The sequence below is a fragment of the Sinocyclocheilus grahami genome, unplaced genomic scaffold, assembly GCF_001515645.1.
Source record: "Sinocyclocheilus grahami isolate Dianchi unplaced genomic scaffold, SAMN03320097.WGS_v1.1 scaffold261.1, whole genome shotgun sequence".
Lineage (NCBI taxonomy): Eukaryota > Metazoa > Chordata > Actinopteri > Cypriniformes > Cyprinidae > Sinocyclocheilus > Sinocyclocheilus grahami.
The window spans coordinates 170,398-231,084 of record NW_015505440.1 but is presented as its reverse complement, the minus strand read 5'-3'; the positions used below and the strand labels follow the sequence as shown (position 1 = coordinate 231,084).

At 37.0% G+C, this 60,687-nt stretch overlaps 2 protein-coding genes across 9 annotated transcripts in view; both read right to left on the bottom strand.

Annotated features, from left to right (window-relative positions):
* Positions 1-14,311: 14,311 nt before the first annotated feature.
* Positions 14,312-40,030, bottom strand: ypel1 (yippee-like 1). 7 transcript variants are annotated; one of them, XM_016290635.1, is made up of 6 exons: positions 37,424-37,698; positions 33,207-33,249; positions 32,786-33,073; positions 21,390-21,433; positions 18,833-18,941; positions 14,312-16,017 (listed from the first exon to the last, which is right to left on the bottom strand). In XM_016290635.1, the coding sequence occupies exons 3-6, from the start codon at positions 32,900-32,902 to the stop codon at positions 15,928-15,930; spliced, it is 360 nt and encodes a 119-aa protein (XP_016146121.1). In that variant the 5' UTR covers positions 32,903-33,073; positions 33,207-33,249; positions 37,424-37,698; the 3' UTR covers positions 14,312-15,927. The 7 variants fall into 7 exon arrangements, with proteins under 7 accessions (XP_016146121.1, XP_016146122.1, XP_016146123.1 ...); XM_016290636.1 differs by having other exon boundaries at positions 33,207-33,245; XM_016290637.1 differs by lacking the exons at positions 33,207-33,249; positions 37,424-37,698 and adding an exon at positions 39,778-40,030.
* A 7,197-nt stretch (positions 40,031-47,227) lies between these two features.
* Positions 47,228-60,687, bottom strand: part of LOC107599134 (mitogen-activated protein kinase 1-like) — a 28,518-nt gene continuing 15,058 nt past the window's right edge. The window contains exons 2-10 of one of the 2 annotated variants that reach the window (XR_001610636.1): positions 58,931-59,113; positions 57,618-57,807; positions 56,193-56,309; positions 55,808-55,922; positions 52,997-53,128; positions 52,681-52,790; positions 49,545-49,673; positions 47,632-47,902; positions 47,228-47,537 (exon numbers count right to left, since the gene is read on the bottom strand). Coding sequence is in view for 1 of the 2 variants with exons in the window: in XM_016290633.1 (XP_016146119.1) it covers positions 49,557-49,673; positions 52,681-52,790; positions 52,997-53,128; positions 55,808-55,922; positions 56,193-56,309; positions 57,618-57,807; positions 58,931-59,113 (964 nt within the window). In the remaining variant the exon portion in view is untranslated. Of the gene's footprint in view, positions 47,903-49,544; positions 49,674-52,680; positions 52,791-52,996; positions 53,129-55,807; positions 55,923-56,192; positions 56,310-57,617; positions 57,808-58,930; positions 59,114-60,687 lie in introns of both variants that reach the window. The other variant, XM_016290633.1, reaches the window with a different exon arrangement.

The following is a 60,687-nucleotide window of genomic DNA, read 5'->3' as shown; positions in this document are numbered from 1 at the left end:
CCCCGCCCCTTTTTCCAGAATAGGGCTGTGCCTTTACAGCTTGTACCTGCTAAAAAAAACGTCTGTCTGGTTTTGATTATCTTGTCTATCGCGCTGAAATCATGTGTTTTAAAGCCACATCAGTTTAAACTTCTGATATAAGATTTCTGAGCCCACACTTCAGAAGCACACACACAGAAAGCGGCTGTCACACGGCGTGTGAGTACTAAACTAAGTTCTATTTCATGTCAAGTGTGTGTGTATCTGTGTGTCAGGTTATGAGTCATGGCGTGAAGCTTGTTGTCGGGGCCTCCCTATGATGTTATCAACAGCCTATAGCCGTGGTACTAAAAGCTTGTGGGAGCCAAGCGCTCTGGACACTTCATCTGTTCAAACACTCCAGAGAGGAAGAGTGAGAATGAAATCATAGAGCGAGTGAGAGAGCACTTTTATTCAGCAAGGATGCATTAAGCTGATCAAAGGTGACATGGAATTTCAATTTCAAATGAATGCTGTTCTTTTGAACTTTATATTTATCAAAGAACCCTGAAAAAATGTATCACAGTTTTCAAAAAAATATACAAATAAATAAATAAGCAAACAGCAACAGCTTTGCATGACATTAATATATAACAGTATGTATATATATATATATTGTTGTGTAATAATATTTCATAATATTACTATTTTATGATTAAGTAAACACAGCCTTGGTGAGCACAAGAGATTTTTTCGTTTAGTAAATAACATTAATATATATTAATATATATAATAAATTTAATATATCGTTTTTTTACTTTAAAGAAACCAGGTATATAAAGTTGCTGCTGAATGATTTTCCAACTTTCAGTCAAAAAGGTAGGACGCAACATCACGATTAAAATTCAGAAGCTATTAAGTTTTATAATGTCACACTTTTCAGATTTTTCCAAAACCCCTGCTTGCTTGTATGGAAGCGGGGTTCCAAACAAAAAAGCTAATAGTGAGTTTATAAGATATATAGGTTAATATATTGTGACATACATTCACACAGAAGTATGAAGTCACAATTAGGAGATATATAGTTGAAATTGCCAAATGTAAAGCCAAATTGTGAGATATAAAGTCAGAATTATTCACTTTTAATTTTTTTTCTACTTTGTGGCAAAATCACGCTTCCATACTATTGAGTGCCTGAATCTAAATCAGAAAGATTTATGTACAACTTTACATCCAAATCCATCAACTAGGTCTTTTTGGAAACTGCACAGCAGACTGGGAGCTTGTAAACACACATTTGTTTCCCAGAAGATAAAAACCTGCACTCACTGACTCCAGGAAACTGCGTAAAGCTAGCTAATCAGATTAGAGTTTGTCATTTTGAGAAAACTTCACATTTTTTGTTCAATAATGTATGCGTCAGTCAGTCCATGTGTGTGCATTGTAAGACAGACTAGTTGAATGGCAAACATTTTGTTTTGTCTTTCTGTTAATCAACAAATCCCAATAAAACAAAAGATTGTTCTCAATACTGTATTGCACTTCTTGTTTTTTGTTATAGTAAACTAACAGCCCTCTGTTTAGCATAATTGGTTTTCTGATGCTCTGGCACAGTTGTTCTGCAGGGACACAACGTCCAGAGTAGACTATTGCTATGGTGGAGGAAGCCATTCAGTCATCAGGACCCATCAAATTTAGGTGAGGGCATCATCTTCTGTGCTCAGTATGTACTAGTCTGTGCATGTCTGTCTGACCTCGTTCACACTAACAGAGAGGTTGCTGTACTGAAACTACTCAGGTTGCACTAATGTGATAGAACTGGCATTAACTTTAGAAAATCTAAATTTTAAAAGCAAAAAAATTATTTTTGGCAAAAATAAATAAAATTATTGTATTTGGACAACTACAAATGACTGTCCTGGAGGGGAAGGTGTTTGGATATAAACAACAGTGGTGCATTATGCATCATACCATGAATGAGTGCATCGATCAACTTCTCTTTTTCTACACATTTCTTTTTCTTTTTCTTTTTTTATCATTGTATGCAGGCAGAGATTTTGTAATGCTCACCAGGGCTGAATTTATTTAATAAAAAATACAGTGAAAACAGTAATATTGTCAAACTGTTTTCCATTATAATATATTTTAAAATGTAATTTATTCCTGTGATTCAAAGCTAAACTTTCAGCATTATTACTTCACTCTTCAGTGTCACATGAAACTTTTGAAATTTTTTTAATACGCTGGTTTGACTTCAAGATACATTTATTATTATCAATGTTGAAAACATTTTTTATTTTTTTGTGGAACGTGCCATACATTTTTTGGGGGATTCTTTGATGAATTACAAGTTCAAATGAATCGTTTTTATTAGAAATCTTTTGTAACATTATAAATGTCTTTACAGTCACTTTTGATCCATCCTTGTGCAATAAAAATATTTTCTTTAAAAAGAAATCCCCCCCAAAATTTTGAATAGTGTTATAAATCATAAAGAACAGAAAAATAACATTGTCACATATCATTTGCATAAACTTTCTTAATCTTTTTCAAATGGCAGGAAAGGCCCATACTGTGTCACACAATGAAAATAATATCACTGGAAATCAACTCGCATTGAACATAAATGAAATTCTGATGCTTTGTCACTGCAAACATCTGTCAATATGAATGCACCTTTAGGATGCAGGTAACAGATCAGAGAATTTCACTCATATAGGAGAGAAGAAAAAATAGTTTTGTATTAAATGTGTCACAAAGTTTCTCTTTTTTCCATTCAACATGCCACTCTTGTTTATTCCTGTGAAGATGCACTGCTGCTGTTGCAGCGCCAAGAAGTGGGTCAGCGTGGCACGGTTTACTGGATCTGTAAATGAAGAACCTTCTAATGTTAATCTCTGTGCTTTCTTGTCACTCTCTGGCCTTATCTCTGTCTCTAATGCTCATGCACATCCTTAATTTACAGCTTTAACTGTGCTGTTTTAAGTGGCATGCATTTCTGTTATTATGGACCTCAGCTAGGGTAAATGAGTTAAAATACTTTCTCCTACTTCAGCTTAATATAACAAGATAAATGTAAGTAAGCAACTTTTAAGCTGATTTCTTACACTGTACCTCATACTCAGGGTTAGGGGTTTGTTTTAAACACCTACAAATGCCTAAGCTCTACTGTAGCATTACAGGAGTGAGTTATTCGTTGGAAAGCATCACTCACAGTTTCTACAGATAATGTAAAAATCTAGCTTTTAATATCTTTATATTAAGTAATTCATCTTTTTTGACCTTCATACACATTTGGAACAACTGTGTGCATTAACGTCTATAGAAACCATTGCACACACACAAGCTCTGAGTACATGTCCTCAAGAACAGTCCCTTCCATAGAGGCACACACTCAGATTTAGGCATACATGCCACTAATTAAGATCTTAATCTGAGAGGATGCGGAGGGCAAGTTTCATGAGGACAACACACATACACAAAGCATTTGAGAAAGTGCGCAAAGCTACTGCAAGGAAAAACATTAATATGAAAGCATAATATGCAAGCATGTCATTATGGATCCCCTGGGTCTAGAAGAAACCATTTTCTTTTACATTAATGGTTGGTGACATTTAATGATTTACAAGAAAAGTGTTTTAGTACCAGTGGCTCTGGAGTGGGCGTATATGCCATTTTCGTCATTCATAATGTCTTCGGGTGAGAAAATGGGCTTCATGTCATTGTCTGGGATTCTAGGTAAATTATCATTTATCAATGGATGTCAAAAATTACTTCCATCCACCTTTATAAAAAGCATGATCATGGCTTTGGTAAATGATTTAGGGCCTGTGACGCAGGTACTCTAGTTGAGCTGTTAACCCTCTATGGTACGCATTGGTCTAACAATGGAATTTTTTTAACAAATGGGCTTTTTTTTTTTTTTTGGACAAAAAAAGTTTTGGAAAAACAGTGGAGGAATGTTTTTCCACCAATTCAGATGGAGTTACGCCACTGGACACTTCCAGTGAAGTGAAATCTTAATGCTTCAGCATACCAAGACATTTTGGATAATGCTTTGCTTCTAACTGTTTGGGGAAGGCCTGGACAAATGAATGAATGGACAAAAATTCCTCAGAAACCAACTCCATATTAATGTCTATCCGCTTTTCCACTATCAGGCCAAACGGTTCTCTTTGATTAACCGTTCCATTCCGTGCCAGTCAACACGGATACGGTTTCATTTTCCACTTTGGTGCTCATAACGGAGCTCTTTGGAATGTAATAGAAATGCGTAGTCGTTGCCTTGGTAACGCAAGTGTAATGTAAACAGCGATATGGACGATGATCATATATTTCTGTTTTTGGGACTCCTTTTTTATATCCGATATTTACTTCGTTAAATAACAGAAAAAAGGACACAACTCTTGACACGAAAATAAAATAAACAGAAGGTGACGACGGGTATAATATCAATAAGCGCAAATGTTTCCTCCACAGACCAAACTGTCTCAGACGTTTTTTTTTCTTTTTTATGTTGAATGTAGCTGTTTATTTGGTTGTTTGATCAAATAGCGCGCTTTTGCTTAGCCAGCTAAGTTATGGAGAAACTGGTAGCCAGGCAACTGTACACTCTACCAGCACAGCTCAGCACGGTTGTCTAAACGTGGAGCATGTCAATGTGTTTTAAGAGTGACCCCAGGAAAAAGTCATGGAGAGAAAACCAAATGTCATGTGACTTAAAAAAAAAAAGAAGCATATTATTGGTTGCTTCAAAGGCTGCTCTTATAATTTTAACAGTGCATTTGTCATTGTTTTTTAATAAACAAGATCTTAATAGCAAGAAAGTGAAGGAAAACTATGTTGTCATAGGTCAAATCCATATCACATTGGGTTAACAGGTATTATTTTTTTACCTGCAGGCGTTTCTGAAAAACACACAGGTAGGAGAGACACGTGTAAGGTCCGCACATGCTCATGTTTCAGCACCTACAGTCTATAGGTTTTCAGGAAGCAGCTTTATTGTTTACAGTAACGTGACATTTGACGCAATGCTGTGGTGTTCATGTGATGGTCTGTGCTCTGCCGTTGTGTGGAATTAGTGTATACAGTATGTACAATGTCAATGCTGTATTGATGGGCGGACAATGTTTCATTGATTGTTTTTGCTGTGACCTTCAGCTCTGTATGCTGACAATGTTGGTTGTGGGCCTGTACGAGTATGCGCACACACACACGCACACACACATGCACACACACACTTGTGTACACAAACCCACAGGAAACTCTTTCAAGACTTAATGGTACCTGTCACGAATCCTGTCCATGGACTTCTGTTCATTCACCACCAGAGGTCACCCTTTCCATTACATTAAGTCTCGCACAACACTAACTGTTGCATAGCACCCCGGACTACATATCCCATCATTCTTTGCACTGATTACACACTGCACTGATTGCACTGATTGCACACAGCTGTTTCATATCACTCACTCACTATATAACACCCACTCAAACAACCATTCTCCGCTGAGTATTGTTTAGCCTGTACCCCGTTCCGAGTCTCTGTGTTTCCTTGTTTTGCCTTGCCTGTTCTCTCGGTTTCTGATCTTTGCCTGTTTTCCTGGATTTTTCCCTCTCGTCTCGCCCATGTGATTCTGTCTGCCGATCAGTGACCTACGCTAGCCCTAGGACTATTCTTGTGTTTTGCCCGCCATATACCTGTTTGCCATCGATCGACCCTGCCAGTGTTCGACCACTTCTCTTGTGAAATAAAGCTTGCACATGGATCCGCACGCCTCTCGTCTCGTCAGCCCCGTTACAGTACCGATAATTCTCAGTTGTTTCTTTAAAAGTGTTAAAAGTACAGGACTTGAAGAGAAGTATAGAAGTCATGTGACAGGCATTTTTCTGATAAATTATTCTTAGAAGAATTTGTTGATAAATGAGTTCATATTTACTTTTGATTGCAGACTTTGGTATCTTGGTAAATCTGAGCACAGTATGAGATTTTGGTTTATTTATTGTAGAACAAAGCCAACATACATGGCATACAATAACTATATGCAAACCATTCTGTCATTATTTACTCACCCTCATGTTGTTCAAAACCTGAATGACTTGCTTCCTTTGGTTTGTTTGTCACAGAACGCTATCAGATCACTTCAGAAGATGTGGATCAACAAATCATCTCCATCTAGCTTTTTCCTATGGAAATGCAAACAACAAGGAACTAGTCATGTTTCTTCTGTCTTGTTACCCAACAAGGTTGGTGATGTAACGCAATACAAGAAGAATAATCACAATGGGTTGAGCTTGTGCCAGAAAAAATCTATTTCTCTCCAGTTTAGCGACACTAGGACAAATGGGGAAAATCAGGAAGAATAGAGCATGTGATGATGATAACATTTTTATCTTCTGTCTCGTAAAAACATTACCACAGTTCAGTGTTATAAAAGCAAAACTCTCTTTGTTCTTAGTGAGCCTGCTTTAAAATGATATTTTTACTGTGAGAAAGGGAAGCGAGAGAAAAGCAGAAAAACAGTTGTGACGTCAAAGCAACAAATAATGTGATACTGGTGTCTAACCACAGGACGTCCAACAGGATATTTTAACACAAGTGTGTCATCAAAATACGCACGAGTGCTGTTTAGAAACACTGTCAAAACCACATGTAGACTTTCTGGTGCTGTTATTATTTTCTGGCTTTAATATCACTTAAGCTACAGGTTTTGAGACATTGTGTCAGTTATCTGGGAAAGTAATTTCAACTTGTCCCTCAGTTTGAAAAAAAGTTTGTATTTTATTCAAGCATTTACATTTTTTTCAGTAAAAATGTTTGATATTTGAGCTGTAAAGTAGTCTAAATTGTCCTTTTGAAACTAATATAGTGGGTGTATGAACTTCTGGTGAACACTAATGGGTTCTGCTGACAAAAACGTTTGTGAACCCCTTGGGTAAGGCACTGCGCTGAAATAAATGTTAAAACTAAACAATTATTGTAGTGTCTCAAAATTACAGTCAACACATTATGAGTGTTCCGAGGTGTGTGGTAGAATTTCTTCAATTCAATATCTTGTCTTTCGAGATATTTTTCAGGTTTTTGTCCTTAAGGCTATATTTTGTTTAGGACTTATTTCCTACGCACTTCATCTCATGCCTCCGTTGCAAATTCCACAAGGTCATTTTAGAGCTAGTAAGGAAGGCTTGGCACTGAGAGAGAGAGAGAGAGAGAGAGAGAGAGATTAAGCGTGAATCAACTGAGTCTGTGTGTCTGTCAAAAGTGTGCGGCAGCAGTGTCTTCACTTAAAACTGTAAGTTTAACTGCTTTAAGAACAGCGATATTACCACTTCGCTGCAAAGAAATGACATGTAGCTTTTCAGCTGCGAAACTATTTTGATATAGGCCTAGTCGTGGGGCTGCACTGATAAACAAGTTTCTGTGTGCATGTATATTTTCGTGTATGTGCGAGTGTCCATCTGTACTGTCTGTGTGTGTGTGTGTGTGTGTGTCTGTGTGCGCACCTTTGTATAGGAGAGAGAGTGGGAAAAAGAAAGCATGTTTTCCATCAATTATAGAACGTAATTTCTTGGGGAAAATGTGGAAATAGTTTGTAATTTCAGACCATGAAAACAGGCCTAGAATACATACGAATACTTACCGTTTATTCGCAAACTACATTAAGCCATTGTTTTGATCAAGTTAACCACGCAACTCTTCACCTGTCTTTATTTAAAAACTGGCAAGTCTGTTAGTCAGTTACTAAAAACACTTTATGGTGAGTGTCCATCTGTACTGTCTGTGTGTGTGTGTGTGTGTGTGTCTGTGTGCGCACCTTTGTATAGGAGAGAGAGTGGGAAAAAGAAAGCATGTTTTCCATCAATTATAGAACGTAATTTCTTGGGGAAAATGTGGAAATAGTTTGTAATTTCTATCCTATCAATTGTTATATTTATTACGATCAGTGGGTTTTGGTTCTTTTGGTGTTGTAGGCTGTAAGGTATGGTGACCCAGTAGTGCACAACACAACGAAATCTCCACAACACAATAGAAACAAGTCGCAACACAACGGAAATAAGCCGCAATGCAATGGAAACAAGTTGCAACACAACGAGATTAGCACAACACAACAGAAACAAGCCGAAATGCAACGGAAACAAGCCACAACACAACAAGATAAGCAAAACACAATGGAAACAAGATGAAACGCAACGAAATTACCATGAAAACGGAAACAAGCCCCAACAAAACAGAAACAAGCCACAACACCGCAAAAATTAGTGCAACACAAAGAAATTAGTCCTATGCGTTGTGTTGGGGCGATTTTGTTGTGTTGTGCCCTACTGGGCCACCATAGGTAAAGACCATTGAAATAACTGAAATCATTTGGTTAAGTGTAATGGAACTTTAATGTGGTCAAGACCTGCCTGGAATTATTTTAGCCCTGCCTTTCCAGAAAAAATAATTGCACACCTTAGAAGTAGTCCCATTTCAAAATGCCGAATTATTCTATTTTGATAACTTTGCAGTCAAATAATAAACATTTTTCAAGTGCCTTTACAAAATATAAGTTCCACACGTCTAATTTAAATAATCTAAATGCTTTAGGATGTGCATTATGATAAACAACATTTCTGAGACTAAATTTCTATGGTAACTGATGCAGTCAGGTGCTGTAACTCACAACATCTGTTCTCAAACATGTGGAGACAGCCAAGTTCCTCACATTTATGAATTTACTTGAATGTTGTTTTGCCCCGAAGCTCTAAAATTGCAGTCCCTACTGGATTACCTAAAATTTTTGGGGCATTATTATGGTTTTGGAAGGTTACCATGGAAACAGCACACTGTGTAGCAAGGAAACACAACCTAAGCCAGTGTAGCTAATGCAGCCGGTAGACTAGAACTAATCAAATCATGATCTCTGACGATGTTATATAGAGCTGCTATATTCTTTTTTTTTTTAAACCACCTTCTCACCCTCACCGTACTAAGCTCTGTTTACTCTGTTTGTTGGTGCCAGGAAAAGCATCTTTCTTTTAGCCACGTAATAATTATGCATCAGAGTGCATGTTAATGCGTGCGTGTGTGTTCGCGCACGGTCCTTACAATAAATCATTCAAAGCTGAAATTGGAAACAGGGAGATCACGTCACACCTGGTACATAGAGACACAAAAGTCTCTCACACGCACAAAAAACAGGGCCTAATTTCATTTCAATGTGAACATGCAGTACACTCATGTATTAAGACCATGAAAACAGGCCTAGAATACATACGAATACTTACCGTTTATTCGCAAACTACATTAAGCCATTGTTTTGATCAAGTTAACCACGCAACTCTTCACCTGTCTTTATTTAAAAACTGGCAAGTCTGTTAGTCAGTTACTAAAAACACTTTATGGTCACTAAGCCACAGGGCAATAAAGCGCCGGTCGCTAGGAAACCACAGAATATTCTTAGCACAAAAAAGGGAATGAGAGGTTGAATGTCCTCAACGGTGAGAGAAAGAGAAAATCACATCTTATCTGGTTTAACCAGACACCATATCCAAAAGCCATCGCTGTTCTTTGTTCCCCAATCTGGAGTCAAGCCAACCATTGATAAGACAAAGGCGACCTCCAGACCTCTTATGCCTGTGCGCTTCATCAGTGTGTCATTAGGCCATATTTACGCACTTGATAGACGCCGTGTTCGGCTGTTAACTGAATATGTCAGACTGGGCCAATTTAACACGGCCTAAGTAAATAGAATCGGTTATATGATGACATAACAGATCCATTGTCAAATGACTGGACTCTTGCCATGTTTTGTCTTGACACATGTTAGCAGACATTGTGTTGAACATTAAAATTGGATGTTTAGTCAACCTTGAACTTTCAGAGCAAACATTTCTTGAATATAAAAGGTTAAAAAACATGCATATAGTAAGAGAGAAGTTCTGTTCTCATATGATAAGAAATATGTTGATATTAACCATGCTTGAAAACACATTGACTTTGAAATGTTATATGCATGTTTTATACTGATACTGGGCCAAAACGTACCTGGGAGGTTTTGCATGATTTGCTCTCACCGCAGGCCTGAATCGGTTTAAATTTTCCATTGTGAATGCACTTGCTTAGGAGGTGATCTGTTGATGTTTTTCTGTTGCAAAAGAACAAAAATGACTTAAGCTAGTATATGCAAAGATACGGTGACTCGAGGGACTCAAGTTTGCATATACAGTAGAACAAGAGTTTTAGTGCTGGGGGTGATTCTCTTAATTGCAGGATACAATGTCACTTCAAACTTAATCACTCACAATCATTGCAAATACTTATTATATTGGCCAGCAGCATGGTGAATACAGACTGTATAGTCTACACTGACTGACTGCTGTTTCAGGTCAATGAATCAGGTCAGTGGACTGATGAGTGAGTAATAAAACTCTACTTTACTGGTCTGACTAAACTTCCAATGCTTTATTCTCCTTCTTTTACCATTCAACTTTTAGAATACATTCAATATCTGATAGATGCCTTGACTTGAAAGGAATATTAAAGGGGTTCATCGTAACCATCTCTATCAACATCAAAGGCATGTTTTTGTTTACTACAGAAAAATAGTTGGTGCGTACATTTATTAAAGCAGAAAGTATTTAAACATTGATCATAATGTTTAAAATATGAAACTTTCACACTGTACAACCATAGCACTAAAACATTACATTTCTTAGTATGTACACTCTAAAACATTTTCATGCCATGAATTGAAAAACTGGATTCTATCACACTTTCTCATACACTCTAAAAAATGCTGGGTTGTTTCAACCCAATTTTGGGTCAAATATGAACTAACCCAACTGTTGGGTTAAAAAGCTAATTTAAAAATGTAACCAAAATTTAACCCAACAGTTGGGTTAGTCCGTATTTGACCCAACATTGGGTTGAAACAACCCAGCATTTTTTAGAGTGTATGAGAAAGTGTGATAGAATCCAGTTTTTCAATTCATGGCATGAAAATGTTTTCAATCATGGCAACTATCACATTAAATGTGAAAGTATTCCAGTAAGTAACATTACTATAATAACCCCACTGTACACTGTTAACTGAAACCAAGACCATAAAAACCAGTCAATTGTAATATATTTTAACTGTGTAAAAAATATATTTTATTTCAGCTAGTTGCCAGGGTAGTTCTTATTTTTATTTAGTTTGTTGATGTACTCAGATAACTAAAACTGGAGTAATTATATAGACATATTAAAACAAACTTATAAAAATGACAAAAACACACAACAAATTTACATTTAAAATGAAAAGAAAAAACACTATAATAATGTCTAATTTAATTCTAAAATAACCCTGGCTTACAGCACAAATTTACTTAAAACTTTTAAAGCTTAATTAAGAAAACAAAACCCACTAGCCAACAATCACCCATAGCATTTATAAACGTAATTTATAGCCTTCAAGACGTATAAATCTAAACCTTTGTGGTATTAGATATTACAGCTACTATGTCAGCAATGCTCCAGTGCCAATGAGATTCAGAAGTGCTAAAAACATTTACTAACGTTTCTGACAACACATGGCTTTAAAGGGATAGTTCACCCAAAACTTCTGTCATTAATTACTCACCCTCATGTCGTAAAAATGCTGTTCTGTGTCAGCTGCGTCATGCCAGATCTGTTTCCTACGTTGTTGTGATTTGATCTGAACGAAAACAGCGTATCTGTGTGACGCAGCTGACACAGAACAGCATACGCTGTTTACATCCAGCTGATATTCTCCAAAATGGCGCTACAGGGTGATGCGGAGGAGACGAATTGTTGAATAAAGTTGTTTTTTTTTTCTTTTGCGCACAAAAAGTATTCTCGTAGCTTCGTATAATTGCGGATGAACCACTGATGTCACATGGATTATTTTACCGATCTCCTTGCTACGTTTCTGGACTTGAACATGTCAGTTGCATTGCTGTCTATGCAGGGTCAGACAGCTTTCAGATTCCATCAAAAATATCTTAATTTGTGTTCCGAAGATGAACGAAGGTCTTACGGGTTTGAAACGACACGAGGGTGAGTAATTAATGACAGAATTTTCATTTTTGGGTGAACTAACCCTTTAATGCCACGACTTTTGAATTTTAAGCCAGTGCGCACAGTGTGTCAAAAGACCAAAAACTGTCCTGTAAAGATATTTGATCAACAGGAGAATAAAGTCCCACAACAGAAATGGGTACAGCCAAGTAAAAAATGCCTAGTAAACGTAATGCAAAACCTACTTTTTGATCAGTTTTATGAAGGACAGCTAAAGGACATGAGAGTGGTTCTTGATTTTTTTAAGAAATATCCAACAAAACCACAATACCATTTAAGCTTTATTGTGATATCTGAATAGTTTACAATACAGTGAAAACAGACAAATTAGACTTTTCTTTACTAGGACAGAATGCAAAGCAATGTAATCAAGTAAAAAGAAAAAAGCTTTTTTTGCATTGAAGAAAAATAAGAAAGAAAGAAAACCAGGCACGACTTAATATAGCCATTATAAATACAACATGCTTTAGACCTTATATTTTAACAGTCCTAAGAAAAGAACTCAGCAAACTTATACAATCGCTTCCTTTGCATACCACTGTTGCCTTAAACTAGATGTCGTTTGAATGACAAATCTCAGATTAACAGCTCTAGAAAGGTTTGAAACCAGTGTCACTAAAAGAAACTGCAGTAAACAATCTTTTCTACTGCCAATATCAGAAACACCTTAATATGTCGCTGTAAAAGTCAAATCACAATCCAAAAAGGCTAACAAAGTAATTTCCCACTTGGTATTCAGAGAGGCCACAAACTCGATTTTTGGTTTGAACAAGTGGTTCTCAGTAAAAAGGTTTCGGTTGAGCGATGTCTTATTTTTTGGTGCACACTGACAGTGACACTGGCCTGGATCTAGTTCTGTTTCTGAAAATCTTAGGGAAAGCTGTTTTTTTGTAAAACGGCCTGGGTCGGTGTTTCTATTGTGAAATTTCGGCAGGTGAATCCAGCTCACCATTGACCATGATGCTAAAACATGACCAGCACAGCAGACATTCTGCTATTAGGCTCTCCACAGGAAACTATCGAAAAAACAACTTCAATATTAAAGAAAAAACTAAAAATACAAAGCTCATTATCATCAAACTAAGAGAGCACATATCAAAACACGCTGTGAGACAGCAAAAGAAGTGTCTTAAAGGAAACAGCACAGAGGAACTAGTGAACAACAGCAAAAACGGCTACAAATAAAGTGAGGGAAGTAAGGGAACACGCATACATGCATCCAAACACACACTCTCTCTCTCTGTCTCTCTCGTCATTCACACACATATATAAAGCCAGCGGTACAGTGAACAAAAGTGCTTCAAGTCGGGGAAGTAGAGAAACTAACCCAGTAGAAATATGTATAAAACCTTAAATATGTTACTTTATGTACAAAACTGTGTGAGAGGGACAATGTATTGTCTGTAACTCTATATCATCTTTCAAGTAAGATATATCTACAACTATTTTGTTTGCATTGTCTTTGACTGATTCGAAGGTCATGTGACCGGACTGACCTTATCGGCGGCGAACGGTAAACGAGGGTTCGCCACTCATTCTACTATTGCCTGCCATGCACGACGAAACCTCAATATTCATCTGTACGATTCGATATATATGCATTTAATTATATTCGATAAAAATCTACATTAAATGCCCCTCTTTACCTCTACAGGAAGCAAGCTCCGCCCCCTCCCATTCTAACGGCCCCGCCCCCTTTTATATACTTTGCAGAATACAACCACTGTTTCATAACATCTCTAGCTTTGACATAGAACTATGAAAAAATACTGGATTATATTAAACTTTCAAGTGGATAGAGGTTCTGTGAGGTTCGTTTCCAAGTTCGTGTCGCTTTCGAGTTCGATACGAAGCTCCAGCAGAGCTTCTAATAGATGTGCTGGGTTCTCGGAGTCATGCGCCGCACAACACAGGAGAGGGAGATTTCTTTTCTTTTCTTTTTTTATCTTTTGAAGAGGCACAAGATTCATGCTGCTTAGAGGCAAAGATGTGGAGAAAAGCTACAAAAGGAACACATCCGCTCGCATGCTCTCAGACAGTCCGGGTAAAGTGCAGAAGGTTTTGAAGTGAAAGCTCCGGATTGCATTTATCTCTATTAGCAGCAAAAGAATCACGTAATGCCACATTGAATGGTGTCCGATTGTAAAATTCGAGACCTGCTTCTGACGCGCCAATCCAATTGGACGAATTACGAGCGTAGCCTGCGGAAGAAAGCGAAAGCAGCAGATTTCGTGTGTTTGAAAGTAGAGGGAGATGATCAAGCCAGCAACCACCCAACCCTGAAAATCATTCAAAAGGCACAAGATTCATGCTGCTTAGAGGCAAAGATGTGGAGAAAAGCTACAAAAGGAACACATCCGCTCGCATGCTCTCAGACAGTCCGGGTAAAGTGCAGAAGGTTTTGAAGTGAAAGCTCCGGATTGCATTTATCTCTATTAGCAGCAAAAGAATCACGTAACGCCACATTGAATGGTGTCTGATTGTAAAATTCGAGACCTGCTTCTGACGCGCCAATCCAATTGGACGAATTACGAGCGTAGCCTGCGGAAGAAAGCGAAAGCAGCAGATTTTGTGTGTTTGAAAGTAGAGGGAGATGATCAAGCCAGCAATCACCCAACCCTGAAAATCATTCAAAGCATCTAATACAATCATTTGATTATTTTCCATGAAAAAAAGGCCATAAAATGGACAGACTTTTGCCTCTAAACCCATGAACAAGGCCTCTGCAAAGTGCAAACAAAGTAACTGCATTCAAGTATGCCATAAACATAATGCGTAAAACACACTGAGCTAACATGCACGTGTGCATGTCCAAACATGTGGTTTAACACATAAATTACACATAGCAATGAACATACACATGATTGTAATATCAACAACAATAGTTTTGTAAAATCTTGTCATCATTTGGCGTGAAGGGGGATGAAAATGTAACGCAAACAATGTTCCGAGGACACTCGTTTCAGTTTTCCCCAATGTTCAGTGCATCCAAACGGCTGTCGCTTGTCTTGTTTCGTTTAGTTTTTTTTCTCTCGCCTATAGTACGGTTGCAAAAATGGAACCTGCCACGAATGCCAACTCAAAAGACGCGTGTTTGTGTAATCTCACCAAAAGCACCAGAGACAACTAAAGCTCCTGTAGGGGTCAGACGCTACTGCTGTACCAGAGTGTCCCACGAATTGCACAGTGAAGTCATCCGAGGAAGAAAAACATTTCGATTCGGAAATAAAACGGGTAAAACGCAGGGGAAATGCCATGCCACTGCAATGCTGAACGCCCACCCCCATCTGAAATATACTGCTACATAGCCTAACCCTGAAACCAACCCCAACTCTTATAACATATGTCAACGGTCGCTACCCCAAAGTGAAAGGAAAGACAATCAGAACGGGCTTGACGCAGAGGAGAAAAATGCTAACCAGTAACATCAGTCCACCAGGAAGGACTCGAGATTCCTGTCGAAAAAAAAAGAACGCACACTAAGACACACGCCTCCCGCTCAATCACAAAAAGATGTCAAATGAAAAAAGTGAGACTGTGTCTTCTGGATACTGTTAACAGCTTACACACGAGGAGTGCCGAGCACACCGAAACCATTTAACGGGGCAGTCGAACAGGAAGGGAGAAGGTTCGGATCCCAAAGTGTTGACATGTACATCTCGGAAAAAGGTCCTAGAGAGTCTTTCAGTGACCGTAGATGTCTTCGATTCGCTTTCCGTCACTCTGCCTTTGAGTTTTGTGATGACCCAGTAGATGTCAGGATGTGTCATGGTCGACGGTGGCATGTGTGTGTGCGCGCGTGTCTGTGCGTTTTTTGTTTGTGTACGTGTGCGTGTGGTGGTGTCACTCGGCAAAGTCCACGGCAGAGCAGCCCAAAGGTCACTGAGCGGAGAGGAAGCAGGTGAAGGTCACTCCCAGCCATTATCTTTGATCATGTGAGCCAGCTCGATGATGAACTTGCCTTCTTTGTATTTCTGACTGCTCTCAAATGCATGCTCCTGTAACAGAGACAAAAACCGACGAAACGTCAGGACTGAGAAACGTGCAGTTTTGACTACTGAGATAAATCAAACAATATTTCTGTCTACTTGAAGGGATTGTTCACCCAGAAATGAAAATCCTGTCATCATTTACTCACCCGAAACCCATAATACTTTGGTTAATCTTCAAAACACAAATGAACATTTTTAATGAAAGCTGAGAGGTTTCTACGCCTCCACTGAAAGTTCAGGTAACAAAAACTCCAAAAAAGATCAGAAGATCCAAAAACGGCATAAAAGCCTTTAAAAGAGTGGTTTAATCCAAAACTTGGGCTTTTAATTTGTTCTAGCACTTAACACACACACACACACAATCTTCTGTGTTTGCCATAAGCAATGCACTATATGTATGCGTTTGTCGATCATTGTTTAGATGCACATAAAAGCATACATTAAATCTGTTCATTATATAAGGTGATTGAATCCCATCACAAGATTTGGATTAAAACACTCAATTCATATGGATTTGTTTTATGATGCCTTTATGACCTTTTAGGATCTTTTAAATTTCAATGGAGGGACAAAAACCTCTCAGGTTTCATTAAAAAATATCTTAATTTGTGTTTCAAAGCTTAACCAAAGTCTTATGGGCTTGGAAAGACATGAAGGTGAGTAAACGATGACTAAATTTTCATTTTTGGGGGTGAACTGTCCCTTTAGCAATAATGAAAAACAGGATTTGCCTTTCTCTTAAAAGATTATGATATTGATATGCTTCCTCACCAGTGCACCCAGACCATGTATTGTTTATAAGTTAAACTACAAAAATAGAAACTGCAATGTTTATATCATAACTGATACATATACTATCATATGACATATGCCACATTTACATATGGCTTGGCAGCCATCTCCTTTTTCTAGTATGGCTGCACAATTTTGGGGAGAAAAATAGAATAGCAATTTTTCTGAACTGATGACTATAAAATGTGACTATAAAATAATAAATTATTATTATTATTTACTGCTGCAATACTGTTGCTGGAACTACATTGATACAAAGATCTTAGCCAATCATAACAGAGGCCTTTAAGGTACAGTAGCCAAAACAGCCTGTTTAAAAAGGTCAGAAAGAGGGAAGAACATGTTTGGTCCAAGAAAGGGGAAATAAAATGCTATAAAAATGCAGAACAGGAGCCTTTTAATGTATTCTGGACAGGATAAGACTCCCCTGTTACATGATATAACATGCTAAAATTATAGCTATTGCTTTAGTATGGTCAGCTTAACTAAAGTCTTTTTGACTGCTTTAGGCTGTCTGAATCTCCTCTCACACCTGTCCATTACTCATCTGACTTAAATCGGCACACTAGAGCAGTGGTGTGTGGTGTGTGGTGTGTGTAAACCCTACACTGCCAGCTTTGACTCAGTTGGCTTGAAATAAGAGCTGTTCCTGAGAGTTTCTCATCAGATGATGGTGAAAAGAGCTTCGAGAAACTGGTCTGTGATCAGTGTTTCAGAGTGGCTTGAATCTAAAGGCTTTGTAATCAAACACGTGGAGACCTGAAGATGTTTAACAAGATTGAGTCACGAGTGTAAAACCCTCTTAACCAATCCTGAGACATGATAAGAGCTCTGGTTTAATCAGGAAGAGAAACAACCACACAATACCTCAATACCTGCCATCTACATAAACACATAAAAACAATGCGACAGAACTTTCCTTTTATGATTAGCTTTAGGTGAAATAATTATTAGATTACAAAAGCTTTGAGTAATACATTAACACAATACTACTGCTTTCCAAAGCAGAGATACATTAAACTTAGCTATTTTGTCCTCATTAACATGTAATTAGATAAATAAATTTGGATAGGTTGGAATATATGGCAAACATATTTAGCATTTTTATACTGAATAGCTCATCACTGATCCAAATGAACTTAAATCAATATTAAACAATATATATTTTTCTTATGCACAGAAATGCTGTATTTATTTGATCAAAAATACATTATATATTAATACATATATTGTGAAATGATATATTTTAAAGTAACAGAATATATTTTAAAATGTAATTTATTTTTGTGATGGCAAATCTGAATTTTCAGCAGCCATTATTCCAGGCTTCAGTCAGTGTCACATAATCCATATCCATAATCCAGTTTCACATAATAGATACAGAAATATTTTGCAAAATTATAAATGTCTTTACTGTCATCTTTTAATTAATGCAATGCATGCTTGCTGAATAAAAGTATGAATTTCTTTAAAAAATATATTTATTTATTGTCCATTTCGATATTTTCATGTTTGATGAAATGTATTCAAATATTAATAAAACGTCATTTCAAATGTTAAATTCACATTACAGATCTGTTCAGCATTATATTATGAGATGTGTGCTTGTTTTAATGACTTATTAATGAAAGTTATTATAAAATGTTATCAAAACTGATCTATTATTCAGTGTCTGCTGTTTGCGTATGAAAACACAACAGCATGAACACTTATAGCATCGAAGTGGGTCCTAATTGAGCGGTGAATAAAGACATACATAGATCTAAATGTGTGCTGGACTGCAGTGAGAGGTCAGAGGATGTTAATTCTGGTCACTAGAGACCAGCAAAGTAACAGGATATCAGTAGACAAAAATAAAGAAACCCACACAGCTCAGATTAGCCAACTGCTGTCACTGCAACTGCAGAACAAGCATGTATAAGCAAAGTGCGACACCTCGAAACAAAACGCAGCTTGTCTTGTGATGCAAGGAAAAGCGTTTCAAATAATAGTCTATAATTGGCATGGAATGGAAGGAGAGTTAACTTACGTATTTCCAGCCCAGAGTGGTTTTACAATTTTCACAGTAGATGTCCGCCACAGCGTGTAAACCTGTTAGGAGAACCCTCTCCTCTGCTGGACCACAACCGACATTCACACTGAGGGAAAAGAGGTTAATCAATGGTCAAAATGATTATTCATGTGACCCATGTGTTTTCTGAAAGTCATTGTGGGTAACCTTTACTGGTTGACCACTAAGGAGGTCAGAAGCAGAACTACAGCAGATGTGATTGCTATCACTGGAAACACTGTGTCTACACTGGAAGTGACCAGCGGCCATGTAGCATCACAGCTACGACTAGAATAGCTTTAAAATTACATTTAATTTTCAACCGAAATCAACTTGACATAAAAACAGACTATGCATAGGCTATTTTAGATGCCGTTGGTAAAATTATATACACACGTAAGAATGGTTTTACAAATGATTTACACAAATTTGTTCTGCTCATCTTTAATGAGGCTCAAATGTTAGTAATCCTACAAATTAGTAGCAAAGCAAAATATTATTTAAATTAGCTGATGGGGACCAGATGCATTGCATAATGAGCTGGCTTTGATATAATGGTCAAAATTAGCGGAATGCATACTGAATAAAAATCATAATCTCACAATTTACACTATCGTTCCAAAGTTTGGGGTTGGTAAGATTTTTTTGTTTTTGACTCTTATATGCTCACAAAGGCTGCATTTATTTGATAAATGTAGTAAGAACTGTGATATTGTGAAATATTATTAACAATTAAAATAACTGTTTTCTATTGCAATATATATTAAAATGTCATTTATTCCTGTGATGCAAAGCTGAATTTTTCCGCATCTATTCCTAGAGTCTTCAGAGTGTCACATTATCCTTCAGAAATCATTCTGATTTGTGCTCAAGAAACATTTCTTATTATTGTCAATGTTGAAAACCGCTTAATATTTTTGTGCAAATAATGATATTTTCTCTGGATTCTTTGATGAATGGAAAGTTCAAAAGAACAGCATTTATTTAAAATTAAAATCGTTATATTATAAATGTCTATACTGTCACTTTTGATCAATTTAATGCATCCTTGCTGAATAAAAGTATTAATTTCTTTTTAAAAATTGTACTGACCCCAAACTTTTGAACGCTGGCATATGATATTTGTAAATAATGTTTTCCATTGGTAATGTGAAGTGATCTAATTTAACTCATTTTGCATTAACACATTCTTTCATAAGTCTGTATAGATCAGTATTGTATAATATTTCAAGAGAAACTTAACTCTTAATGGAAGAATCCTTCTTGAGTTTATGTTTTTATATCTTTGCAATGGCAATGCTTAATGCTCATGCACTACTGTGCATTGCCTGAGGAATGTCACAGTTCGCTAGCACAAACACATTTAACCTAGACTTTATCATCGTAATATCTCGCACACACCGGAGCGCTAGCTTAAACACACTGGTAGCGCTATGCTTAAATATGATGAATCATCAACTCGCATCATTAGATAGCAGTGCTATGTTTAGGCCTACAGCTCTTGTAATATGCAAAACAGCTATTCCCATTCCTCTATGAGCCTCTGATAGAGATATTAGGGATAATGTGCAGTCACCCGGTCATTATGACAAAATAAACTCCTTCAGGGTGATATATGACCCATCTGCCTTGGAATCTGTCTGGGATTATTTTGCATAAACGACCAGGTACATAACCCATTTTATAAAAATACCATTCAAAAGTTTGGGGGGCCTCTGATAGAGATATTAGGGATAATGTGCAGTCACCCGGTCATTATGACAAAATAAACTCCTTCAGGGAGATGACCCATCTGCCTTGGAATCTGTCTGGGATTATTTTGCATAAACGACCAGGTACATAACCCATTTTATAAAAATACCATTCAAAAGTTTGGGGACGATAAGATTTTTTAATGTTTTGAAAGAAGTCTCTTCTGCTCACCAAGGCTGCATTTACTTGATCAAAAATACAGTAAAAACAGTCATATTACAAAATATTATTGCTGTTTAAAATAACTGTTTTCAATTGTAATATATTTTCAAATGTAATTTATTCCTGTGATGCAAAGCTGAATTTTCAGCATCATTACTCCAGTTTTCAGTGTCAAATGATCCTTCAGAAATCCTTCTAATATGCTGATTTGCTGCTCAAGAAACATTTCTTGAGCAGCTTAATATTTCTGTGGAAACCGCATCATTACTCCAGTTTTCAGTGTCAAATGATCCTTCAGAAATCCTTCTAATATGCTGATTTGCTGCTTAATATTTCTGTGGAAACCATGATAAATTTTTTTTGATGATCAAAAGTTCAAAAGAACAGCATTTATTTGAAATAGAAAGCTTTTGCAATATTATAAATATCTTTATTGCCACTATTAATCTTTTTTTAATTAATTTAATTAATTAATTAATTTTAATTAATGCATCCTTGCTGAATAAAATAATAATTTCTTAAAAAGACAGACCCAAAACCTCTGAACAATAATAGTGTATCATTTTAATTCACAACATGGAAAATGCTATAAATTATTGATGTGAATGAGATATATACTTACACTGAATTGAAGAGGTAGGCTCGCCCCTGGCTGCCTTGGAATGACTAGAGAGAGAAAAAGATAAATATAATGTTATATATGAATGATAACTTTACAATCAAAGTTCTCCCACACTCACAGATACATCAGACATGGTTTTCCATGAAAGAGGCATTAAAAGTGTGTGTGTGTGGGTGTTGTGGTCCTCTCTGTATGTTTGTCTATGTATGTGTGAGTATGTATGTAGAAAGTCTGTCTGAAACACACTGTGTTCTGACAGCCAAGCTCTGGTCACAGGCCAACATGTGTATTTCATAAATGAGTCTCTGCATGTGTGTGTGTGTGTGTGGGTGGGTGTTGTGGTCCTCTCTGTATGTTTGTCTATGTGTGTATGTGTGAGTATGTATGTAGAAAGTCTGTCTGAAACGCACTGTGTTCTGACAGCCAAGCTCTGGTCACAGGCCAACATGTATATTTCATAAATGAGTCTCTGCATATGTGCGTGCAAGTATGAAACAGTGTTTCTCTTTAGAAAATGTGTGTATGTGGGTTTATGAGACTCTACATAATAAGCTCCACACATTGAGCTGACTAGTGGAGAGTGAAGGAACAGAGGTGCTTTTATTCCTCTTCATAAAAATGGAGATAAAGCTGAACGCTGACAGGAGACACTTCTGTTGGGTTCCCATTCAGAGTTTAACGGGATTGTTCACCTAAAATTAAAACTCTGTCATCATTTACTCATGTTGATCCAAACCTATATGGCTTGCTTTCTTCTGCAGAACACACATATATATATATATATATATGCATTAACTTTAATTAGTTATGAAAAAATAACGCGATTAAAATATTTTTACCCAGTTAATGCACTGGCCCCGCCCCCAGACCTGTATGTCATCTTACATTTCATACTGACTGTTGACAAATATGATGCACGGCAACAACTCCATTGTGCCCTAAAATTCAAGATATTGGCGCAAAATGGCCGCGGCGGCCATTGTAAGTCCGTAAGACCGCAAGTGCACATGAAGTGTTCCTTTTGGGACAGGGTCAGAGAGAGCCGTTTACTGAATTCCTGAATGAATCAGCCGTTTGAATGAATCGATTCATAAAGACATTTACCGCCACCTGCTGGTAGTTTTTGTTTCTTCTTTAGAGTATCATTTACTCACTCTTATGTTGTTTCAAACCTGAATGACTCACTTTCTTTTGCACAACATAAAAGAAGGTATTTTGAATAGCCTACTGTTGGTAACTAAGCTGTTTTGGTCACTAGTGACTTTCATTGCATGACCAAAAAATAATGAGACGTTTCTCAAATTATCTTCTTTTATGTTCCATACTTTATGTTAGGCCATTGTAGCCTAAATATTTAACATGATAATAGCTTTAAATTAGCTTTTGGGGGTATTTTCACAGCCAAACTAATTTGCGATTAATTAGATTAATTAATCGCAGCACCCTGTAATTAATTAGATAAATGTAATCGACTGACAGCCCTAATATATGTATATATATATATATATATATATATATATATATATATATATATATATATGAAGAGTTCAGATGCAAAAGCCTCTAAGTAACGTCTGAATTTTTCCTTCTAAAATGAGCATTTTTCGAACCTATTCATTGCCATTAAAGTGAAATTACTGAACCCACAGCTAATTTTAGAAGAAAATTTAAAATGGCACTTTTGCATCTGAACTCTTCATATATAAACTCTTCATATATAAATAGATAGATAGATAGATAGATTGATAGATAGATATTACATTAATTAAAAAACATAAGTAACATAAGTTCCATAAAAGTCATTCATAAAACTCAAAGTCTTAGATTTGAGAACAAAGCAAAATTTAAACAATATTCAATGAAATCCCTCAAATCTGATGCAGACCTCCTTGGCATGATGACAGAAGTAGTCGTGCAATTTGTGAACAAATCTCTTGTTTGAATCAGATCTTTTCAGTGAATCAGTTCATTCAGTTTATAAATCCATGATTTGTTCATAAATCAGAATGATTCAGTTCAAATGACTCCATGATAAGGTTTCAGGTTAACAGTTTTCTGGAAAGGACTGACAGTGAATACAGACTTAAATTTCAGTTTGTTCCTCAAAAAAAAAAAAAACATACGACAGTGAAACTGCTTGGAAAAAATGACCAACACGCCACTGATAATGACTTTATGTTCCACAGAAGAAAGAAAAGTCTAGAAAGTTTGGAATAACATGATTGTGAGTAAATGATGACAGAACTAATCCCAAAAGTGTATTTCCAATCCTAAATGTCAGTTGTTTTTTTAAGCTGTCTGCATCCCTCTTTTACTCTGTCAGTATCTCTGGTTCCGTAATCTCTAACTGGCTACTTTCTCCTCCCTACTCTATCTCACCGCTGGTGGTTTTAAAAGCATTAACCTGTTTAGCCTCTACCACACCCTATTAACACAGATAATAGAGTTTAGTCCAAACAACCTGGACTAGCAACTGTTATGAGGACAAATACTTCAGTCACATACCCAAACAGCACTGCAAAAGCAACAATCAACAGCATATACAACAAGACACTACATACTGAAGAGACAATATATATATATATATATATATATTGAGAGAGAGAGAGAGAGAGAGAGAGAGAACATGTGCAGTGCTTTTCAGATTAGGACAGCTTTCTGGGAAAACTTAAACACAATCTCACCAACGCAGTTAATTATAAATGAATATTTAAACTATGCACATCTAGGATTTTTCTACAAGTGCAATGCATGCTTGCTGTTGGTGTAAGTGGCTGGATTTAGGCCAGTGTGCTCCTGGTAACCAGCTGTCATCCTCGGTCGCAAGAGCTGGGACGGGGCGAATCGGCTTTACTTTTCCACTGCCGATGACCCGAGTATAGCTACAAGCCTAATAAAGACTGTTAAAGCCCACAGCGGCTGTCTGCACTCTGCTAAGAGGAGTGTCTTACCAGCTCGAGCTGAAAGCAAACGGGTAATTTTATAGGGACCCTGACACAATGAAAGGCCCCCCAACTGTGTCGTTTTACATTGTGGGACAAGTAAATCTGGCTCTAGCTACAATGGTGGTGTGTGCATAATGAACATGGGAATGAGAGGAGGGGTGAAAGCAGTGCATTTAATTACAGATCTGCCTCCATTATTATGTTATAATTACAAACGCCGTGCATGACAGTCGTCGGAAACATTCAGTGCAAATAAGCAAAGAGACACATTAGTGTCACAAAATGTTTTTATGCAAGCTTCCGATTCAACTGGACATTTAGTAAGAAGATACTAAATACAAGTTACTTTTTTTTCAGCAGAAATTCCCTCACATTGTTCCAAGTTAAGGTTTTTGACATGGCTTGAGGATATCTTGGTAAGTGTTGCTTGGTTTTCAACTACTGTAACCATAACAGCAGGCCACACAGAAGGGATCCCTGGGATTCAACAACTCGCTCATATTTGCCAGAGGATACATTTCTCTTTTAAAAAGATTAATGAACACTTTACCATTTTTCCGCATGACAAGGGCCAAGGCTATTTAGGTTAACCTGCAGATGCAATGAAGTGTAGGTCAATTATTTAAATTGGCGGTTTGGACTGTGTGGCCTAATGCATACAGTAAATGTTGCATGCAAACTAAAGGGTGAATACTCTTCCTACAAACCTGAAATAGCATTTCAAAACTTTCTACCAAATGCATGCACTTGCACTGGAATTGGTGGCCTGTTACATAAACTGCTTAGACTAGTCATCTCATTTTTTTCTTTAAGACTGGTCATTAAAGAAGTCAGTTACATAAAAACTAGTTAATTAGTCAAATTTGAATCCAAAAAGTAAGTACTGCTATCTGATCGAACTAGTTGTTAAGTTGACTCAAGAATGCACTTTAGCTGAATTTAACGGTCATGATTTCAATCTCTCATTTTAAAAATGTCTTTGGCATAATCAACTGTCAGATGTGACAGTCAGACTGTGACTGCCTTTGGTTGAAGTAGTTGCAAGGTTGCCTTGTTCAACCAATGATGCATACATTTTAATTAGTAATCACAAAGGTCACACAGACTACTAATAACATACACTTCAAAAGTCTGAGGTCAGTAAGGTTTGATTTTATTCAGCAAGGATGCATTATTTAAGGAATAGATTACATTTTAAAATATTTATTAAAACAGTTATTTAAATATTTTTTCACAATATTATTGCAAAATAAATGCAGCCTTGGTGAGCATAAAAGACTTCTTTCAAAAAAAATCTTTAAAAAAAAAAAAAAATCTTCCAAACGCAAAACTCGTTGGTGTATGTAAATGAAAAGTGAAATGCATTCTGGCATATGTGCAAGTTATTTGTGCATGCTTAAAATTATATACTTTATTGAAACTATGCATTGAAACTACACAAAGTGTTACTGCACTCCAATCAATGTAGATTTGGAGCATGCAGCATTGCTTTATCGTTTCATATGCCAGTCAGAAGATTTATGGCATCAATTCACTGATTCATGATCATGTCATAAACTTTGAACAGCATCATCCACACACTTCAAAGGATATTCAGTCCATAACAGAAACATCAAAGAACAGACGTCTCTCAGGTCTTTATGCAAAATGTCTGAGATTCTTCCAGCAGCCATCACAGACTGATTTTGATTGCAAGCCTAAAACTTTCCACCTGGCTTGAAAACAAAACCACCCATTCTTCCCTGCCTCTTTTGCCTGTCTTCATTTATCTATTGGCTAAAGACTTACTCAGCACTTACTGGCTGACTTTCCTCCCTCTCTCACTGGTCTTAACTCTTCTGCAAATGTAACCTGAGATTACTGTTGTTAAAACAGAACAAGTGGGTCATTTACTGTTCCTATCAAAGGCACCTGGCTCTGAGACAAACTGCAGTCAATGCCGGGTTTGTTCTAATTCTTTTCAATCATTACCTGATTGTGGGGAGCAGTTAAGAGGCACATCTGATAGAAGAGGTTTGGTAACCCACTTTAACTACTGAGGAGGAGAAATAGGGAGTTTAATAGAAAAGGGATCAGAACCGGCAAACCCATCAACAAACAGATGCAGATAAAGGCAAGACTACATAAAATTCATAAACCTACACAATCAGTTGTATTGATAGCGTAGCACGTCTCCAACCTAACATGGATAAGCATGAAAATACACAGCACACTAAAATAGTCAACTTTAAATTAGATACTAAAAATAGTAAGTATACAATTTTTTGTATTAAAAGAAAATAAAAAATGTTCTTGCTTCATCCATCATTTCTGATTTATTTTTAAAATCAGTTGATTTTACAGAGAGCAATGTATTGGCCCGGCCAATGAATCATTTATTTGGACAGTTTGCAATAAATTGTGTCATTTTGTCTGGTGTTGTATCTACCCATAGCCATGTCAATACATTATAAATGTTCTGTTTTCAAATATTTGTTAGCACATTTTGAGTAAATTTATCAAATGTGTAAAAAATATTATAAAATAAAAATTCAATAATTCAGCGATAAATAAATATTTTATGCAAGACGTATAAATTAATTAATACATAGATTTATGCATTATTGATTAATTATTAGAGCTATTTATTATGCATTATGAGAGATTAATTATTATGCATTATTAATTAATTGTTAGCAAGAAAAATAAATAAATACATACATTTGCATAAACAATGGCATCTTAGAAATAAAAATACATTTTGACAAGAAAAACAAAATGATGTAATACGTATATATATATATATATATATATATATATATATATATTAGTGCTAGGCAATGATTAATTGCGAAAATTCCAAAATAAAAGTTGTGTGTACTGTGTATATTTATTATGTATATATTTAAAAAAATATGTTTATATATTAAATATATTTATATATAATATCAATTATATGATTATAAATCTATACATGTAAATATTTTCTAAATATATACTGTATGTGTGTGTCTTTATATATACATAATAAATATACACAGTACACACACATATATTATATAAACAAAAACTTTTATTTTGGACGCGATTAATCGCGATTAATCGTCGCCCAGCACTAATATACATATATATTTTCTTCAGCTTTATTTTTGCCATTTTTGCCTTTATTATAGGACAGATCAGAGCTGACAGGAAGTGAAGTGGGAGAGAGATAGGGGCGGGATCGGGAAAGGTCCTCGAGTTGGTATTCGAACTCGGGACGGCCGTAGCGCACTGACACGTATAAATACATTTATGCAAGATAAATAAACAAATACATTTGGCCAAAATGAAGCATCATAGAAGGTAAAATAATTATGCTGCCAATGTTTTGGAACAGGCTTTGCGTTGGGAAAGTGCCTATGGTGCAGGGCGATTAGTTATGTTCTTCTTCCAAGAACGTCGGAGTATTTTTTTGGAGGCGCCCCGTGTAAGAATTTCCCCACTCGACTATATAAGAGATTGCTTAACGTATAAAGGTCTTTCTGTAGTGAAATACTACCAAATGTCCCATCGCTGGAGCAGATGGGGTCTCTGTCTGCAACCCAGAGAGGGGCTTGATGATGACTTACTGCAGCAAAGCCTTAGCTTAGCCTTTCCACAATACTGTCCGCATTCCGCCAGTGATGTTTGATGCCGATCCAAGACTTCAGCATGCGAGTCCTGCTTTTTGTTGGCTAGCACCATGCGTGCTAATCCTTTCTAATGTTGGCAGGTTTGTGACTGCATAATGCAAGATACCTTGATACCTCCTAGTTTCTGAAAGAACGCATTAGTAGGACGAGATGCATCCTTTCAATGAAGGTTTCACCACAATTAATATGTATCAAGAATGATCGCATTATGAAAGATATCAACAAGAAGAATGATATCGGGCATGGCAAGTCTTGGCTTTTGTGGCCATGCTGGAAGAATGAAAGTATGTCATAATCAAATTGACCTGCTTTACCAGTTAAAACAAAAAAGCCACAAACATTTTCCACTTTTGACCGCTAACAAAGACCTCCATTCTGAAATAAAGTGGGTCATCTTTAAGGCACCATCTAAATGTCAGGATATGTAAGGAACATCTGTTAAGCTTTTCATGGTTTAAATGTCTATTCTCGCCCTTAAAATCCCCTCGCAGATAACATCGCAGAAACAATGTACCCTTCATAATATACGATCTGCCATCGAGCAGGGCCATTTGTTAATGAAATGAAGACGCGTGCCATGAAAAGAGCCCTTAGGTTTGCAGTAGCTACAGGAGAAAGGCGCTGGACCCAGACTATCACCCAATGACATAATCAGCTTAGAGGTAATTCTTGGCGCTGAGGAGATGAGAAGGAGAAAGGAAGTTGCAGGAGAGCCCATACAGCAAAACCGCTTTTCACTCAGAGCGACACACCTCCCTAGAGCATGTGGTGTTTTTCAAGTGCTAAGAGCATTAATGCTTTTATTTGAACACACAAACAATCCTGTCTGAGTGCGCCATGGCTGAATGAAAAGAGACTTTCTGAAAGATTGTGGAGGATAAACGCACTGGAGCCTGAGCTGAAGTCCATTCAAATAAAATTTGTTTTGCTCACTGTGAAATTACATTCTTTGTCATGAATTTTGTCCCTGGTCTACCTTCATGTCCCGAAGAGAAAGTTTAACTGGCAAGGATTCATACAGTCATGCAATTAATATGTGACCCTGGACCACAAAACCAGTCATAAGGGTCAATTTCTCGAAATTGAGATTTATACATCATCTGAAAACTGAATAAATAAGATCTCCATTGATGTATGGTTTGTTATGATAGGACAATATTTGGCAGAGATACAACTATTTGAATATCTGGAATCTGAGGGTGCAAAAAAAAATCTAAATAGTGAGAAAATCGTCTTTAAAGTTGTCCAAATGAAGCGCTTAGCAATGCATATTACTAATCAAAAATTAAGTTTTGATATATTTACGGTAATAAATTTACAAAATATCTTCATGGAACATGATCTTTACTTAATATCCTAAAGATTTTTGGCATAAAATAAAAATCTATCATTTTGACCCATACAATGTTTTTTTTGGCTATTGCTAAAAATATACCCCAGCGACTTAAGATTTTGTGGTCCAGGGTCACATATGTGTCTAAAGAGGGCATGATATTACCGCTGCTCTCCACAGATCTTATTTTAGATCCTGTGTGTATTTAGATACAGATGGCAATGCATCATCATTACGTGTCAACAAGCCATAACTTGGCGGTAATAAGATTTGTACATTTTTACGGATTTTAGAGATATGAAAATATATCAATTAATACGAGTGACCGAGTAGGGCATTGGCCAGGTCAATTAACAGAAGTGCATTATTCAGCCTCATATCACTGCCAAACTCTATAGCCATGCCAATATATAGTATACATTTTCTGTTTTAAAATATAATTTTGGAGTACAAAATTTTTTTAATAAATGTATAATTGAAAAAATAAGTGTGAATAATAAATAAATACAGCAATATACATATAATATTATATTTGTATTTTGATATAAAATATATAATAATGTATTTTGAGAAGTAAAAAAATTGTAAGTGTAAACAATAATTAATTTCAGTAATATATAATAAATATATACACACACACAGATACATATTTGTTTGTTTGGGTAAAGTACTTTTAGCCTTGACCTGTTTGAGGCCACTGTCATCTTTATACAATACCACTATAAAGAACTGCACCATTGCATATCTACATAATCTATGACCTTAAAATAAGAACAACAAAAGTCTCTAAATACGTAATGGAAATACAAGTTAATCAATATTCCATTCCTCAGGTCAACATAATCCATAAAACGATGCTGAATCACCAATAGGACATGTTGAACAACTTCAAAAATATGACCCATAAAGCAGCTATGTGACGTGGCTTCTTATTGTACGTGAGAATTTTAATTAGGTGCATGTTCCTTCACTATAAAAATGAGGAAGCTAATCTTACCTAACTGGGACCGGATTCATGAAAATCTTCTTAAGAAAATATTTTAGAACTTTTTTAGAATTTTACTTTGGAACATTCTTATACACTAAAAAAAAAAAATCTTATCTTCTTCCTTAAGAACACCTTATTTTTATTAAATGACAGGTGTTATTTGATTGCATATTTTGTTTTGCATATCTGTCTTTTTGTACTGCCTTGCAGATTACCGTAATAATCATAAAAAGAGTGTTGTAGTAATTAAAAAATTCAAAATAAAGTCCATGTTTGACAGAATTTCGAATTCTACAGTCATCACACATAATCATGACTGATCATTGTTTACATAATGGATCACTGGTGTCACTTTTGAGTACTTGTGCACATTGCGAGTTCAAGTGATATATTTATTTATTTATTTCAGGTTTATTTGACAGGGACAATGCACATCAATAATACATAAATGTACAATGTGCCAGAATTAGCCAGAAGGCTATTTTGCATCTGCAGTCCTTGGACTGATGGTAAAATTTTCACCGTAAAAATATAAAGAATTAATCAATACATAATACTTACATACTCCAAAATACATATAACATTCACACTATTCCTAAAAAAACAACAACAACAACATCCGCTTAAAAGTTGTGCTGTGATTGGTTAGCTGGGCCAGCGTGTGTTGTGATTGGCTCCGCTCGGCGCCTGGTCGGGAAATGACATGCCCCTTACCATAGCCGTGTGTGCACTTCAGTGTAAATATTGCGTCAAAATCAAATCAATTTGAGCGCGATTTAAACCCGGATGATTGTAACCACTCTAAGTTAGTCTGCCTTGGGAAAGCTAGCGTGTCTCCGACATTATGATAACACTCGTTGCCTTCTCTAGTGCAGCTCAACCAGGTCTCGTCCCATTCGTCGGTATTTGTGATATTATAAATCCCGGAAAATATGCGTTGTAGTCCAAACGAGTCGTTCGTTGTAGTTTTTGAAAAGTGATTTCTGTTAAATAAAATATCTCCTTTTGAAGTGAACTTTGAGCTTTGTAACTTCGCAGATCTTTTTTATGCTCAAACTGCAACATTACAGACTAACTAAAGTTTAAAAAGTGAAAAAAGCATAATAGGACCCCTTTAAAAGGTCAATACACACTGTTCCAACAAACAATGAACAATACCTGATCGTTGTTTTGTTTTTTTGGATCAGTGCGTTACACCTGTTGACTTGTGTTGGCATTGGTCATTAATTGTTTTCGCCATTGAACTTGTTGAAATTACATTTTTAGTTTTTTGGAATATCTGAGAAGTAACATACTGCAATCTGGTGATGGTAGCTATTGGTCGACGTCAGTTGTTGCGGTGTGAAATAGCCTGAAGAGATTTTTAAGGATTTCATTTTCAGGCATTTAAATTCTAATTCAAAGTTTTTTCTTTAGAACAATCTTAAGATAAGAACATTCTTAAAAAATGTTTTTGTAAATCTTGAAAAAAAAAATCTAAACTTAGAACAAGAAGGAAATAGCAGTTACCAAGAATTTAATTCTTAAGAATGTTATTGTGAACCCGGCCCCTGAAGACTAATTTTCAAATTCCTTTGTCCTGGAAAACAAGAAATTAACAACCAGCATGCAAACAGGTTAACCAAACCACCTGTTTTCAGATCTGGTCTGAACTACAAGAGGGTTCGACTGATCCTGACAGGTGCTGTGCATACTGGGAAATGGATCATCTCTTGCAGTAGCGTTAACAGCTTAGCCATCTGGGAGAGTGGCACGTGCCTTCTGTGCGAACATATCCTGTTATATCCAACAAACAAGATTCAAAGTGTCTACTGTGGTATCACAGTACACCATAAACAAAACGGTACTGTAGTTAAGCTGGTAAACCTATTACGGATGCCGTCAGGAGACACAATAAAAGTCTAGTCGCAGAGACGAGACTTATTGCATGTTGCAAGGTAACAGAAAAATGTTATATAGTTTTACTTATATATAGTAATAAGTTATAGCTTTATATAGGGCTGTGCAATTAATCGCATGCGATTGTCATCCGCATCTCGTCAGTAAAACCGGTTCCGTGATTAGTAGTAAATCGCCATCACCTGCTTTCCAATGGAGCGGCATTTACTACACAGAGCCGTAGTTCACTGACAATTACCAATATCACGTTCATAATCGAATGCGATTCATCTGCGATTATGAACGCGATATTGTGTAGCTTGTCAGTGAACTACAGCTCTGTGTAGTAAATGCTGCTCCATCTGAAAGCAGGTGATGGAGATTTACTACTAATCACGGAACCGGCTTTACTGACGAGATGCGCATGACAATTGCATGCGATTAATTGCACAGCCCTAGCTTTATATATATTAACATGTTATAGCTTTATATATATATATATATACAGTACTGAATAATGTAGTTAAGTTGGTAGTATGGCGACTTTTAATTAGTTACTCCCCAACATTGTCTATGAGTCCATTAGAGTCTCCACTGACCTTTGAGATGAGCTCATCGTGATTAGCGAGATGTGCCCGGCAGTGGATGCAGCTGTAGGTTCGGTGACAGTTGGGCAGGTAAGCCTGGAAGGTCTTGGACTTTGTCATTTTTACCATCTCACAGTCGTGGTCCTCCTCACTGTGTTCCTCTGGGCTGGCGCTAGACGAGTTGCAGCTCTGCTGAACTTGCTGACAGAAGAAACACTGGAAGATGCAAGAAAAAGCCGTCGTTGTTGTGGAGTGGATGTGTGGCACGCTCCACACAGACACCACAGGAGAAAATACGACCTTGAAATAAAGGGAAAGAAAGATGGGGAAGGCCATTACTTTTTGGAATAAACATACTCTATCCTACCAGACTATAAAAGACAGGCTGAACTGACTTTAAAAAAGCAGTTCACCCAAAAATGAAAAGTCTTACATCCTTTACTCATCCTCATGCTCTTCCAAAACCATATGTCTGTCTTGAGTTTTTTTTTTACATGAAACACAAAAGGAGAAATTGCACTGGTCACTTTTCCATGCAATTACAATAAATACGAACAAGAGCATTCAAACTTAAAAAAAGATACAGAAGTATTATAACATTTCTCATAGAAATTGCATGGAAAAACAAACCATTGAATGATGACATTTTCCATATTTATGTTGAACCTACATTTGCATTTATGCATTTAGCAGATACTTTTATCTAAATAGACTTACGCTGGATTCAAGGTATACACTTTTAATTCAGTGTATTTCCTGGGAATCAAACCCATGATGTTTGGGTGTTGCTAGCGCCATGCTCAACTTGTGTGAACCATTTCTTTAGCATGAAAAATTTGTCCTAGAATTGCAAGAATATTTAGCAAATTAGCAGCTGAAATCAGATAAAAGTGAAAGAAAACAATAATTTCCTCTTCACCCGTGACAGCTTAAGCCTGAGCAGTCTGTGAGGCGTTGTGTGTCTGATGAAGTGTGAATAATAATGATTTTCCCTCCAGTGAATACCACATATTTAAGATTCACTTTTTAACCAACAACGGTTGTTTAAGCATGTCAAAAACTGCAGCTAGTTGCCCTGTGCACCAAGAGGACCAAGCTAAGCTTTATTGCCACTGTGGGAAATCCCGTGTCTATTAGAGGATGACATTCAAATCAACTTGCTTAAAGGGTTAGTTCACCCAAAAAATAAAAATGAGGCTGTGTTTTACTCACCCCCAATGCATCCTAGGAGTATATGACTTTCTTCTTTCAGACGAATCCAGTCGGAGTTATATTAAAAATTGTCTTTGATCTTTCAAGCTCTATCGTTGTACTCAGCGGGTGTTGCATTTCTTCTGTCCAAAAGACGTGAAATAAAAAGCACCCTTCCGCTAAAAAAAGTGTCTCACACGGCTCGGGGGGGCTGGGAGGGGTCGACAAATGCCTCCTGTAGCGAATCGATGCGTTTTTGTAAGAAAAATATCCATATTCAAAACGTAATAATCACTTTGATGTAGCTTGTGCCAATAGTTGTACACAGAAGCAGTTCCAGGGGAATGACGTATGAGGTCAGCGCTGCGCATGCGCCGGTGAGTCTCGTGAAAACCAAAATTTGTTAACAGGAGCAAAGGAAGCAAAGTTTCCTTACTTTAGCAAAGGAAAACCAGTCTCCTCTTGGCTTATATCGAAATCCTCCGACATTCTTCTTTACAAATCCTCGTTTTGTACTTCTAATTAGTGACCGTTGTTTTGTTTCGATCTCTCCGCGTGCGTCACTTCTGAGCGGCGCATGCGCAAAGCTGACCTCATGCGTCATTCCCCCGGAACTGCTTCCGTTTAAAACAGAGAGCGCAAGCTAGAGTCAAGTGATTATTACGTCTTGAATATGGATATTTTTCTTACAAAGACGCATCGATTCGCTACAGGAGGCCTTTGTTCACCCCCCGGAGCCGTGTGAGACACTATTTTTTGTGGAAGGGTGCTTTTTATTTCACGTCTTTTGGACTGAAGCAATGCAACACCCGCTGAGTACAACGATAGAGCTTGAAAGATCAAAAACAATTTTTTATATAACTCCGACTGGATTCGTCTGAAAGAAGAAAGTCATATACTCCTAGGATGCATCGGGGGTGAGTAAAACACAGCCTCATTTTCATTTTTGGGTGAACTAACCCTTTAAGGCCAGACTGCCCCTTTATTAGCGAGCCAAAATATTACTAATGCAGTAAATCAGTTAAGGCTGCACTTATTTCAATAGATTTTAGCAACTGGCCATCCTTTGATTATCATACAGTAACATATTACCATGTGATACCACTGTACCATGGTGCTTTTTCAGGAACATGATGATTAAGTTATTTTAACACTTGTAGATGAATGCTGCTTGAGGCACTGATAGATTTTAATATGCGCTTTGCTAACTGCCATCCCTTTGTGTCATTCGTCTTTTCACAGTTCTCATTCTGTTCGCACAGACCATCAGAAAATAACAGGAAACCCTGTATAATGCGCTAATGAGGGGGCAACAACACTGTATGCAATAGAAAAATACAGACACACTTCCGCAATAGCACAGGAAGCTCCAACCATGCAGGCCAACAACAAAACGCGCGAGCTCTGCTCCTGTGGCGCCAAGTGTTGCCAGATCTTGCTAAAACAAGCAACATGCTCGGACTTACCTAACCGAAATAAGCATGAAGCAGCAACCCCAAGTTGCTTTTCATTTGCGTTAAACAATGTCAAATTACTCCTGATGCTAAAAAAGTCTGTATGTCCTCCACCACAAATCATTTCGACGGTTTATATAGTACAGCTGACCAGCTAAATCTCATTCACACACGTGAAAGGGGATTATAAGAAACGCAGAAACAGGGAATGAAAGATGAATTGGGCTACTGCTTTTAATAATTACATAATATACTGCGCTGCGCACAGCAGGTAGGAATATTTGACATCTGCTATTAGTAGATAATAATTCATTGTGCTGTAAAGACCAAGCTCTTGGCAGTCAAATATGCAACTGTACTGACATAATTGTTTAATAAGCCCTCAAAACTGCCTATAATTATAAGCGACTTTACGTAAACACATAAAACACGACGTCGCGTATAATGAGCGGAGATGGCAACGCAGCGCGCGATATGACACGCGTCTCGGTGGAAATGAGAACTTATAAGCATGAAGCAGCAACCCCAAGTTGCTTTTCATTTGCGTTAAACAATGTCAAATTACTCCTGATGCTAAAAAAGTCTGTATGTCCTCCACCACAAATCATTTCGACGGTTTATATAGTACAGCTGACCAGCTAAATCTCATTCACACACGTGAAAGGGGATTATAAGAAACGCAGAAACAGGGAATGAAAGATGAATTGGGCTACTGCTTTTAATAATTACATAATATACTGCGCTGCGCACAGCAGGTAGGAATATTTGACATCTGCTATTAGTAGATAATAATTCATTGTGCTGTAAAGACCAAAACTTTGGCAGTCAAATATGCAACTGTACTGACATAATTGTTTAATAAGCCCTCAAAACTGCCTATAATTATAAGCGACTTTACGTAAACACATAAAACACGACGTCGCGTATAATGAGCGGAGATGGCAACGCAGCGCGCGATGTGACACGCGTCTCGGTGGAAATGAGAACTTGTTTACCTGTAAACATCATACGTGGATATTCAATATGTATGACTTTTTGCAGAACGTGCAGACATAAAAGGTCGAGATTATTACCCACATGCAATGTTTGTAGCGCGAATGATATTGTAAACAAATGAACCTGATTACGTCCTCGCGCAAATTGACAAGTCAAGCGCGCTTTCATAAAGATAAGTTGAGTTTGTAGCCACAAAACACTGTGAAATTCATGAAAATGCCGTTTAATCGGTTAAACAGCTAATTCAATGAATGGGAACAAATGAAGCGTTCAAATCATAAAAGAAGACCCGAGGACGGTGAATCTGAAGCAAGATCAACAGCAGACAAACAAAGGAGGTTCACGAGCGCCTGTTAACCTGAGAGGATGAGGCTAATCATGAGCATTATGGCTTAAGAAAAACAATAGCTATAACAAATCTAGCCATTTAGGAGCTCGATTGGCCACGTTAAGCTCCTAATCACTCATAGAATAAGAATAAGCGAGTCAATTATTCCGTAGCACTTATTCGGCGTAAGCATTCATTTGTTTCTTTTGTTTACGTCCCTGCAAAGAGAGAAACAACTAAAGCAAGGTCTTCAGAAAAGCAATTCAGCGAGCCAACAATAGGCTACCAGTTACAAAAGGTGCAAACTGATTGTTGTCAGCGGGGTCTTTAGAGAAAACAACAAAGAAACTGTGCAACCAACGTGGAAACAAAACAAAGACTCGTGCTTCGTGCCAAAACCAGGAAGCACAGAGGCAGGATTTGAGACTTAATGTCTGCAAACACCAATGCCAACGGTAAATTGTATGATACATGCAATCACAATACCATATTTGAGTTTTTATTCCGTATAATAAACGCGTGCATGCATCCAGCTCCACATTTTTTCCCACTGACAGACCAGAGATTTAGAAAGGAATGGTTCTGAGCTTGTGTTAATTAACAAGAGCTCTACAACAATGATCATGTTTTCACGTATCAAATATACGAGTCTCTAAGCTTGAAATGAACGTCTCAACTTACCACCTGGATCTCAATGCGAAGCTCGGCATAGATTTTCTATAGGGAAGCTGAATATTGTTATTTTTGTTTCTCCAGAGTATACTTTGTGATATTTTTATAATTTTTTTTGGTTTCGGTTGTCTTGTCTCGGTGCAGATTCCGTCTGAGACCTCAAACTGAGACTATCTGACAGTTTTGTGTGTCGGTTAGGCTGTACATTTCTCTAGTCTTTGTTGCACTCTTTGTGTTGTGATAGACTTGCTGCTTTGTGAGTGGGCGGGGCGTCGCATTACTGGCGTGTGAAGCATCCAATAGATGGGCGGGGGGCGGGGCTACCAGCCAAGCGAAAATAATCCCGGATGTGTAAATAAATACAATGCAATTTAACGATTACATAGGTTAAGATGATTATGCATTTTGCATTATGTTCCTTACAAGAGCTACATGCATAAAGAATAATAAACCAACGAGGTGGACAGAAATGTTTTAGATTTTAAAAATGATTTCGTGGTAAAAATGTACAATTTAGTATTCGTTAAATAGTTGCATGTCTTGCATTATAATCTGTTGTTATTAGAATCCTATAGCTACTTTCAGCCATATAATGTCACTGATTCCTTATTATAACACATACACAAATACCACATGCAAATCATGCCAGCACATCAATATTGCTCTAAAATAGGGGTTCATGTAGGGGTGGGTTTCACAACCTGCCAGCACTAAAGAAATGGCCCCATCTTTATGCGCCAGAGAGCATCTCATTTTGCATTATGTTCCTTACAAGAGCTACATGCATAAAGAATAATAAACCAACGAGGTGGACAGAAATGTTTTAGATTTTAAAAATGATTTCGTGGTAAAAATGTACAATTTAGTATTCGTTAAATAGTTGCATGTCTTGCATTATAATCTGTTGTTATTAGAATCCTATAGCTACTTTCAGCCATATAATGTCACTGATTCCTTATTATAACACATACACAAATACCACATGCAAATCATGCCAGCACATCAATATTGCTCTAAAATAGGGGGTTCATGTAGGGGTGGGTTTCACAACCTGCCAGCACTAAAGAAATGGCCCCATCTTTATGCGCCAGAGAGCATCTGCTACGCCTTATAAATAATAAGTGAAGCGACTGCCTCAAATAAATGATGGTCACACAATAATCCAACCCAGAATTTTAGTATCAGTGCGCAACTAAAACGCCAGATGCAATGCATAACGTTAAAACTCCCTGTAGTCTACAATGACATGAACGCCACTGCCATCATATTCGTTGACCGTTCAAAGATAAATAGCCTAACTAATTACCTATTGACACAGACAGACGTTCCGATGATAATCAATACTGATCAATTGTTTCAAAAGCGAGCAGGAGGGCGTGAATTCGTGAAGTCTTCGTCTAAATACCGTATTGACCCAAATATAAGACGATGTTTTTTTTTCTTGGAAATACATCTTTTAAAAATGCGGTCGTCTTATATTCAGGGTCTAGATTTTGACATGTCAATAATACACTCACAACACTATGAGTGTGCCATGAAATACGTAATGTAATGCGTGTTGTAAAGAAGTACGCGAGTAAAAACAAAAGAAAAGCTTACAGCTGCATGAATCGTGACTGTCAGGTTAGCCTGATGGGACCAAATTCCCTTTGTGATTTTAAAACGTAAGACAGTACCCAGATTTGAAGACTACAGTAAGATTGAACTTCTACTGTTAATAAGATTTTGGTAGACTACTATTAGATGGATAGCCTAAATTTCCTAATTCAGATGGGCTACCCGTTTTTTTAGTTTTTTTAATGGTATATCAAAAAGTGTATATTTTTTTAAATGTGATTGTTGGTACATTTGACCAGTTTTTACCATACTTCCAAAACAAAAATTAAAATAGGAAAAATATGCAATATGAAAATAATTGAAGACAAAATGTGTTTTACTGAGAAAAAAAAACCAGATTTGGTTTTTAAAAAGCCTTTTTCCAAAAGGTACATCTGGAAAAAGGGGGGTCGTCTTATATTCGGGTCAATACGGTAATAAGGAAGCCTGTCGCGTCGCCACCACTGTCCTGATGATCTCATGTGTTTTCATTCTGCGTCCCATTTTATAACTCCGCACCATGGTAACCCACAGTAAAGCTTTTCACACCGACACAAGGCAATTATTACCCAGCTCACATAATAAAATAAAACTAAAGACCGTTGTGCTTGACAGCGTCGTGTTTTAACTGGTCCCCTGCCGTATCATTTAAAAACACAGCACACCAATGTGACCTTCGCTGAGGCACTTAGGATGCAGTGCTCTTACAGCAACTCACACACTGGGAAGAAGACATGGCAAATGTTGCACGATGCAGAATGCAATACCTTTTGGGTGGAAGTGGATCAGTTGTTCTCCCCACTGCAGGGTTTCTCATTTAGGAGCGCTGCTGCGTCCGCATGTGTCACGACGGTCCAAGATGATGCTGTTGTTGTTGTTGTTCAGAGTCTGCTGTTCATAGTTCTTCCGCTCTGACACTCTTCTCTGCGGATTTTTTTTTCTTTCTTTTTTCTTTTTTTGAATGAGACTGTGATGCGGTCACGTACATTACTGTGCGCTCCACGCTCTCTAACATTTACATCTGTCCTGTCTTCATTCACAAATATTTCGCACGCTACACAAGTACGCTACCTTACTTTTGAAAAAGAAACCACAAAAAGTAAACTAATTATACTGTGGGAAAGCTGCGTGGGAATTTAAAGGGGTCGTATGATGCGATTTCAATTTTTCCTTTCTCTTTGGAGTGTAACAAGCTCTTGGTGCATAAAGAAGATCTGTAAAGTTGCAAAGACTAAAGTCTCAAATCCAAAGAGATATTCTTTATAAAAGTTAAGATTCAGCCACGCCTACCTAAAACGGCTCGTTCTAACACGCCCCCACATATCTACCTCACTATGTGGGAAGATTTGCATAACACCGCTCAAATGTTCACGCAAAGGCGTAACTTTTAGTCTCACTGTAGTATTGTTGCCGCCGCCTCCATGTCGTGAAGACGCTGTGTGCTTCGTTGTGAAAGCGAAACTACTTTGTTTGGTCTTCCAAAAGAGGACGATATCCACTTCGTCATGCCTAGAGCTGATCTGTGCTGGTCGCTGAGGGAATACATCAACTTTCACCGTGGACGAAGTGGAGTCCAGCCCGGGGTCGTCACATGTGGTTGCCGCTCATTCGTCGGATCCGCCGGGCGCGCCGTTCTCGACCCCGCCGCCTCAGCTCACTCTATCCCGGCCTCAGCGCACGCTAAGCCGGGGCTTCCCCTCACGCTAGGCTGCTGTGTTTTTCGGTGTGAAAACGAAACTACTTTGTTTGGTCTTTCAAAAGAGGACACGACTACAAATCAGTGGTTAAGTTGTATTTACAACACTGTTCCAGAACAGTTTAACCCAAATATCCAGATGTGTGCAGCGCATTTTATGGAGGACTGTTTACTGATCCTGGGAGAGTAACGTTAGACTAAAATGCCGGCAGTTCTGACTCACAGACTGTAAGTACGTTTTCACTTAAAGGATTTGCCACTGATGATTCAAATGCGAGTTTTGAGCAGTGTAGAGACGCACTTGTTGTTTGTCATTTCTCCGATCACAAATCCAATCACAGCACACCTCGCTTTTTCAGACCGATGAGCTTTGTAAAAATCGACGCGTTTCAGAAAGGCGGGGCATAGAGGAGAAACAATAATGTACAGTATGTGGAAAATAATGTGTTTTTTTAACCTTAAACCGCATAAACACATTTCATTACACCAAATACACAAAATAATGTTCTTTTTAGCAGCATCATATGACCCCCTTTAACAGACTGCAATTATGCAGTTGCAGTTGTAAGGAATTTTAAGGCAACAAAAATATATCGTAGGTAATCATCAAAAGAGTAAAAAAAAAGGGTTTAAAAAAAACAATAATAATGAATACTTTAGGTTCACTAATATTTGTTATCTTGGTAGCTTTTTTATTTATTTTATTTTGATTCATAGAGTAATTCTATCAGTGTTGGTTGCAAGCAGTAAGACTGTGAAATTCCACAACAGTAAATATGTCTTGAGCACTGAATGCTCTCATCATTAAATGTATATCTTTCTTTCTTTAATTATTATTATATAGATTTATACTCTTACTGCCTCGGTGGATAGGTTTTATAGTCTAAAGGATACCTCATGATTCTGGTTGTTTTTAATACCATCTGTTTGTTTCTATCGAACATTTTTTTATTATTAATATTAAAATGGCAGTCATATTACAGCCAATGAAAATGACAGTAGTCATCTCCAACATATAGTATAGAAAAATATTGAATATAGGCTACAAAATGCAGAAATTGAGAATATTGTTTCTTATTATTATTGTTGTTGTTTTTTTATTGCGAACAATTCAGAGATGACGTTAATGAAATACAACTTTGCATACTTTACACATAATGTATCAACAATACAGCCAATGTCATCTGAACATATGGAAGAGAAGAGAAGAAGAAGAAAAAAGTTGACATTGACTGTTAAAAGAGAAAGATGCATTTAAATAGCTTTTTTATGAACATAAAGGCAGGAACAGAACAAATAAAGAAAAGAGGATTTAAAAAAAACACCAAAACAAGTATTAATCATGGTACATGAAAGATATCATCATATCTCTTCAAAAAAAAAAAAAACAATTTTTGTTATTAATTACTCTTAGGGATTTAATTACTAATACAGATCCCCTGTAAAGACCTTGTCTCAGACGACCACCGGGACAAGACCACAGGAACCAGTTGAGTCCTCTGCACAATGTGACTTTGCTGCAGCCTGGAATTGAACTGCTGGTTTCGTCTGGTCAGAGGAGAACTGGCCCCCCGACTGAGCCTGGTTTCTCCCAAGGTTTTTTCTCCATTCTGTCACCGATGGAGTTTTGGTTCCTTGCCGCTGTCGCCTCTGGCTTGCTTAGTTGGAGACACTTCATTTCCAGCGATATCGTTGACTTGATTGCAAATGATTGCAAAGATACTATTTAAACTGAACTGAGCTGGATAATGACATCCCTGAAAAATGAGTGTTTACTATTGTCATTTTGCATTATTGACACTATTTTCCTAATTAATGCTGTTCAGTTGCTTTGACACAATCTGTATTGTTAAAAGCGCTATATAAATAAAGGTGACTTGACTTAATTAAATGTTCTACTTCACATAAGAAATCGATAAAAGTAGGTATTTGCTTAAAAAACCTTTGTTTGTTAAAATAGAATTTTGCCACAAGGATAAGAAAGTTAACCGTAGATTCTAAAGATTTGTTTCGGTTTTCAAATCTATCGAACATGTTTGAGAATATAGGTTTATTATGACGACGTTCTCTCCGCAGACATGAAAACCAATCAGGTTGAGGATAATTTGTGTCAAACCAATCAGCTGCCGAGAGAGATCGCTCACGGAGCCAATCAGCGCAGGCTCCGCGCTCCAAACAAACACGAGCCCGCGCACACAGCTTGTTTTCGGTAATGCGCGTTCACTGCAACGACACGTGCCAAATCGCACGGCAGCGCGCGCAGCATAACACGTGGTTCAGGTAAACAGCGTGAAGGCCCGGATGTTGGTGCTAGTTTGATCTTTTAACTCAGACAACAACAACGTCATCAGTTATAATGTAAGTATTAGTTGAAGCGATAAATATGATATATTGATTATTAGTCTAAACCTGTTTGGCCAAATGTCTGTAGATGTCTTGAGAACTGCCTCGAATGATGGCAATATGTGAAAAGTACAATAAGCAAACGGTCCTCTCAACCAAACTAACTCACATCAGCGGGAATTGGTTAGAAACCGCAGTCAATAATATGGACAATTGCAGGGAGAATGAATGAAAGTATTTGCTCTTCATAAATGTAGTTAAACTCTGTCTCCATCTACTGTGTCAACACTGCAATTGCTCCAAACGCTACAGGCATTTTCATAATAATTATAGAAATTGTCCAGTGGCTGTGGTAAACTTACAGCTCAAAGACTAATATAAAAATAATAATCACTACTATTAAAAAGGTCCCTGCTGAATAGAAATGCTAAGCTAAAATAGATTGCACTATAACAACAATAATAATAATTATTATTATTATTAAAGTCCACGCAGGGACCTTTTTAATAGTGATTTTCAGACTAATGATTTTAAAAAAAAAAACCTAGCTTAAGTACCACAACTAAAAGCAAAAAAAATTTGAGGGGAAAATGTTTTCCCTGGGCAATATATTTAACACTTTTTTTTTTTGTAGTCAACAATTTTATTTTATAAACCTTTATAAAAAAAATAAAAAAGTAAAATGTGTTTAAAATGTAAAAACTAGCACCAGTCCTATTATTTGTAATTGCTTTCAGATAGCTGGATGTTCACAAAGACCTTTGTTATACATTCATAGTAAATAAGAATACAGGCATTTATTCTGAATTATTATATAATAATGAATGTCACGTTCTCACAGGAGAGCATTTATAATGCAGTGTGCTTGTAGCTAGAATCAGCCACAGCACTATTAATCGTTTCTCATGTAACTCAGAATCGAGTTTATTTTTATTAAACGTCTAAATAGTTCTCATCGAGCTGCAGACGCTGCCACCGGTTGCTCTCACAGGAACCAAATCAGGCTCATGCTCGTTTATTACTACATCACTGCACTGCACCTTTTCTTATTCACTCAATCAAGAGCGCAAAGAGGAGCACTTCTGTTTCTGTGCCAACCAAGACAACACGATGGACTCAGAACGTCACGTCGAACGCTGCAGTGCATCCAGACTGAACACAACTCAACTCCAGCTTACTTTACAGCTGATCTTAAACCGACAGACGCATTTGTTCTGGTTAGCGAGGTGACGCATGTAACACTAGCACTAGTATCAAAGGAGGAGACAGAAATCTGAGGCAGAAATATAATACAATTGGTTTTATTCTGCAGTTTCTAGGTTACGTGACTTGGCAGATGCAGAGATCAATTTCGGCAACGAAAATTGGCCATCTTTTTGAGCATTAAAAACAAGCCTTTGAGACATAATGCCACTGTTTTCAATAGATTCAAAAGATTTTAATATCATTTTGAAATATTTGTAATCACAAGTTTTCTCAGAGGGACCAAAACCTGGGGGTTTCAAAGCTCGTAAGTGAAAATCACAACAAAAAGTTTGCCATTGCTAACAAAAAGGAGATTAATACACAGAGACATTTTTACAAGATCAATAATAATAAATCACTAGACATTCATTTTTACAATAAAAACAGTTCTGCACAAAACATTTTGAAGGCAAAATGCAACAGGATCAAACCAGGTAGGGCAGAAAGAAAAGGCGTATTTATTTTTCTTTACTTCCTCAAATGAATCACAAAAGCTGACAAATAGGACTTAAAATTACATAAAGAGAATTGTTTTTTGTTTTTCAATTTTTTTTAAATATATATATAATTTCAAGAGTATACTGCAAAAAAAAAAAAAAAAAAAAAAAAAAAAAGACAACTGATCCCCAACAAAACAAAACTGCACAATAAATGTTGCTATTCGTGACGCATAAAGGCACACAGAAACAGACAGGCTGCACACTGACTCGGCAGAAGCTATCTTACGGAGTTTCACAATTTTTTTATTTGTATTTTTATTCATTTATTTAAAGGGATAGTTCATCCAAAAATGAAAATGTGATGTTTATCTGCTTACCCCCAGGGCATCCAAGATGTAGGTCACTTTGTTTCTTCAGTAGAACACAAAGTGTGATTTTTAACTTTAACCGTTGCAGTCTAGCAGTCGTATAATGCATGGCAATGGTAACAAAACCTATGAGAGTAAAAAAAACATGCACAGACAAATCCAAATTAAACCCTGCGGCTCGTGACGACACATTGATGTCCTAAGACACGAAACGATCGGTTTGTGCCAGAAACGTTAATGGGTGTGTTGATATCCAGCCGAAGAGCAATCAACCATAACTTCAGGCGAGCAGGCTCAGAAGTTGGGAATACGTGGAAAGTCACCACTCCCGAATGAGTTCGCGCGAGAGAATGTAATCTTTTAGTTTTAAGTCGGTTTGAACAATCCGGATAAGCGCAAGTAAGTACCATTTTGATTAGCCGTCGTACCTACAATGTTTGTGTACGGTGTAAACAATGAGTGACGTATACGCGCGAGAGATCACTTCCGGCGCTTGCGTACACTACGCCAGAGCACGTACACACCTCACGCACCGGATGCCGTGCGCACACCCAAAGACAGTTGGACATAGTGGTGTATTAGAGGTAAAAAAAATTATATAAATACTGTTCGGTTTCTGGCACAAACCGATCGTTTCGTGTCTTAGGACATCAATGTGTCGTCACGAGCCGCAGGGTTTAATTTGGATTTGTCTGTGCATGTTTTTTTTACTCTCATAGATTTTGTTACCATTGCCATGCATTATACGATGGATAGACTGCAACGGCTGGACTTCAAAATCATAATTTGTGTTCTACTGAAGAAACAAAGTCACCTACATCTTGGATGCCCTGGGGGTAAGCAGATAAACATCACATTTTCATTTTTGGATGAACTATCCCTTTAAGAGACTCACCCATTCTCTCCTTGATCAACCAGCATCTGATACCACCACTAGGTGGCGTCTTGCCAGATGCGTATAGGCAAAAGTAATGTAGGGTTAGTAAACCAAAGGAGGAAGCCAGTGTGGGAAAGAAACACTTGCTGAAGCCATGCACATATCAGTATCAATAACTTAATGTCTTAGACGTCCATTTTCGCAAACGTTCAAGTGCTGTATAATTTCACAAGAGTATGCATTAATCGCACGTAGAGTTCCAGGTAGACTTGCATTTCGACGCAGCACGTTATTCATTCACCAGCAGACCGTATCCTCTGATTGAAATGGTTTAATAAAAGGTGCATTTCCATGGCTAGAGGCTCCCAATTTCCACGTGGAATTAAACCTGACGTTCTGGTTCGAGCTAGTTCATCTAAAAAGCTAATCTCGATTATTAATATTTTTTCTCCAAACACTGAAAGGAACCTGGCTTTTGAAAGAAGTGCAACCGAAATGAACAAGCAAAACAAAACGCTTTTTTCTTCTTTTTGAACCGATTACACTCTATATATGAAATATGAGACCACAAAAGGTAGGATATAACAAAAACCTGAGAGTCCAATAGCGGAATCCCCAGCAAGGTGGCACTTCCATTTTCTTTGTATAGAAAGCTTTTTTAACAGTCATGCAAGGGCACAGTCTTATTGATACAAGGCGGCTGGGGGGGGGGAGGAAGCAAAAAAACATACAAAAAGGAAAGAATGAATACAGATGAGCAGGCACTGTACGTTTATAATAGACATTGATTCGAAATGTACCCATCGTGACTGAAAAACTCAGGATTGTTCTTCGTCCCGTGACAGAAGTTTCTCTACACCTATCTAAATGATCAAATCTAGTTCCTAGATGGACCTACATGCATCTTTAGATTACACCTGGATTTCAGGATATATGTAAACCTGCATGGCACTTGCCTTTTTTTGGCAGGTAATTAGAGGACTTAGGTAAAATTTTGGACACAAGTACACATTTTCCAAGGTGGCCTAGAGTGGACTTTTCTTTGGTGCTTAAGCAAATGTAACAGATTTGTCTCTTTTCTAAGGTTTCTAGAAGTGATTAAGTTATTGAGAATCGATATACAAATAATAATTATTTATATATATATATATATATATATATATATATATATATTAATGCAATTACCTACATGTTTTAATTTATATAAATAATTACAGGTTTTTAAAAATCACACACATATGTATATGCATGTATATTAGTCAAGTCACTATATGGGGGTTATAAAATAATCAGACAAATTAATTACAGGTTTTTAATAAATTTTAAGGGGTCAATAGTACATAAATATTTGCATTAATGAAAATACATTTAAGCCTTAAAATGGCACCGTGGCAAATTTCGCACTTTGAGGAAATTGGCGATGCACAATGTGGATAAATGCGAGTCCACTGCATATATATTTAAGAATAGAGGAGATCTGAGCCCTCGCTCTCTCCCCGTTTGACCTCTGTGGGACTTCAAAATGGCTTACAGACACTTTAGAAAAGCAGCTTGGAGGCTAGAAAGAAGCACAACAATAACACAATCATAGACGGTTTTTACTGAAGTGTATCAGGAGACTGAGAGAAAAAGGGTTAATCGGAATCAGAAACCTTGACGAGGTGTTCACACAGACGGGCAGGAAGAGAGAGTGTGAGTGTGAGACAAGCTCTGCGCTTTCATTGTAATGAGACTGAAGGAGTGAAGCAGGTGAAGAGAGCAGGAGTGCATGTTCTCAGCTGGGGTCAAGATGAACTTTGAGGGCTGCCTGTAGTTTAGGAAGAGGAGGAGATATCGATGGAGATGATGGCGATGAAGACCAAAAGAGGACATAGAAGTGAAGTGGAGACAGAAGCATCAGCATGATCGAATCCAGACCAACACCTACAGACAGAGCAAAAAACAGGAATAGTTATGGTTGAGACATAATTCATATACAACTATATTCCAAGCAGAGTGTGAATTTGAGGTTTGCAAAGTGCCAAATTATTGTAAAAATTGGCTTGGGTGAGTAATTAAAACACACTAGCATTTATAGGTTTGGTAATCTAGGATTCTCACTGTTTTGTAATCTAGGAAGTGTAAAAGGAACAACCACGGAACAGCTGCTCCCTCCAGAGAATCATCCGGATTACACGCAGGAAACACTGCATGTCTTTACACTACTGACAAACCCATTCATTTATTTATGTTCATCACATTAACACTACTGTTCAAAAGTTTGGGGTTAGTAAAAGTTTTAGTTTTTTATTCCATAATGATGCATTAAAGGGACCAAAACTGTAATAAACATTTCTCAAGCAGCAAATGACATTAGAATAGTTTCTGAAGAATCATGTGTCACTCAAGACTGGAGAGCTGAGAAACTATGAATCATTTTAAGACATGAACAGAATGGAAATTTCTCTTTAAGAGCTCAAAATGACTGGATTCTTCACCACTCACTCAGTTACATGGAAAATTGACTCATCTGTGCGTGTGTTTTTTCTTTGACCTATGTGATTGATTTTGTTGTTTATTTGATGCATGCATCTGGCTTCAGTCTGCAGGTTACCTGTGTGATAGGCTATGGTCTGTAGCATGGTTGGAAGCGTGCAGTTTCTTCAAAGATCAGCTCTTTCAAAGTCTCTTTGGGCAAGTCATCTAGCTCCATATCGAACTTAAACGGAGCCTCAGCAACAGGCTATAAAAGGACAAATAAAGCATAGTTACTGTCAGATAAAATGCTTTACCCACAATTCATTTGCTTATACCAATACAACAATATTCATGGTACTACAACCGTTTCTCAGTGTTGGTAGATGAAGTCCTACATTTATAAAGTACAGTCATCAGTGTTGCCATTTGTGCAATAAGACCAGTGCTAAACTCTACGCAATTTGTGATTTCTGGATAAAAACAATAGTCCTAGACACAATAAACATCATCAAAATTGCTGTTGTGAAAGAAGGCAAAAGAGGGAAAATGTGCTAATCAGACAAGACATGGTAGCATTAGAAATCTTTACATTCACATGCTAAAACAACCCATTCCATTTTACCAGACACTCTACAGACAGTCAAAGGTTATTGTGGCCATGTGGCTAGTAAAGTTGTTTAGGAAGTTTGAAACGCTCTCAACCTTTGACCACCATAAACTCTAAGATAGGAACTAGGCATGGGCCGGTATGAGATTTTGACGGTATGATAACCTTAAGCAAAAATATCACGGTTTCACGGTATTGTCATTACAGCTCTAAAATGAGTTATTTTTAATGACTGGGATTTTTTTTTTTTTATAATTCCACTGAACACAATAGGTTTTGTTTTTTTAGCAACATACAGAATATTAGGAACAGTAGAATGTTTATTTTAAGACATGAACAGAATGGAAATTTCTCTTTAAGAGCTCAAAATGACTGGATTCTTCACCACTCACTCAGTTACATGGAAAATTGACTCATCTGTGCGTGTGTTTTTTCTTTGACCTATGTGATTGATTTTGTTGTTTATTTGATGCATGCATCTGGCTTCAGTCTGCAGGTTACCTGTGTGATAGGCTATGGTCTGTAGCATGGTTGGAAGCGTGCAGTTTCTTCAAAGATCAGCTCTTTCAAAGTCTCTTTGGGCAAGTCATCTAGCTCCATATCGAACTTAAACGGAGCCTCAGCAACAGGCTATAAAAGGACAAATAAAGCATAGTTACTGTCAGATAAAATGCTTTACCCACAATTCATTTGCTTATACCAATACAACAATATTCATGGTACTACAACCGTTTCTCAGTGTTGGTAGATGAAGTCCTACATTTATAAAGTACAGTCATCAGTGTTGCCATTTGTGCAATAAGACCAGTGCTAAACTCTACGCAATTTGTGATTTCTGGATAAAAACAATAGTCCTAGACACAATAAACATCATCAAAATTGCTGTTGTGAAAGAAGGCAAAAGAGGGAAAATGTGCTAATCAGACAAGACATGGTAGCATTAGAAATCTTTACATTCACATGCTAAAACAACCCATTCCATTTTACCAGACACTCTACAGACAGTCAAAGGTTATTGTGGCCATGTGGCTAGTAAAGTTGTTTAGGAAGTTTGAAACGCTCTCAACCTTTGACCACCATAAACTCTAAGATAGGAACTAGGCATGGGCCGGTATGAGATTTTGACGGTATGATAACCTTAAGCAAAAATATCACGGTTTCACGGTATTGTCATTACAGCTCTAAAATGAGTTATTTTTAATGACTGGGATTTTTTTTTTTTTATAATTCCACTGAACACAATAGGTTTTGTTTTTTTAGCAACATACAGAATATTAGGAACAGTAGAATGTTTATTTTTTCTTTGATTTGTTTCCTAAAAAGAAGAAAAATAAAGACTGATATCTTTGTTTAACCTAAATCTGAAATTACAGTTATTTACATTTTAGTTATACAATTTATATACATAATTTGATTTAATAATAACCAGGGGTGTGAAGTAACGAATTACAAATACTCACGTTACAGTAATTAAGTAGTTTTTATCAGTAATTGTACTTTTTTTTTTTTTTGAGTAGTTTAAAAATTGTGTACTTTTACTTGAGTACATTAAGTGATGTTTCGGTACTTTTACTCCGCTATTTTCCTCTGTTTGTGGTCGTTACATGCTTATTTTAATTTTATTTTTATCCATCAATGTGATTGGATAGAGAGTAATAGGTCTCGTGACTTTCGTCAAATCAAATTGTGCATCGAAAACTTTAACCGCCAACTGTTTATCATGGCTGCTGGAAGTGCATTCTTCAAGCATCAATTCTGTCGCATCTTCCTCTAACTTAATATGTTAAGGTACATTTCGGATTTCTGCTTACTAAATGATTTGTATATATGCTTGCCTATCTACACGGCCTGAAATTTGGTGTGAGGTTGCGGGTATTGCGTACAGTGCCACGTTCGGTAAATTCCCCACTCACTTACGAGACGCGATCTGTGCTGCCTCGTCTCTCTCTCGCGTGCGTTCTGCAGAGGTCACTTGGATAAGTCGTTGTTGCTTGTTGAACTTGTTGACTTTTGATGAGTTTGAGTGCGTGATGCACGCTGTGAAAAAGTGTGTTGGAAACACAAATTGAGGACCAAATCTGCACCTTATTGATGACCCGTGGCGTTAATATACTGCATCTGTGCCAGCGCGTGATGTAGTAAAACTGCAGCTCGTTAATAAACGTTTTTAAAAAAAATCTTTTTATCAGGTGCACTCACGCATAAACAATTTTCAAGTTCAACAATTTTTGTTCCATTCAGGTGTGGATGCTGCTGATTCACCGAGACCGCCGCGGCTCAGCAAAGAGACATGCGAGAGAAATGGGCTTTCATTTTAACCCATATCATGGTGTGTGATGCTGAACTATAAGTTTCTAATGGTGTTTGTATTTGCACTGTTCTAAACATTAATATTTTATGTCCAACAACTGCATATGCTGTCTCAGTGGCCTTACACATGATTTTAAATCTATTTTTTCCAACTTTATGATTTAAATGGGGATGATTGTACTGAGAATAACTTTCATCTTTTCTTCGACTGAATACTGTTTCCGTGCTGTTTTGATGTATTTTAAAGAGTCGGCAGTCAAAATGCTGGATGACAGATACTCTGCATTCTTTATGACAAATAAGATAATGTGAATTACAGAATGTACAACGTTTTTAAAATGTGTAAATTGCAGTGTACAGAGGGTATTTTTCTCTGTGCGTCCGTCTTCAGCATCTCTGGCCTGTGTCAACGGGTGTTTACAGACTTCATATTTTCACATAAATTACATTTTGGAAAACTACTGCATTGCAACGCAGTTTGTGCAAGTCCAGAACAGAGACTAGTTGCAATAAGACAAAAAACAGTCAGTTGCCGATCGCGTAAGTTCAAGGGGCAGCTCCTGAAGTTCGTCCATCTTACACACACGTGACTGACCGCTCGCTCCCACCAACAGGAGGATGAGCGTCGTGTTACTCTCTACACTGCACTCAACCTGAGGGATTACTACACTTTCAGTCTTCGAGGAGACATGAAAAACAGCGCATACCGCAGGAACGGTATAACGGAAAATATTAGCGGTTTTGAAACCATGAAATTTTCTAATCGCGATATACCTTGAAACCGGTAATCGGCCCATGCCTAATAGGAACCAGCAGAGAATATGATGAAGCTAGTGTTTCTGACAGCAGAATATAAGAATATACATTTATTTTTTACTTTAAATATTTAATGATGGTGATTGTTAAGCATGTAAATGTAAGATTACTATTATTATTGTTGTTTGTCTTGTTGCTCTTATTGTTCATAATCGTATACAAGCATGTATACATATTATTAAGCATGTAAATGTATGTTCCTGTGGCTCAGTGGTAGAGCATAGAATCATGGGTTCGATTCCCAGGGAACACATACCGATTAAAAAAAATGTATAACCTGAATTTGGATAAAAGTGACTGCTAAATGCATAAATTATTACATTTTATTAATTATTAAATGGAAGATAACCATTACTATTAACAAAAACAACAATAATAATAATTGCAATGTTTGTCTCGTTGCTCTTATTGTCTCAGTGCATTGTTATCTTAAGGGAATATTTTTCCCTAATACGATTTATTAAGGCTATTTCTTACTAAATTTAAAAAAGAAAACTAGTAGTGAACTGACCTCATCTGAGGGGTCATAGTACTGCTCCAGGTACGGGTGAGCCAGCGCCTCCTCCACCTCAATCCTCTTATGAGGGTTAAAGGTCAACATCTTATCCAACAGGTCCAACGCTACAAGAATATATACAAATATCACACCAGTTCATTCAAAACAAACCTCAAGTGCATGCTGCTCTTTCATTAAGCTTTTAATTGTTATAACCCCAAATTTAAATATATGTTGTTAAAATTAGTCAGAATGTGAGTGTTTAAGGTGGCTTGGTCTCAAAATACGAGGACTAGTTTCTTTGTGCGCGGGTGTGGAGATGACCTCTGACCTTTAGGGTCGGCGTTAGGAAACAGGCGGTTCCAGGGCACTTTGCAGCGGAGAGGAAGTGACAACAGGTAATTTCTCGCCTTAATGTTGATAATGCAGTTGAGATCCTCCTGAGAGGGGGAGCCCAAAATACCTACAGCACAGAGAAGGGAGACAAATAAAAAGGATTAGATATTAAATTATGAAAATATAGACTAGGACAGGGGTAGGCAAGTTCGTTCCTAGAGAGCCGCAGTCCTGCAGAGTTCAGCTCCAACCCTAATCAAACACACCTGAACAAGCTAATCAGTGTCTTCAGGATTACTAAGGCTATAGGCAGGTGAGATTTGTTTTCAGGGTTGGAGCTGAACTCTGCAGGACTGCGGCTCTCTAGGACCGAACTTGCCTACCCCTGGACTAGGAGAACAAGAAAACAAAAGGAAAAGCAAATATGCTTCGGTTTGTTGCATCATCATCATTTCCCTTTTTTTTTTTAATAATATTTCATTCATATATATATGTATATGTATGTGACCCTGGACCACAAAACCAGTCATAAGGGTACATTTTTTGAAATTCACATTTATACATCATCTGAAAGCTGAATAAATAAGCTTTCCATTGATGTATGGTTTGTTAGGATAGGACAATATTTGGCCGAGATACAACTATTTGAAAATCTGGAATCTGAGGGTGCAAAAAATCAAAATATTGAGAAAATTGCCTTTAAAGTTGTCCAAATGAAGTTCTTAGCAATGCATATTACTAATCAAAAATTAAGTTTTAATATATTTACAGTAGGACATTTACAAAATATCTTCATGGAACATGATCTTTACTTAATATCCTAATGATTTTTGGCATAAAAAGAAAAATCAATAATTTTGACCCATACAATTTTTTTGTTACAAATATACCCCAGCGACTTAAGACTGGTTTTGTGCTCCAGGATATATAAAGAAGTCACATATGCTCACTTTATTTGCATTTATTTGATCAAAACACGATTACAATGTATGGTCACACTTTATTTTAAGGTTAAATTCTCGCTATTAACAAACCATTAACTACGACTTTTGCCTCAGTAAACTCCTAATTTGCTGCTTATTAATAGCTAGTAAGATAGTTGTTTAGGAATTGGGTAGGATTAGGGATGTAGAATATGGCCATGCAAAATATGTGCTTTATAAGCATTAATATACAGACAATATGTTAATAATAGGAGAGAATTGGTCCCTATACTAAAGTGTTACCCAATATATGAATATATTTTAAAATGTAATATATTCCTGTGATGCAACGCTAGATTTTCAGCATCATTACTCCAGTCTTCAATGTCACATGATCCTTCAGAAATCATTCTAATATGCTGATTTGCTGCTCAGAAAACATTTCTCATGATCAATGTTTACAACAGTTGTGAGGCTTAATATTTTTATGGAAACAGTGATTTTCCATAGAAGGTTTTAAATAGAGACTCCAAATTTGTTGTGGATAATCTTGAGACTCGGAAAATGGCACTTTTTTGGCTCTGTAGACACTGAATTGAATAAGTGCTTGTTCAGAGAATGAGAGAGATGGTACAACAATAACCCAGGGCACCAGGCTAATGATGTGCAGACGCAATCTAAATGAGGAAATAAGTAGAGTTATCAACAGGGAAACATCTGCTCGCACAGGCCAGACGGGTTCAAAGACACACATGCTAATGGAAGAAAGTGTTACTACAGAGATTGTCTCTTTAGGAGCCATCGCTTTGAGTTTGGTGGGAAAACACACACCTTCAAACACACGCAGCAGCTTGGACAACGTTATCAGCTCATTGCAGGGCCAAAATCAACAGCATCTCTGACAGGAAACACTGAGTTTTTAAACTGATGCAACAGACGGAGAAAGGAAAAATAAAGAGAAGGGAAGCGACGACATCTGATGTGCTTCGGCTTGCAAGGGAAATGATGAATAAGACTTTTTGGAGATAACCATCAAACGCTTATCTCAGTCTTACTATGCAAAACTGACCACAACGTATCGTGTTTCAGTCCAGAGATGGATGGCCTATGCGGAGCTTTTGAAGAGCGTTCCATGTACATAAATTATTCAGCTGAGCGAGTAAGCATGTTTTTCATTAGAGATGCACAGCTTTATGAAAACTGGACAAAAAATCTTATGTTTCTTTAAAAGAAGAGCTTCACATTTCAAATCTGGTGAAATGCAGCGATGCATGAAGTGCGTATGGAGCAGTGGTTACGTGAACTGAGCTGCTCTGTGGCCCTGAAAACAGTTAGCATGATCTTCTGTTGGTATTACTGGGCTCAAACGATGTTGTTGTTTTTTGTGCAACTACAAGCTATACCAAACACTGTAATCTGTTAGTATTCCTGTTCATCTCAATCATCTAAATTCATCTCTCAGTATGTGTCCTGAAATCTACAGTCTTTCCTTATACAAACCACTAGGGCATACTTTTATTTAGCAAGGATGCTTAAAATTTATCAAAAGTGATGATAAAGGCATTTATAATGTTACAAAAGATTTCTATTTCAGATAAATAGTGTTCATATAGATATCGGAATTATATCGTATCGACCGAAATTAAGAAATATATCGTGATATCAATTTTGGCCATATCGTCCAGCCCTACAAACCACTGAGCTTTTTCACCTGAGCTGTAAATTTCAAATGACTAATCACACTATACTCACCGGAAATTATATCATGACAAGGATGTCTGGCTTTTGGCACCACAAGAACATAAACCCTTCACTAGTGGCTGTAACCTGTGACGTCAAAGGCTGCAGGCAGGGAAATATATAAAGTCCACAGGGTTGTTTACCTAAGATGTGGTTAAGCTGGTCCAGATAGTGTTTCCCAGGGAAGATGGGTCTATTCGAAAGCATCTCAGCCAGAATACAACCGACCGACCATATATCAATGGACTTCGTGTAACCCTGAGAGAAAGAGAGGCACATACATGAAGAGATTGTTCATTGATGTAGCTATTAACTTTTACACAAAAACTTTTATCATGCAAAACTGAATTATCTGGGTGGTGCGTATCATAGTAATAGCATGGTTGTCTTAAAAGTTAAAAATAAATGGTTGCATAGAGCAACCAAACACACACTTGAGACAATAATGAAATAACTCCAGGATTAGACTTAATCTGTGTTTGAGTGATCAGGCCAACAAACTTTGAAAGTTCAAGACTGCTTCCTCACCTTAGAATTGAGCATAATCTCTGGTGCGCGGTACCAACGTGTGGCTACATACTCCGTCAGGAATCCGGTGTGGTCATGGTCTGGATCGGCCACCCGGGCGAGCCCAAAATCACAGATCTGGGGGATAAAACAGAAGTTACAGAGATTTGAGAGTATCCAGCAATGTCTAAGATGAGTCTGCCATAACTTTGCTTTAATAAAACATGGTATGGTGTGGTGGCAATGGAGTTAAAAGGTGATGGTTATAAAAATACAAGGACTATGTCTGCAACAGCAGAAAAGTTTCAAAACAATTTGAAATATTAAAAACAATTGAAAGAAAAAATATATAAATTTATAAACTAAATTATAAGTAATTTAAAGTAAACAAACATTTTATGAAATACTTAATCAAATACATAACTTATACAAAAATGCTTACACAAATACATAGTTTGAAATGAAATTAAAATTAAATATGTACTAAAATAAAATATTTTAAACATTCAGCTAGTTTCCAAGGCATTATTTCTCATTTTCATTTAGTTTAAGTTGATGTACTAAAATAAAAATTCTATAAAAATGAACTATACAGGTTATTTATCCTTATAGTAACTATTTTGTGGCATTGTGTGTGTTGTTTTTAAGAAAATGTAAATAAAGAGATGAAAAACAAATTAACTATACAGACATTTAAAAAACAACAAAAACTAATACAAATGACAAAAACTATTTATTTAAAATTATTGCACTCTTATTCTCTGCACTCCATTTGGATGACTAGTTGGACAAGCTGTTTTGTAAAATGGAATAAGTTTATATATATATATATATATGTGACCCTGGACCACAATACCAGTCATAAGGGTCAATTTTTCGAAATTGAGATTTATACAAGACATGAAAGCTGAATAAATAAGCTTTCCATTGATGTATGGTTTGTTAGGATAGGACAATATTTGGCCGAGATACAACTATTTGAAAATCTGGAATCTGAGGGTGCAAAAAAATCTAAATATTGAGAAAATCACCTTTAAAGTTGTCCAAATGAAGTTCTTAGCGATGCATATTACTAATGATAATACATTTTTTAGATATTTACGGTAGGAAATTTACAAAATATCTTCATGGAACATGATCTTTACTTAATATCCTGATGATTTTTGGCATAAAAGAAAAATCGATAATTTTGACCCATACAATGTATTTTTGGCTATTGCTACAAATATACCCCAGCGACTTAAGACTGGTTTTGTGCTCCAGGGTCACATATTTGTAAAACTCACAGAAATTACATTATAAATTAAAATTGAAGTTATGTGCTTTGTTTTAAAGCCGTCAGGTGCAGCATTCTGAAAACATTGTTTTTCAATTCCATTTGGTGGCACAGAAACGACACGCTTCACCTTAAATGGGTTTAAAATGACATGACGCAGTTTACTTCACCTTGAGGTCGCAAGTAGTGTTGAGCAACAGGTTAGATGGCTTCAGGTCTCTGTGGAGAACGTTTGCCGAGTGGATGTACTTCAGGCCGCGCAAGATCTGGTACAGGAAGTAACAGATGTGGTCATTGCTCAAGTGCTGCGTCTTCAACAGCTTGTACAAGTCCGTCTCCATCAGATCCTGTACAATGTAGCTATAGTTTGCCAACGTCAAGGTCAAACACAAAGCATGGGGTTAAGAAAACAGAAATCATGTAAGAACTGACAAAAGCTTGTTGAAGTTCATGCTACCTTCAAACACTTAGAATGGGCAGCCATACTTTTATTCAGCAAGGATGCATTAAATTGATCAAAACTGACCGTTAAGATACTTATAAACTTACAAGATTATTTCCAATAAATGCTGTTCTTTTGACCTTCCTATTCTTCAAATAAATAAATATACATATATATACACACACACAGATTTAAATTATAATATTTCACAGCATTACGGTTTTGACTGTAATACTTTAATGACCCCCAAATATTGAACAAGTGTATATTCTAAAAGTTTACCTTTTTTTAAGTATGATTTATTGCTCAAAAGCACAAAACTGTAAATGGAATATCTATGGAACTAGAATAGTTTCGTGGAATCAGAATTAATAATCAAATAGTTCACAAGTGCCATGCCTATTAGCGATCCCAAGTAGTAAATCTTCATTTTGTTAGGTTGTGAGAAAAATAAATAAATAAAAATACCAGCAACAAATACTACAAGCCTTTTGCTATGTTCTGTATTAACTTCGGTAGAAAAAAAAAAACAGGCATGACGCTAAACACATTAGAGCAACACGGCGATTAGATCATACAAAACTTCTCACTATCCACACGCCTACTGACTATTGATTTTGGTCCTAAAATTAACTCTATACTAGAGATTTTTGCATTGTCTCAGCCTACACAGTTGGAAAAGAGCATGGCTTGTGCCAGAGGCCGTATTTTCAGCCTGAACATGAACATTTAGGAAGCTGAACTGAAAAATTGAATGAATTCGAAATTTAAAAATGTAATATTCGGTTTGTCTCTCTTTTTGCGTTAATGATGGCAGGACACAAACTGACGAACATAAAACCGGACCATGTTCTCCAGCATGAAAAAAAAAAAAACATCTTTAACTTCAATGGAAGAACATCTGACTGTCTAGGAGCCACATGATCAATGTCACCAATGTACCTACGTACCTAAAACATAGTACAGAATTACAAATATGTCTTTCCTTTGTTTCAAAATCCTACATTTATTTCCAGGCTAAAATACAAATAAAAAGGATACACGTCTTTCATCTGGTCGATGGTGAGAGTGCGGATAATGTCGTTGATGCTGATGATGTTCTCGTGCTTGAAGCGGAGCAGGATTTTAATCTCACGGAGTGTGCGCTGACAGTATGTCTGGTGCTCAAACGGACTGATTTTCTTTATCGCCACACGCACTTGATTATCACGATCATATGCCGAGCTGAAACAGATGCAAAAAAAAAAAAACAACATCAGATCAAACATTTTTTTCTGGGTTACAAAACACTGTAATGTAGCCTTGTCATTATTATTAAAAATATAAAAGAAAACCACACAAACCATATCAAATGTATACCAAGTGACGCAAAGATATCAAGTGCACAATATAAGAAGTTCAATACAATGTGAATGCAGATGGGCCTTTCAATTATGGGCACTTTTCTGTGGACCTTTAGAAAAGCTGCTTTAAAACACTTCACATATAAATATATAATATGGAAAGACTGACATTCAAGCTGAGATTGCAAGGAGTATCTTTTGAAAGGCACTGGTGAAAATGGACTACAAGTGTATAAGTCAAAACAGAGGGAAGAGCAAGAAATATGCTTGTGAAGGAGGGGAATAGGGAAAAAAAATTAACTTAAATGATTTTAGCAAATGGCTGCAATATAACAAAGAGTGAAAAATTTAAGGGGGTCTGAATACTTTCCGTACCCACTGTATATACACCTTTGTAAGCATATTCAAATGTGACCCTGGAGCACAAAACCAGTCTTAAGTCACTGGAGTATATTTGTAGCAAGTCAAAAATACATTGTATGGGTCAAAATTATAGATTTTTCTTTTATGCCAAAAATCATTAGGATATTAAAGGGGTCATATGATGCGATTTAAATTTTTCCTTTCTCTTTGGAGTGTTACAAGCTCTTGGTGCATAAAGAGATATTCTTTATAAAAGAGTCAACCACGCCTACCTAAAATGCCTTGATCTAACACGCCCCCACATGTCTACATCACGATGTGGGAAGATTTGCATTAACGCCGCCCAAATGTTCACGCAAAGAAAGGCGGCGTAACTTTTATTCTCGCTGTAGTATTATTGCTGCCGCCATGTCGAGACGCTGTGTTTCGTTGTGAAAGCAAAACTACTTTGTTTGGCCAAAAGAGGACAATATCCGCTTCGTCGTGCCTAGAGCTGATCCATGCTGGTCGCAGAGGAAATACATAAATTTCGCGCTGTCGATCGCCGGATCGGCTTTCACCGTGGACAAAGCGGAGTCCAGCCCGGGGTCATCACATATGGTTGCCACAAGCCCGCAGGCCACGCCGTTCTCAAGCCCGCAGGTCTCCACCAACTCTAGCCCGCCGTGTGTTTCGCTGTGAAAGCGAAACTACTTTGTTTGGTCTTCCAAAAGAGGACACGACTAGAAATCAGTGGTTAAGTTGTATTTACAACACTGTTCCAGAACAGTTCAACCCAAATATTCAGATGTGTGCAGCGCATTTTATGGAGGACCGTTTCCTGATCCTGGTAGAGTAGACTACAATGCCGGCTGTTCTGACTCACAGACTGGAAGTACGTTTTCATTTAAAGGACTGATGCCACTGATGACTGAAACGCGAGTTTTGAGCAGTGTAGAGTAGTGCTTGTTTGTCATTTTTCCAATCACAAATGCAGACATGGTTTTAGGTTTATGTGGTGCGATGCAACGCAAAGCGTAAAAAAAAGTATAAGTCATTATAATCAGTAATTATGTCCCCACTGGATGCAACAAATGCCTCATTTATAATGGG

Excerpts from the sequence above, each read along its gene's own strand:
- ypel1 (XM_016290637.1), bottom strand. The coding sequence starts at position 32,902 with ATGGTAAAAATGACAAAGTCCAAGACCTTCCAGGCTTACCTGCCCAAC. Across the intron at positions 21,434-32,785 it reads ACGATGAGCTCATCTCAAAG|TCATTCCAAGGCAGCCAGGG; the intron begins GTCAGTGGAGAC and ends TTCTCTCTCTAG. Across the intron at positions 18,942-21,389 it reads GCCTACCTCTTCAATTCAGT|TGTGAATGTCGGTTGTGGTC; the intron begins GTAAGTATATAT and ends CTTTTCCCTCAG.